At 40.3% G+C, this 72,089-nt stretch overlaps 5 protein-coding genes across 5 annotated transcripts in view; 4 read left to right on the forward strand and 1 right to left on the reverse strand.

The window, feature by feature from the left end:
- Window positions 1–6,394: 6,394 nt before the first annotated feature.
- fgf19 (fibroblast growth factor 19) lies at window positions 6,395–13,798 on the forward strand. Its single transcript, XM_056378830.1, has 3 exons — window positions 6,395–6,805; window positions 6,899–7,002; window positions 11,325–13,798. Exons 1-3 carry the CDS (start codon window positions 6,601–6,603, stop codon window positions 11,643–11,645), a joined length of 630 nt encoding a protein of 209 aa, XP_056234805.1. The 5' UTR covers window positions 6,395–6,600; the 3' UTR covers window positions 11,646–13,798.
- Window positions 13,799–14,831: 1,033 nt separating this feature from the next.
- On the forward strand, window positions 14,832–40,633 carry plekho2 (pleckstrin homology domain containing, family O member 2). The gene is made up of 7 exons (XM_056378818.1): window positions 14,832–15,317; window positions 30,212–30,361; window positions 30,690–30,812; window positions 34,395–34,499; window positions 34,601–34,699; window positions 37,482–37,799; window positions 37,886–40,633. Exons 1-7 carry the CDS (start codon window positions 15,309–15,311, stop codon window positions 39,152–39,154), a joined length of 2,073 nt encoding a protein of 690 aa, XP_056234793.1. The 5' UTR covers window positions 14,832–15,308; the 3' UTR covers window positions 39,155–40,633.
- A 2,997-nt stretch (window positions 40,634–43,630) lies between these two features.
- ankdd1a (ankyrin repeat and death domain containing 1A) lies at window positions 43,631–61,602 on the forward strand. Its single transcript, XM_056381542.1, has 15 exons — window positions 43,631–43,802; window positions 45,204–45,307; window positions 47,261–47,359; window positions 47,879–47,977; window positions 48,171–48,275; window positions 49,360–49,458; window positions 50,472–50,570; window positions 50,971–51,069; window positions 51,176–51,274; window positions 53,478–53,576; window positions 53,676–53,774; window positions 54,651–54,746; window positions 55,740–55,941; window positions 57,478–57,609; window positions 57,736–61,602. Exons 1-15 carry the CDS (start codon window positions 43,769–43,771, stop codon window positions 57,795–57,797), a joined length of 1,527 nt encoding a protein of 508 aa, XP_056237517.1. The 5' UTR covers window positions 43,631–43,768; the 3' UTR covers window positions 57,798–61,602.
- Window positions 61,603–65,802: 4,200 nt separating this feature from the next.
- On the forward strand, window positions 65,803–71,386 carry znf414 (zinc finger protein 414). The gene is made up of 5 exons (XM_056374243.1): window positions 65,803–66,015; window positions 66,251–66,361; window positions 66,828–66,933; window positions 67,026–67,564; window positions 70,397–71,386. Exons 1-5 carry the CDS (start codon window positions 65,967–65,969, stop codon window positions 70,555–70,557), a joined length of 966 nt encoding a protein of 321 aa, XP_056230218.1. The 5' UTR covers window positions 65,803–65,966; the 3' UTR covers window positions 70,558–71,386.
- Window positions 71,387–71,791: 405 nt separating this feature from the next.
- The window catches only part of mtch2 (mitochondrial carrier homolog 2), a 19,112-nt gene continuing 18,814 nt past the window's right edge, over window positions 71,792–72,089 (reverse strand). Inside the window, exon 13 of the mRNA XM_056374255.1 lies at window positions 71,792–72,089. This exon is cut by the window's right edge and continues 493 nt beyond it. The gene's annotated coding sequence lies outside the window, so the exon portion shown is untranslated.

Raw genomic sequence — 72,089 nt, forward strand, 5'->3', positions numbered from 1 at the left:
GCAGTTATGCTTCTCATATGTCAGCAGGTTGACTTGGTTTGCAGCAGTCTGCTCTGCAAGGCTCAGTTCGTCAGCTGGGCTGCAGAGCCTGCAACCAAGTAAACAAACATCCACAAACAGCTCTGCAACATTTCATTTTCAGTCAAAGTGATTCATGCCACCACTGACTGCAGTGGCTACATGAAGTCCACACTCAGCCACACAGAGAAGTGTATTCATGGTCACTATTTGAAATTCACATATTGGAATCATAAAACCGTTTAAGTAATAATAATAATAGTAATAATATAAGTAATAAAACAACCAGAATCTAAATCTGAAGACAGTCGGTTGCTGTGTTTATTTACCAGAATCCAACACATGATGTATGGAGTATGGAGTCATAGCAGTGCCATAAAAAAAGAATAAATCTGTAAAACAATAAGAAAATAAATATGGAAATATAAAAGGAACAAATAAAGGAATAAGTAAGCTGCTTTTGTTTTTCCCCTATTGCTTTTGCTACTCCTTGAAGGGCCAAGCTGTCCATCAATTGGCTTTGGGAGGGCTTTCCTGCCCGGGTTGAGTAGTGCTTTCCTGCACACATGAATTCAGCTTCAGAGAGCAACAGGAAATAAATATGGACTGCACATGCACTGTGTGCACAGTGTTCCCTCCCCAACTCAGATTCAAACTGCCACCACATTCAGGCCACATCACACACTGCCTGCCATGTGTGTGTGTGGTGGCTGTCTCGGTTTTCCTAACCAGTGTTAACAGGTTAGAGCAGCGATGCTGCCTGAGATTCTGTGTCACTCCTGTCTTTCATGTGTGACGAGTGCAGTTCTCAGCCAAAATAAACAGGCAAAACATCTGTCATATTGATAGCAACATTACATAAAACTGACACCTTTTACTATAGTTGCTGTATCTGAATAGATCACAGACATGAGAAAATTATAAAACTTTTTTTCATCTATTTTGTTAACCATTTTAGTACGTGGACGCCACACACAACACAGGCAGTATGTCCTGGGTGTCATACTGCAAGTCTGTGTGTACTTCCTGTTGTCCACGCTAAAAGTTCCCATCAAAGCTGAATTCATGTTTGCAGGAATCAACTACTTGGCCTGGTCAGGAAAGCCCGCCCAAACCCAGTTGATTGACAGCTTGGCCCTTCAAGGAGTAGCAAAAGCAATAGGATAAAAAGCAAAAGCAATGGGAGGAAAAAAAAAGCAAAATGAAAAAGCATTTTTTAAATTTTTGATGTTGCTCTTTATATTTCCACATTTTTTTAACGTACTTATTACTTATTTATTTATTCCTTTATTTATTCTTTGCAATATTTTCTCATTATTTCTTTTTTATGACTCCATACATTTCAACCTCCACCTTCTCCACCTCTTCTTTTCTCTCCCATGTCTTCTATGCTCATTTAAACTACGTCCACACTGAGTGTGTCTGTGAATGTGAACTGGGCTTTTTTTGGTTTTTTGTTTGCTCCTCTGTTCATCTGTTTTTCTGCAAAGCATTTTGGATCAACTGTTGTGTTTGAGCAGTAAATAAATAAAGTTGACTTGACTTTTAGTGTCCTCCGCACTGTCAAGACTAATTCATATTCTACACTGCCACCAAGTGACAGAAGCTGTGAGTACAGTTTAAGCAAACGTGAAGGCCTTCAGATGTTGGGTCTGAGCTCTACCTCATGAGCTGGACACCAAATATGTTGGATTTCAGTTGTTTATCAATTTATTGACTATCATAAATTAAGAAAATATGAATATTAAAAATATTAATATTAAATAATAACTTCAAAATGAATTAAAGTTCACGGGGTACCAGCCTAAACTAATAGGCAAAATAGCCAATATGGTTTTAGTCTCGATTTAATACCAATAATCTGGAACTCTGATTAACCATTAGCTTACTAACTATAAATTATTATATATGTTGATATATATATATATATTAACAGTAAGTTAAAGTTGAAGGATTGGAATTCTACCGAGTAGAGGTTGGCAATATTCACGCTTGTGCAACATTAAACACACCAGTAGTTACTTAAAGGCATTTATTTACAATGGAGCAGAGCAAAACACACTGTCTAATCTAGTAAATACAGGTGTGTGTGTGTGTGTGTGTGTGTGTGTGTGTGTGTGTCTGTGTGTGTGTGTCTGTGTGTGTGTGTCTGTGGGGACACAGACAAAGGCAAGATGGCCGATTCAAAGTGGTCACTGTGACCACATGACCTGAACAAAGAAGACTACACAAGATGGCGGTAAACAAAGAAACTACTCAAAATGGCCGCTGAGACCACCTAGAGTGTGTGAGAGGGAAGGTGTGTTTCTTTGTTAGCCAAGCTCATGTAATCTAAAGGTACCAGGTTAGAGGGGGGAGGTTAGCTTCATGCAGGTTCTAGAACTGAGACGTACTGTTATGTGTGTGAACATACGAGTACTCGATTAACTGTATGACTGACCACGACCTAAGCAAACATTACAACAACAAGACATCAATCAACATGCTGTGCTACTCTGTGCTGGGAGAGGTTAGGCCCAGTCAGTTAACATTACCCAGTCCTTGGAACAAGCAAAGAGGTCCTTTCCAGTGTTGGTGTAAAGTCCACTGAGTTGGGAGGTTTCCTGGTGGAGTAAAGTCCTGTCTGGCTGTGTTGCTTTGCTGTTATCTACTTTGTTCTCCTCACAGAGTTAGCTGTTCCATGCTAACTCTGCTACGATTCCTGTTGCTTGGAAAATCAGCTGGCCTTGTGTCGTAGCTGCTGATTCTGAAGAGGATTTGCTTCACTCACAGTTAATCCGAAGCAGGTCGCTGCTGTTGAGGAGAAGAGTGTTTGCAGGCTGCTGGTAGCAGGCCGGCGAGAGAGCTGGTTTCTCAGGTAGCAGAGCTGACCTGGGCTGGGGCCTTGTTGCCCTTTGAAGAACCGAGAGGAGAGAGCAGGAGCTGCTCTCCAGAGCAAGCCAAGAAGGGAAGAGAGAGAGAAGAGGTCTAAAGGACTGGTTTTGTTTGGTGACACCCTTGGGGGTCACATGTCACACGTTGACCATGGCTGGCCAGTGGGGTCCGTGGGGGGAAGGGTCGTCCCCAGGTGTGAACGGTGAGGAACTGTGGAGTGTGAGTTCCTTTGTCCAGTGGAGCAAAGAAACATTTGGTCTATAGAATTATTGAGTCCCAACACAGATATCAACCTACAAAAAAAAACACTTGTCAAATTGCCACAACACACAGGCAGTGACACCATCTTCCCTCAGAGAGGATCAATCTGCAATCCAAAAACTTTCCAGACGATAAGGCTGTGAAATCTGGGCCGGGGTTGCATGTTGGTGAATGATGATGAGCGATGTTTGCTCTCCATTACACTTTAACTTTTAGGCTGAGCAGCGGAAGCACAGGCCAGAACGTGATAAGAGCGGAAAGAAGTCTGTCATTTGAATGCACAGTGACCCAGTCTCACAGCTTGGCTGGAATCAGACCAATCTGTAGACTTTACCCTGTCCACAAATAAAAAACGTGCAATTTCACAGAGTACATTTGGTAGAACTTTATGTAACATAATTATGCAACATGATCATGAATGTAAGACACATGTAGTCTATAGGCAGCAGCCAAGGTTTACTGGACTGGAACGGATCCTTCTGCTCTCAACCTAAACTCACAACAACAAAAACAACAACTAGTCAAATCAAGTCCGTTTTATATTCTGTAGATCCAAATCACAACAACAAAAACAACAACTAGTTGAATCAAATCAGTTTTGTATACTGTAAATCCAAATCACAACAAGAGTTATATCAAGGCTCCTTTCAAACAGAGCAGGTATAGACCTTTTCTTTATAATATTATTCACAGATGAACAACAATTCCCACAACTACTGCTCCCTCTGCAAAGACTCACTCTGCTGCAGCTGTTAGCCTTCTACTGTCACTGCTGTTACTACTACTACTACTGCTGTCACTTCTGTTACTACTACTACTACTACTGTCACTGGTGTTACTACTACTACTACTACTGTCACTGTTGTTAGTGCTACTACTGCTGTCACTGCTGTTAGTGCTACTACTACTGTCACTGCTGTTAGTACTACTGCTACTACTGTCACTGTTGTTAGTGCTACTACTACTGTCACTTCTGTTACTACTACTACTACTACTGTCACTGTTGTTAGTGCTACTACTACTGTCACTGCTGTTAGTGCTACTACTACTGTCACTGCTGTTAGTACTACTGCTACTACTGTCACTGCTGTTAGTGCTACTACTACTGTCACTGCTGTTAGTGCTACTACTACTGTCACTGCTGTTACTACTACTACTACTACTGTCACTGTTGTTAGTGCTACTACTACTGTCACTGCTGTTAGTGCTACTACTACTGTCACTGCTGTTAGTACTACTACTACTACTGTCACTGCTGTTAGTGCTACTACTACTGTCACTGCTGTTAGTACTACTGCTACTGTCACTGCTGTTAGTGCTACTACTGCTGTCACTGCTGTTAGTACTACTGCTACTACTGTCACTGCTGTTAGTACTACTGTTACTGTCACTGCTGTTAGTGCTACTACTGCTGTCACTGCTGTTAGTGCTACTACTACTACTGTCACTGCTGTTAGTACTACTGCTACTACTGTCACTGCTGTTAGTGCTACTGTTACTGTCACTGCTGTTAGTGCTACTACTGCTGTCACTGCTGTTAGTGCTACTACTACTGTCACTGCTGTTAGTACTACTGCTACTACTGTCACTGTTGTTAGTGCTACTACTACTGTCACTGCTGTTAGTGCTACTACTACTGTCACTGCTGTTAGTACTACTGCTACTACTGTCACTGTTGTTAGTGCTACTACTGCTGTCACTGCTGTTAGTGCTACTACTACTGCTGTCACTGCTGTTAGTGCTACTACTGCTGTCACTGTTGTTAGTGCTACTACTGCTGTCACTGCTGTTAGTACTACTGCTACTGCTGTCACTGTTGTTAGTACTACTGTTACTACTGTCACTGCTGTTAGTACTACTGCTACTACTGTCACTGTTGTTAGTGCTACTACTACTGTCACTGCTGTTAGTACTACTGTTACTACTGTCACTGCTGTTAGTACTACTGCTACTACTGTCACTGCTGTTAGTGCTACTGTTACTGTCACTGCTGTTAGTGCTACTACTACTACTGTTACTACTGTTAGTGCTACTACTACTACTACTGTTACTACTGTTAGTGCTACTACTACTACTACTGTCACTGCTGTTACTACTACTACTACTGTTACTGTCACTGCTGTTAATACTACTACTACTACTGTTACTACTGTTAGGACTACTACTACTACTACTGTTACTGTCACTGCTGTTAGGACTACTGTTACTAATGTTAGTACTACTACTACTACTACTAATGTTACTACTGTTAGTACTACTACTACTAGTGTCACTAATGTTAGTATTACTACTACTGCTTTACTACTGTTACATTCAGATCCTTTCGTAAACTAAAGTGATCAAAACTAGAATGTAAAGATAAGATACAGCTTTAAAACATTAGATATATCATGTAGTAACATTGAACATGTAGGTACATGATATATCTACTTTTAAAAGTATGTTATTACCAAAATGTACTTCAAAGTGACTGTGGATGGTGGTGTGACTGGTAGACCAGTGGTTCCCAACCTTTTCTAACTCATGGCCCACTTGAAAATGTTGGTAGCCCACTTCCAACACAATGACAATATGGAGGCTAAATGGATGGATGTAATCTGTTATCAGACTGAGATAGTAAACATAGTCTTATCACATTGAAATGCCTGAGACAGAACTATGAAACTGAATTTTTACACATTTTTAATGTTGTTAAAGATCATTTCTTTTTAAAACATTTAAATATATAATTAGATTTTTTTTTTATATTACACTTTTTTTCACCAAAATCGCACTGTTTTGCTAATGACTTGGGAACCACTGTGTTATAAATGATAATAATAATAATAATAATAACAACAACTACAACAACAACAACAATAATAATAATCATCATCATAATCATTATCATAATCATAATAATACTTCAAATATAAATAAAAACTACAGCATTATGGGGAATGATGATGGTCCTGCTGTATGAACAGTAGGATAATAGTAGCAGTACAGTTGTTGTAATCTCCACTAAACATGGTGCATATTTGTGTCTGTTTTTGATTTGACCGCTGGAGAGCAGCCCACTGGAGGATGTGGTGTGTCTGTACTGGTGAGTTAGGGGGAGGGCAGGTGTTATTCTGTGGTTAGATATTTGTGCCCCTCAGAAAACTGCAGGAGTCTTGCTGTGTGGTGGAAGAATCTCAGCAGATGTGTGCAGCTGTGACTGAGGTTCGCACAGATACAGCAGGGGCTCTGGTCGGGGCTCTGGTTGGGGGCCAACGGAGAGCTATGATTCCGTTGGATGTCATGCAGGGGTGTGTTGTGGTGCGCTTCTGGGAACTGGATTTGGGAAGGAGGGTTATCTGCAGCTGATAAGGGCCATATTTAAAGGGATGGGTTAGGATGGGACTGCTTCACTTCACACAGCTGCAAGGAGCGGGAACACAGCGCGCGCGGACGATTGGATGAATCATGCTTCTGCTCACAGTATACGTTGTCAATGCATTTTTTGCTGCTGCAGTTGTTTGCATGCCTCTATCGGACCAGGGGCCCCACATCGACCACGGCTGGACCCAGGTGGTCCGGCTCAGGCACCTGTACGCCGCCAGGCCGGGACTTCACCTTCTGATCAGTGGGGATGGACAGATCCACGGCTCCACGGTCCAGACTCTGCACAGTAAGTAAAGCCCTTTAAACATGGACTTCACCAGCTGTACACTGTGATGCTAGTTGGAGGGACTCTTGATTCTGATGGGTGTTTGAACTGCAGGTTTGCTGGAGATCCGTCCTGTGGACCCGGGCTGTGTTGCCATCAGAGGAGTAGCCACCGCACGGTTTCTCTGCATAGAAGGAGACGGATCTCTGTACTCATCGGTAAGGATCCAGGTCCTGACACCTGCTGCCAGATCATGTCTGACCCTGGTCTGAATAATGACAGAAAATCACTTTCACCTCCACATGTAGGCTACTTGTCTTAAATGCCAAGTGAAGTAAAAACAGCAGAATGATAATAATCAGATTAGCTATTAACCACATTATTAATATTATCTCATAGTAAAATGTACAACCCCAAATCAGAATTTTGGTGACATTTATGGTCAGAAAGAAAAAAACACTCCGAAATATGCAACTGCTTTCAAATTAGAATAACTTCACCAAGACCACTAACTGTGACTGAACAGACATGTGACAACACACAACACAACACAACTCAACACAACACAACACAACACAACACAACACAACACAACACAACACAACACAACACAACACAACACAACACACAACACAACACAACACAACACAACACAACACAACACAACACAACACAACTCAACACAACACAACACAACACAACACAACACAACACAACACAACACAACACAACACAACTCAACACAACAACACAACTCAACACAACAACACAACACAACTCAACACAACACAACTCAACACAACTCAACACAACACAACTCAACACAACACAACACAACTCAACACAACACAACTCAACACAACACAACTCAACACAACACAACACAACTCAACACAACACAACTCAACACAACACAACACAACTCAACTCAACACAACACAACACAACACAACACAACTCAACACAAAACAAAACAACACAACTCAACACAACACAACTCAACACAACACAACTCAACACAACTCAACACAACACAACTCAACACAACTCAACACAACACAACTCAACACAACTCAACACAACACAACACAACACAACACAACACAACACAACACAACTCAACACAACTCAACACAACTCAACACAACACAACACAACACAACACAACTCAACACAACACAACACAACACAACACAACACAACACAACTCAACACAACAACACAACACAACACAACACAACACAACACAACTCAACACAAAACAACACAAAGCCACAAGATATAAGTAAAAAATGTTACCTTTTATGTGAATTAAAATTTAACAGATTAAATTGATCAAACCACAGAATATATGTGACCAACCTGATCATTCTGAAGAGATTGAATTGAATAAATACTGTATATAGACTAACTTAATTTTTAATTGCTAAATTAGTCTCAGGCCTTTCAGGCCAATCAATTTCTTCAGAAAAAGGGACTCACTGTCCCAGAGCTTTTTAGCCTCTCCATATCTTTGTTCCAAATAAACAGGTTAAACTGTCTGCCTGTGACCGTATGGTCTCTGCACTGTATTTATTTACTGCAGCAGCTCACTTTCTATTATAAACTTGGTGAGAAAGTTGTGAAAATGACGGGTAATGGGGAATTTCCTACTTCCCTATACTTGGCAGTTCGATTGCTTATATATCTCAGTCCTCAACTTTCACATCACCTCCTCTCAGTGCTTCAAGTTCAGCTGATTCCTCGGCTTGACTCTGTGCTTAAAGCTAAATTAATATTTCAGCCGCACTCAGAGCTAAATTCAGCTTCTTTAATCACTTTCAGTAACTGTTTCAACTGCCACTTCAACTATATTTCACATGTTGTAACTGGGGATTTTCAGCAAGTACATTTTCTTAAAAAAATTGATCCTTTTCCAGTTTATATGATTCATACTGGTTGTTTTAAGCTCCATAGAAGATTTTATAAAAAATACAATCTGACCACTAAACTAAACTAGAATGACTCTCAGTAGTCTGCATACCTCTGCCAAGGCCAAAGCACTCTACACCTCTTTGTTCAGAGTTTTATTTTATTTAACACATACAGCTGCATGGCTTATTACCTGCAGTGTGAAGTGATGACATCAGCATTATACAGTTCTATATGAACTGTCTTACTGCTGTTCGGAACTGCTATTGTTATTGTGTAATTTTAGTACTTGAATATTGATGTATTCATTCCTTCCTTCGTTAGTACAATGTAATGCACATTCAGCATTTTCTTTCACCAGATCTGGATTATTATCTGGATCTGTTCCTTCAACCAGATCGACACCAAAATCTCTCCACTGCTCCAGGCCCCATCACTCCACCGAGTTCGGTGCAAATCAGTTCAGGACTTTTTGTGTAATCCTGCAGATAAACACTAAGTGTAAAACAAAGTCATAATCTGTGATCTCTTGATAAACTGAACATTTTAAAACTGTTTCTCCCAGATGGACAGACTTCATCTAGAATCATCCAGAGAGATTTCTGTAGACCCTGTTGACCTGACGTCCGCTGCTGCTTTAAATATGTTGGTCGTCAGCTTCCATGTTCAGAAAACATTGTAGTCAGTCATTCATTCAAACAGTCGGCTGGTTCATCAACCTTTGTCCAGTGTGGTGCAGGGTAGGATGTGTTTGCAAAGTGAAAAACCTGAATGAAAAGATCCAGCAGCAGCAACAACAACCTTGGCCTCTGGCTGGTTCTCTTTGGCCAAAGTCAACAGCCATCGAAGAACTTGCAGCAACATTTACGTGTTTTTTTTGATAAAAGCAGATTTTTATCTAAAAACACCATTCATGCGATTTATGTTGGAAAACACAGGGAATAAAACAGTAATAAGTCATCTAGCAACAACTTAAAGCTAATAATTGAGTTTTTTTCTTAGACAATGGCCAAACTAACCTGCGAGGAGAACCTGGGGCAACAATTAGCTGCTGGGCCCTCATTAATCCTCCGTTGTTTACCCCTCATTGTGCAATATGTGCACAGGCCTCCTGTGCTGAAATATTACAGGCTGGACGTTTATAGGGTTGTTATTACATTTTTGGGCTGCAACTAGCACCTCACTGCTGCTCATTTTCTTTATATGCAAAACCCCAAAATAACCATATTACAATCCTCTGGAGCTTCAACCAAAATAGTTACAGATTAATTTTCTGTTCTGTTTTTACTGCTTCACAAATGACTGTAATGTAGGAATATGCAATATAATATATAATATAATACATCAGGTGAAAATAATGCAGGTCTATGGAACTACGATGTAAATAACATCCCAGAGATTTCTGATTTTTCAAACGTCAATCATGCCTCGCCATGCCAGTAGCTGCCGGTCGCCTCTGAGCTGCTCAGTCAATTAAATGGTTCATTAGTAAAGATGAAAAGACAGAAAACATCCTTTCATTCATCATTCACTCCTCTGACAGTCTCTTTATCTGTGATGCTTTTACACAGAAACATGACAGAGTCAGTCTGTTACTGCTGGAAATGAAAGCTAGCTTAGCTATGTTTTCATAGCCTAGCCTGTTAGCTTAACTTGACCTCTGCCTGCCCTGCAACTTCTCCTCTGAATGGATGTTTCCAATGTGGCTTCATTCATTGACACAAGTCAGTAAATGAAATCATTCAAAACACAAACTACTTGTGTTCGCTCACCTGCTGTTTAATGGTAGGCTAATACTTAGGACCTGCTACATCCATGGTATGATCTAATATCATTGATCATGTAATCATAGTTGACTGATCTATTTGAACTTGTCACCATGAGAACAGCCGCAACGTAATGGTGCGCATGCTTACATCATAGGTTTGCTCTGGTACTTGCATTGGTTAACACAGAAATGCCGGTCTCAGCCACGGGTCGTTCCATTCTTCTCTAATAGGGGTGTTAAATAGGAAGTGATATTTGACTTTTGCTGTTCCAAGCTGTATACAGTATTTCATGGAGTTCACAACTTTAAATATTAAATATGACTTCACCTTACAGTGATAGTTTGGGTTATTTGACAGGGTTGTTTGAGGTACCGATCCATAGTCAGCATCATAGGCGCCAAAACTGATTGTACGCCTGAGCGCCCATGGAGAATGCCCAGCACCCATGAGCAGGAGCTGTCATGGTCAAATTTACATTGATTTGATAACAAAAGGTTGGTGTTAGGTTGGATCAGCTGGAGAGACTAAGCTGTTGTGGTTGATTGGCTGTCAGGCCCCTGCCCCTAACTATAACCACCAATCACAGAGCGCCCCTCTGATTGATCCTATCTAATATTTACCATGCTGCACATGACCCACACACACTGTGCATGCACAGGATAGCGCTATCCTTCCGTTTCATTTTTCGTAAGTTCCACTTTTCATTTGTGTCTTACACACAACCAAACGCTTTAATGTTGTCTAAACACAGAATCAAGAATGTTATTTGTGTTAAGTGTTTGGTCAGTAATTCAGTATCACAAAAAGGTTATTTGTGGGAAATCATGTTTTACATGTGAGTGTCTCTCCATGTGTTCCAGCACACCTACAGCAGAGATGACTGCAGCTTCAGAGAGCAGATCTTACCAGACGGGTACAACATCTACATCTCTGACAGACACGGAGCCCTGCTCAGTCTGGGAAACCAGCGGCAACGGCTGCAGGGTCGAGACCGAGGTGTCCCAGCTTTGGCTCAGTTCCTCCCCAGGATCAGCACCCTGGATCAGACCTCATCCTCTGGACTAGACATCCCTGACCAGCCGAGGCAGAGTGCGGCACAAACAGAAGAACCTGTGGACACGATGGACTCCTTTGGAAAGCTGTCTCAGATCATCCACAGTCCCAGCTTTCACAAGAGATGAGGCAGCAGCTCTCAGACACCTGTAAACAGATGTGTCCTGGGGTGTTCTGCTTCATTTGCGACCCAGCACGCCTCCCTGCATGCTGCAGCGCCAGGGACTGACTGCCTGTCCAGCCTGCACCAGGAAAGGCTGCTGTGAATCCTGCCAGCACAGTCCAGTCAGATACGACTGAACAGAACACAAGTCCAGAGTCGCACAGAGCGGAGAACAACAGCTGTACTCAGTACAATACTCCACCCTGGCCTTTTCAGTAACAACTTTTATATCTTCTGCAACCAGTCCTCCATCTAAACACCCATAGGTGGTTGAGCCCACCCTCTGATACGACCCAGAGATAAACCACAGATAAACTGTTCAAAATGACTAACTAACCGTTTTATGATGCTGTGGTAAATGTTACAGCTTGGTTAGGTTTAGGGAAATATTGTGCTTTGGGTTAAAATCAATACTTTGTTAAAGTTAGTGGACCCCGTTGTCATGGTTACAATACTAAACACGTTAAGGTTAAAATTATAGAGTGATCGTGGTCGTGATTAAAAGAAACAATGATGACGGTCAGTTCGAAATGGGAAATGAACAGAGGTCAAATGTTTCATTAATCAATCAATCCATCCATCTTTGTCGCTCTCACATCACCTGACTTCCTCTTTTGTGCCACTAGAAGGCACGCACACATCAGCCTGATGTCACTTAACAATACGACGTAACTATGGTTCAAAATAAGCTGCTGCACAAACAACCTATGGGAGGACAATCTCATTTTACTCGTCATTCCTCCGTGAAAAAAGGGTCACAGGGAGGAATGTGTTTGACACCCTGGTTTGTTTGGGATAAAGAGAAAATGATCATAGAGCAGCACTTAGAGAAACTGGGGGAATATTAGTGACACCTGTCGTAGCAAGTGTAGACCCATATGTACATATATTGAATTTCTATATATGACATATATGTACATATAAAAGTGCATATGTAAAAAAATATGTGAAACCCTAGAAATGGGAATAATTTTATGTATTGACATATATGTCCAGCCCATGCAAATATTTATGTTTATAGGTATGCTTATATAGTAGACATATATTATGTAAATATATATCCACCCCAAAGCCTGTCAATATATGTTAATATTATAAAAAGTGGGTTCCAAAAGTCTGAGATCACTTTCCTAGAATAGAAAGATCAGTCAAAATTAATGACGTATTAATGAGAAAAACATTTAGAAGCATATAATATTATTATATATATGTTGTTTTAATAAACTTGCATATATAAATTAAATATATATTTAATTCATTACATTGATGACATATATGGTCGCAATACCATATGAAATTCATAATACAGATATTTTTAATATATGTAATTAAACAAATTTGACTATTGGTTTGTGTCAAACCTGTATCTCCATATATCCAGAGGATTTATATATATGATGATATATATAATGATCTGTATGGGGAGCCACATGAAGGAGCAACAAGATGTGATCAGACGTCAGATATTCCTCCTGTTGTTTACCACGGACACAAAGTCTTTCTGGTGAGAACAGACAACAAGCGTTACTTTAACACAATGAGAACCTCAGGGTTTAGTGCCTGAATGAGGTGAGGCTCAGGGAACAGACATTGCTTCCTCTAGCTGAGGATCAGAATCTTGATAACATTAACTGCATTGGGATGACAACAAAATGTCTGTCTTCTTGCAGGAGTATAGCTGTTGTATTTATTAACTTATTTAAATATCCAGCAGTTTGAATGTGAATGTATTCTTATGGAATGCACCTCTGTGTTTACTGTTAACTATGTGTTGGAAATTTGGAATGAAGTCATTGTGATAAAGCCTGAAAGTAGACTCACATTGTATGTGCTGTATGTTTAGAGTAAAAAGAGAAATAAATCCACCTGGAAAGAACATTGAGGCTTTTAGTCCCATTTAGACTGGGAGAGTGATGCACTTCAGCCTCTTGTGGCTGAAATGAGTATTACAGCAACAAACACTGAATAATCCTGACAAGAAATCACTTGTTTTCACAGATAAAAAAGCTACTATTTATTTAATAAGTGGTTAATATTGTGATAATAAGGCTCCTTTTTGTTTGTCCACCTTTAAACATTTTGACTATATTCAATAAATCAGCCCCTTCTTTCCTCTGAGCTTGAGACTGGGTTCACACAAACTGACTAATGACTGATGGCTGACTATATATATATATATATATATATATATATATATATATATATATATATACTACAACTAGACTGAACCTTATACCTGCTAATCATATAATAATAACAATATTTTTGTTACCTTACGTCCCTCCTCTTTTTTAAATCTACTTAACAGTGAACTGTTTTTTAAATTGAATTCTACCAATATTACCATTCTTTTGTGCTTATCCACAAATGTAATATACGTATGTACATATACTGAATTTCGGATATGAAATATATGTACATATGAAGTATAAACATATACTTGTACATATATGTAAAAATTATATATAAAACCTTTTGGAAATTGGAAGAATTTTCATGACATATACAGTAAGTGGAGCCCATACAAATATATGTACAACGTATATCTTCATATATCCAGAGGACGTATATATGTGATAATAATACAGTATACACTTTACATATGTGGCAACATCACTCTTGATATATGACATATATTACATTCCTGTATTGATTTTAATAAACTGTAACAGTTACCATTGTGGTTCCAGGTACATACAATATAATTAATTGTAACTAATGTCTTCACACAGTTAATATTTTCTGCATGAATTATAATCCATTAATAAGAAGAACTGACTGATTGGACCACTCATCTAGACTACAATATATTCATTACAACTTATTCAATATTTCAAGTCACAGATGTTTGTTTTCCACCGCCTGGCAACCTAAATGCTGCTCATATTGATGTCTTATAACTGATCTAGTACTCATTAGTAATGATTAATTAACCACTGATACAACCATGAGTTAAAAGTCTTTATAAGTGACGCCCTGTTAGAAAGTAGCAGCATCACTTTACTGTATTTTATTCACACACAATAAAAGTCTGACCCAGGATCTGCCACACCTACTGCACCAGGAAGTGTTGAGCTCGTAACAGGAGAGGCCTCAGCACCACTCTGCTCATCAGTCACTGTGCCCCAGATAAAGGCTGAGAAATAAGTGTGAAAACTTTAGTCCGGGTCCGGGTCCTCCATGTTGTGGTGCTGGGTTTTATTCCACAGTGGGTCCCTGGTGGGAGGACTCAGAGGATGCTGCAGCTGCTGCTCTTCCTCCTCCAGCTCAGACCTTAAACTTTTGGTCAAACTCTGCTGTGACGTCACGGCTGAAGTTTTAACGTCGGATGCCTGAGATGAGGCTCAGCGTTGCTCCTCCTCGACAGATTGAAGAGTGTGAAGGCGCTTCAACCGGAAACCAAACTTTTTTCTTCGAACTTTTTTTTTTCTCTGAAGCAGAAGAGGAAAACGAGACGAGACCAAACTCCACAGTTCCTCATTTTCTACACTGACGTGTGCTGGGGGAAATGTGTCAGCTGCCCACCGCCACCGGAGAAGAAGAAGAGAACCGTTTGCGGCGGGGATAAAGCGACGTCGAGTGATTTCAGGCTGGTCAACTCTCACATAACGGATCCTGGTCCTTTATCATGGAAGATGTGAGTAGTGGCTTCAGCCTCTCTGTGAGCACCGCTTCGCTTTTATACCACCCTCTTCTTCTCTGCAGTCTAAACTGTAGCGTGGAGATGTTTAGTGAGGGTGAACACTTCAGTAAACTTTCACTGTGCTATTTTAAACACTCTCCAGCTCATCAGAGCACAGTCAGGGCCCGGGGAGAGAGGGAGGGTGTCGGGCTTCATGAAGCAGTCATCAGAGGAAGAAGTTAGTCGGGGGTTTACAGAGATGCCAGTGTCTCTGCTGCAGTCAGCTACAACCAGCATTACTTGGCACAGTTGCACCTGCCCACCTGTCAATCTGTCGCATCAACTTGTTGGTCAGCTTCCATAAGAAACGACTGGCGACGTGGACTGAAGCGAGAGCTGCGAACTCCGTTTAGAAATCTGCCATTTTAATGTAGCGCAACCGTGTAGGTGTAAAGACAGGACTTTAACAACAGAAATTCAGACTTCGAATAAGTCAGACGGGTCCCCTATTAAATTCGGCTCCATAATAATGCCAGTAAAGCTGTTATGTGAGTGACATTTCAGTGGGAGGTATCGGGGTATACACTAACCGAAAGGACCAGAAGGGTTTGATATGACACAAATAAAAAGTGATTTTGCACAGTGAGATTGTTAACATGTCATGTACAGGGCGGTAGAACTGTGTTAACTACTCATCATTATTATGATGAGATTTGTGGCTACGTGTAGCCTACTGACAGCTAACCTATAGTAATGTAACCTGATGAGCTGCAATTTCAATGAAAGTTTGGCGTTTTGAGGAAGCAAGTGATGAGAAAAAGGAAGTCACATACAAACTGAGTTACCTACAGTAATCAGGGAAGTACTTGCAAAGATTTTCAAGCATGCAGCACCCCACCCTTCACTGTAACAGATGGACTCTCCATCCAGAATCTGATAATCAAATGCAGCTTTTCTTCCTTTTTCTAAAACAACCCTTGAGTCCAGACTGTGTAGGCTGTAAACCATGAAACTGCCCACATCTGAACTGAGAGAATACATCCTTATAAATAAGTTTGTTGGCAAGTTGTGATCACAGTGAGCCAATCATAGCAGAGACATAATAGGAATATAGTGTTTAAGGTGTTAATCACATTAAAGAAAGTTGCTACCGGGTCATAGCACAGGTGATGGGTGGCGGAGTCTGACTGATGCCTGTCAGAGGTTGCACTTTACCTTTTGCCTGTATCACTGTTGTGTTTTGTGAACTGAAATTTGAGTCTGTATTTGTGCAGCAGGTATTAGTGGGATTTAAGACCTCTGAGTCATTATATCAGCTGAATCCCTGATGTAAACATCAGTCTAACATCTGGCAACAGCTGTCTGAAGTGGGACATCTTTTAGTTTAGTTTGTTACAACAGTATCACAGTGACTTTGGCATTTCTCTTCACTCTGCAGAGGGAGGGATGACATGATGGAAACGGTTACAGTGTGTGCGCCATTATTTGTCATATGAATTATTTGCCTCTAAATGATGTCCAGTCACAGTGTGTGAGAGTGTGTGACACTGCCTGACAGCGTCATTATTCAACACTGACAACTGTAGTCTGTGAGGCTAGATGTAGTCTGTGGATGTTGTTATTAAAGTCGCACTGAAATTGAGATTTATTTTTGCTTAGAAACCACCATCGTTATCATTAGAGTTTTGTTAATCATGCATGTTGGGCAGAGACATAAACTTGTTTGTAATATCTCTCCAGCTTATGGGCAGGCAATGTAAAGGAACAGAGGTAAACTGCAGTACCCGTGTAGGTTTTTTGAATGAAGCCTGTATTAATGTTCACAGGTAATTATGGCTGAATGATATGCAAAAAAATCATATTGCAATTATTTTGGCAGATATTGCGATGAGTCACAATTTCAGTAGGAATCATTATTTTTGCATTTTCACTTTCACAGAAAATTTTGAAAAATGATGATGTAATTTTTGTTGGAGCTTGTACCAAACAAACATGTTCCTTTACATCTGGAGTGGGGATGCCACAATCATGTTTTTTTGCGGTCTATGGGTTGATACCAATCATCTTTGTCATGCATTGCAGATGGCAGTTATATCAGTCTCACACCGACATGTTTTGTTTTCGTGGCCTGGCGTTCGTCAGCACAGTGGACAAGGTGGGAGGCGGGACTACACTACACAGCACACAGTGCTTCTGTCAGCCGCAGACACCAGAGCATTAACCATAGGTGATCGCTTTTAAGATGATCGGTGACTAGAAGCATTCAAAGCAATCAATCGGAGCATCTGTAGTCTGGAAGCCCGGAGCAGAGAAAGACCATATTTGCAAATATTTTTTTATCCCATTATATCAAGATAACAAGGCTCGTTATCCAGAGACAAAAAACTATTATCTTTTATTATTTTTGTTATCCCTAGATAATGAGATATTATCCTATTATCTTGAGATAACAAAGCTTGTTTTATCATTATAATGACTTTGTTAATTAGAGATAAGATGCAGATGGAATCTTGTAGTGCTGTAAAGTGGAAATGTCAGGACAGCGCACTGATCAACGGATCAGAGAATATTTCAATCAGGGGCAGAACTCAAACTGTGTCTTTTCATATAAGATAATTTTCAGATCAGCCCTCAGCTAACGAGTTACTAAGGATTGTTGCTAAGGAGGAGTGTTATTGAGACTTAATGTATGAGGTTCAATCAATATCATTTTCTCCTGATAACATCTTGTTATCTCGGGATAACAAGCTCTGTTATTGTGAGATAACGGATAAAAAAATTGAATAAAAAATTGAATATGGCCTCTCTCGGTTTCCGTACTGTAGCATCACAATGCTTATGGTGCCAACGATGCGCAACAATGTTGTGACATATTTTACCTTTATCAAAAACAAAGGAAGCCCCTGTGATTTGGAAACTGCACTTGGCCATATTGTGATTTTGATTATATTTCGATTAATTGTGCAGGATTCAGGACCAAGCAGAGATAAAACATGTCCAAAAATAGACAAACGTTGACAGTAGCTGCAGTTTGTGATTTATATTTCCTGACATAAAAAGACTTCTATCGTTCTGAACCTGTTGTTTGGATGTTGTTTTCTAATATCTAAAGCCGATCTGTATCTGATGCAGGGACATGTTTCTGACTGGACAGTGTTTCAGATGAACTCCCTCTCACAGCTGCTGAGCGCTTGTCTGTTTCTTTACTTCTTTAATTTGTCGTTTCAAGCTTCACCTCCTTCATCTTTCACCTCCAACTGGTGGTGATCATATGTCTGTGAGTCATCCTTTCACTGCCATCCCACTGACCTAGAGTGCACAGTGTGACGTGTCTGCCTGACCCGTTCATCCAAGTCCAAACAGACTGCCACATTATGTGTCACGCACAAAACAATTAACCCTCTCTCATAATCGAGGCCTCTGCCTCACAATGAATGTGTCTTACTGGGGCACCGCTCATAATTTCTGGGAAAAATTCCTTTATGAAAAAGACAGAGTTCTCAATAGTGAATGCATGAGTGTCTTCATGAATGTGTGTCCTTGCAGGACAAAAGTCCTCAAAGACAGAGAGATGAGAAAAATGTTTTTTACCCATTTCAACTTGCTGCACATGGGGTTAATATAGGATGAAATATAAATACTGTTAGTGTTACTCCATAACTCTCACTCTTTATCAGTCTTAACATCAGGACATGTCTCTGTCCAGAACTGTCTCACACACATAGAGATGAAGAGCAGGAAGTAAACTGTTTTTGACACCTGGATCATTTCAACAGTGTGAATCAGCATCAAACATCAAACCTTTGCACCATTCAATCACTGAGCCTTTATTATGTTATGTGCCACTAATGAACAGTGGTTAAATAATAATAACACAGCTCAGGCTGCAACTAACAATTTCTTCCATTATCAATTAATTTGCCAATTATTTTCTCAATGAATCGAATGAATCCATCACAACGTCCCAGAGTGATGATGTTTTATTTGGCCCATAAAGTATATCATTCACTATCATCTATCTTAAAAAGAAGCAGCAGATTATCATAATTGAGAAGCATCCAACATCAACAAATTAAGTAATTGTTACAGTTTAAACACAATGAATTTGTAACTGGCTCTGTATCATCCGTCTCATGTCTGAGTGTTTATGAGGATGGTTGGTCCAGGAAATGAGACGGAGAGAAGGCCGGCCGGAAGTCGAACTGGGGATTCGACTTCTCGGATATTTGTGCCCATGTGATATGCGCCCTAACCACTCGGCTATCGGTTCACCATCAGCTCCTCCAAATTTACAATGAACTACAGTATGGACTCAGTAAATTACCTGGACCTCTGGGATGTTGTACTCTACTGTAGTAGCTGTAAATCTACTGATCGAAATGCACTCCTGCATGCAAACAGTTTGTCAGTCAGTCAGTTAACTACTCTGAAGATGATGAGTGATGTAACGAGCTATGAAAAGAACCAGCAGAAGACTGTGGAGACATTTACAGAAAGAGGCTAAAGACAGGACGGACTGAGTGATGCAGTTTCAAAACTTGAAGACAGGACTGGAGGAGACCAGCATGAGGATCAGACCTCTCCTCATGTACTGCATGTACTACATGAAGATGTTGTTTATTAGCATATGTTACAAAATGATCCACAGCTAGAATCTATTTTAACAAACCAACGATTACTTTAGGAGAGAAGGAAAGTAAAAAACAGGACTGTGACAGCTGTTACATAGACACATATATTTTATTTATACAGTTTTGCCCAGTCTGCCCTACTGTAATATAATATAATATATTAATATAATATAATATGATATAATATAATTATAAAGTATTATATTATATTATATTATTACAAAAACATTTGGAACATAAAGTACAACAATATGATATTATTAAAAAAATCTATCCCATTCTACATAAAACAAGCATTTTCCTTTATTTATCTGACGTGTCAGAACCTGAGAGTTAATGAAGCCAAAATATTTGTGTTAATGTAAACGAATGAGACCATTGAGGAGCCATATGGATGTGAGGCCGAGGCTTAAACATGTGATGTTTAATTTATTAACAGTGAGCGCACAAATGAATCAAAATGCTTTTATTAATATCCTGATCAAATCAGGTCTCAACTTCCAAAGTCTTTGACTAAACTGGTGCAACTTTGTCCTCTTCACTTATCTTATTAAGTCAAAATGATATTTGAATGTTCAGGAGTCTGAGAGATTCATGGCTCATTAAGTTTATATTATCTATTTCTATTTATGTCCAATAAAAATAGTGAAAATCATTTTCTATGTTGATGCGTTTCATTCTTCATCATTTATAACTACAGCAGTGCTAATTGCTGTTAATGGTAATCGAACATGAACATGAACAACACTGTCTGTAATGACTCCTACATCAATGCATATCATACAGTATGTGATACAACTGTGTGTTAACGACAACAGGCTCAGTTTGTTAGGATAAGAAGAATGTTGGTGTTAATGTGCAGTGATATGCGAGCAGTTATGTTCTCATGGTCATGACAGTGACATAAAAATAGATTTCCTCTGATCTGTGAAACTCCACCGCCGCCTCTGACCCTGTCATCACATCAGGTTTCTCTTTTGGCTCCGAACATGTGAACCCTCTTAAATACTGATGGTTTGTTTAAAAGATAGAAGTACAAAATTGATGCAGTCTCAGGTGTAAGTCAATTAAACTCAATCAAACTTTACTTGTACAGCACTTTTCACACAGGTTAGTGCAGTTCAAAGAGCTTCACAGACGACTGATGAGCTACAAAGAAAAGGACAAAAGACAGAAAGCTGACAATGAAATAGAAAAGCTATCGAATCAAAAAACATAAGAAAATTGATTAAAAAAAGATCAGATAGAATAGAATAAAATACAATTTACAACATAATTAAATTAAGAAAACAAAATTAAATAAAGTGACTAATGACTCAAAACCATATTTAATTAAAAGCCAGGCAGCAGGGGTTTGTTTTAAGTTCACGCTGCTCTCACATCCTCATGGAGACGGTTCCATCGGCCCAGAGCATAAAAGCAAAGGTTTTAGTCCGACTAAGAGACTTGTGTCCGAGGACCGGAGGAGCCACACTGGTTCATATAGCGGAAGCATGTGGGACATGTCTACTGAGCAAGTGCTTTAAAAAAAAAAAGTAAATGAATTTTAGAATCACTACAGAAGCTGATAGGAAACCAATGCAGGGACTTTAAAATAGGTGTGATGTGTTCTCTCCTTCTGGTCCTGGTCAGGACTCAGGCAGCAGATTCTGAATCAGCTGAAGCTGGTTTTTAACGTTTTTGTGTAGACCAGATAGGAGAGCATTACAGTAGTCAGGTCTGCCGGATATAAAAGCACGAATCGGTTTCTCAGAGTCACTCAGACAGAGAAACACTCGCACTTTAGAAATATTTTTCAGATGGTAAAAAAGCAGATTTGGATCCAAGCCCTACATGAGATTTAAAGTTTAGCTCTGAATCATAAGATCAGCCCAAGGTTTTAATTTAATGAAATTTTTATGTCTAACTCTGAGAATCTTCATCTGACAGTGAAGTAGAGAAGATAATGGATGGTAGATTTCATTTATGTCAGTGGCTTTATCCTATTGTTAGCAAACACATTCGAGCTCTCAGTTCCGCTGTTGTTCTGTGGTGTGATATTTAGGACGGAGGCCTTTCTGTGAGCAGGAAGGTTTCATGGTGTCTCTGTGCAATGATTGACTTGTGAATGAGGCTGGATCTGTTGTAGGGCGTTGACAGCTCTGTCATTTATTGAGGCACATTTGGCTGTGACAACAATGTCATCAACAGTGACACAATACAGGAAGTAGATCCTCATGTCTTTAGTCTGTCTTCTCTGAGCAGTGACGGGTTAGTGGGGTAAAGTGTGAGCTGCGCTGAAGCTTGTGGTGAGTTCAAGCTGGGCAGGTCAGCGTGAAAATCAATGAATGCCAGATGCTCCCTGACCTAAAACTTCATCAGAAACACATGTGCTGAGGTGTGTCTCCTCCACACTGTGCTCTCTTCACTCTTCCTCCACTTGTCATTTTATAACCGTTTGTCTCTGCAAATTATTTTAATCTGCGCAATGTTGGGTGACTGTTCATCCATTTCGGTGTTCACCACAGCACCGCAGATAAGACAGTTAATAGATTGCACAAACATCTGTGGGCAGCGTCGGGTAAAAGGTCTGCACTTCAGTGCAGAGCAGACTTCCTGTGTGAGTCTGAACTTACTATATAATATGACAGCGTAGAGCTGTAGTAGTCAGCTGAGGCCTGAGTAATGGAAACCTCCCGCCCCTCCTCTCCCTCTCGGCTGCAGGCGTGTGGTCAGCCCTGCACTGCTCTGAATCTTCTACCCCATCCACTTATTTCCATGTCCACCCATGTCAGAGGCATGCCAAGGCCACTGTGTGCCGGGGGGGGTTCTGGACTGCACAGTGAAGCTATGGAGAGTAGTTACACTATCATTGTATTATACAGCCGCTTTAGACTTCTTCTCGCTCTCTGCCTGCCGTGTCTTTCCTCCCTGCTTGGCCTTCCTCCCTCTGCAGCTGCTCTGCTGTTTACCGAGCTCACACACTTGCAGTTACAGTGAAAGTGGAAAAACAGTTCGATGACCTCCCACCTAATCCTAGGAAAGAAAAAAAAGATATCCTGTGGAAGTTCCTCCAACAGAAACAAAGGCTTTGGATTTTGCAGACACCTGCACTTGTCAGTATTTTAGTCACCGTGATGAAGGAGTATCAGGGTTTACACAGTGCTTACTCCACACATCTATATGCTGAGACAAGTCTTACACTTCATGGAGGCTGGCAGACGCTGTGTTGTCAGCTTGGATTCACTGCAGATACAATAGATCACAATGGCGACCCAGTTTCCACAGAGCTCCTCAGACCACCTCCTCTAACATGTTACCTACAGGCTGTCCCTGAACTCTCCAGCTGAGTTACATTTTCACATCAGCTCATGTGTATATGTGCACGCACTAATGTAAACTGTGATTTTCTGTATTTCTGGCAGAACATTAAGTGTTATTAACAGACTAAAGACTAGCAGAAGTGATTTGTGTTTCTTCTGTAGAACTGACGCGACAGTTGAATCCATTCTACTACAGTTTAGAGCAGGGCTTTTCAAATAGAATCCAAAGAGGTCCTGGAAAATCTCCTGACGCAAAGGGCCATACCAGTGCTTATATCATACTAGTAACATAGTAATCACTTCTTTTATAATAACATCTGTAATCAGTAATAACTACAGAACAGAGACCTCTCACTCCAAACTATGTTTACAGCAACTCCACAGGTTTAAGCAGAACTCGTTCGCTGTGCAGCCATAGAGCTGAACTGGTCACACGGGCACATCGTCCTAGACTTGGACTGTTTCGCTGAGAGTCTTGTAGGAACATCTCCATAGCTTTCGTTATCACATATACTTTGTAAAGAGCAACTTCTGCTTAAAATTTAGGAAGTGATTTCTCACAGTTCCCAAGACCCTGAGAGTAGAAAAAACTGTTGGTTCTTTTATAAATAATTCAAACCATTAAAACAGGAAAGGTCATGAGATATTATCATTTGATGTCTTACTAATGAGTCACTTAGAGTTTCAGTTGTTTCACTCAAACACTTACTTACTCAATATGTGGGCTGCAAAGAACAAATAACGTTACATCGTCACTGCTGCCACTGTAAAGCCACACACACTGTTTTCATTAGATGCATATACCTGAACAGAAAGTGTTTGCTCCTGTTAATTCAGATAGATAGATAGATAGATAGATAGATAGATAGATAGATAGATAGATAGATAGATAGATAGATAGATAGATAGATAGATAGATAGATAGTTATAATAGTTAAGTTATAATAAAGCACTTAATTTTACAAAATGAAATAAAAAGTGTAGTTTGGCTTTCCAGGTTTCTTGATTTTCCAACTCCAACAGTTATCCATCTGTTAAGCAGTTAACAGTTAACCAACTGTCTCAACTAAATTAATAATAAACAATCTCAACACATCTTAACAAGAGAAGCTTTAGCACATGCTCTTCTCTTTCTTTCTTTCTTATATCCCCACTTAACATCTCTCTCCTGTGTGTGTATCTCACTCACTAACTTGAGTCACAATGATTGGCTAAGTAGCGTCTGGGTCTGGGTCTGGGTCTGGGTCTGGGTCTGGATTGTGGTCTGTCTATTAGTGACCTCTGGTTAAGTGATTAGATAATTCAGATAACATGACATCACAAAGTTCCAGAAGTCCTGACGGCTGGTTTTAAGGCTTAGTTTCTGAATACGGGCTGTGTGCATTTCTCTGTGCACTGAGGCTTTGATACTTTCACAGTATTAATATAGCACAGAGGTCACTAATAGGCAGACCATGGTCTGGATCCAGACCCAGAAACCATTCTATCTGGTCCTGGACCTAAAATCTATGAATTATTGACAATTGTTACATTTTGTCGGAGTTTTTCTATTTTTACTGGTGCAGCTTCTCTAAACTTTGCAGCACTGCTCACATGACACTACTCAGCCAATCACTGTGACTCGAGTCAGTGAATGAGAGACACACACAGAAGAGATGAGATGAGAGACAGTACTCAGAGAATTGTGTGAGTAAAGTGGCACATAAGATGGAAAGAAAGAACAGGACGTGTTGAGTTTGTTTATTAGAAAAAGGGTTGAAAATGTTCAGATGTGAAAGAGTTAACAACAAAGAAGAAGTTTGTCTTTATATTTCACTTCTCTAAAATGAAGCACTTTTCTATAAGATGCTCATTTTTCAAAGACTGACTTCTACTGCCTCATTCGTTTATTGTAATTCACCCTCTCTAATCTTAACAAACTAGAATCACCTCCTCATGGTTGTTTCCTCCAACAACCAGTCAAGTATCAGGAAATATGGTCACAGTCTCTCCCTCCTGAGGTACAGTGTTGAATAATGTCCAGACGTGTGTTTGCAGAACATTATGATGTCACAGTGAAGTTGACCTCTGACCTCTTTGATATCAAACATCATCACTTCATTATTTTATCCTATTAGACATTTGTGTTCAATTATGCCATAATGAGAGTATGAATTCACAGTGACATGTACAACCAATGTGGCAAGTGGAAAAATCCCACTACTTTCATTTGTCAGTTGTTAGTTTTCCTTTCTCTTTCCCTGGAGTACAGATGGTCAGGACAGTTTTTTAATACATTGAAGAATACCTGTGGTGTATTTTCATACGTGCTAACAGAAACAGGAAGCAAAAAAGAATCACAAAACATCCAAAGACCAAGAGTCTAAATGTGTTAACGTGTGTGTGCATCAAAAATATAGATTTATATATGGATTTTTTTTTTACGTTAAATAAATTAAATGATAAATATTTTGTGAGCATTGAAAAATATTCTGTGATGTCATCAGTGACATTACACGTCAGTGATATGCACAGGGACATTACTGTGTCTCTTCACATAAAAAAGATAGCAGAGTTTTCCACAACACATTTCTGCAAATGTTTCACAATAAAAGCCTTGTTAAGAAAAGAAGGATACAGGAAGTGTTGAGTTTGTATTAACAGAATAATGCAGGGACTTTAACAGGTAATCTGGAGCACATCAAAATGAGGCTTTGTGCTAAAATGTAACATTGTAATATTATACTGATCAAACAGAGGGAACTCAGTAAAGGTTTAGAGCAACAGAGACACAAAGTGTTGCTGCTGCCAGAAAGTCTCTATGGTTGTGTCGACAGATTTTGGTTTGAAGCCATCATTGTGAGAACAACTTCAAAGGGCTGTTTGGGGGTTAAGACCTGGTTTTGGGGTTTAGGTTAGAACCAGGTTTAGGTCAGGGTTCAGGTTTGTAAACAGTTTGTTCCTTTAGGAGAGTCTCTGTCAAAGTTTACTCCGAGCACATGCAACCCCTGGTGGGCCGTGAGTACATTTGTGAAGATATCATGTTTTAAATTTAGTATGTCTCAAACTGTCTTTGAGTGACCACCAAGCCTGGTAGTCACTATTGAATATGTGTTGTTTTCAATATTAAATCAGCTCATATGTAAATTCAAACATTTATTTTGACATGGTCCGGTGGCGTAGGACCGGGTCAATTAAAAGAAAGCTGTGACATAATGGACACAGCAGATAAATGTTGAGTTTTACCAGTAATATAGTTGCCATAATTAACTCGTGGTGTGTTTGATGACATCCGGCCAGTGTTCATACGTCTCTGTTAATTTTGGATCTATTGGTTTTGGGGTGTTAGGTGGTCTGTGAGTTTTATTTTAGTGGTTGGTCTGTAAAGGACTCAGGTGACTGAACTGAACTGTAAGATCTTTAGTATCTCCTGTGAACTTTTTAAACACATTCTTTACATCTTCCTTCATACCCAGAACACAGTGACATGTTTTTCCACTGTGTAGAAAGTACCAGTAGAACACAGAAGCTCACGGCACTGTTTCATTATGAATGTTGAGTTTCAGTTCCTCTGTACAAACTAATGCGTCTGAAGCTGCAGTAAATTCTCCTCATGAAGGCTCTCATGTTCAGTTAAAGAGGTGTAGACCCAACACTGTGGAGGATGGAGTGTGTGCTGCTGTTGAGCTGTGTTACATTATACAGACGTGTTTCTGTTATTCAGCCCACCCTCACTGATGGAAATCAGGTGGACAAAAGAATAGGAACACCTGTACAAATCCACAGCTCCACACACTCCATCCTCTACAATCATCACACAGTTGAATCTACACTTCTTTAACACAACTTCAGTCAATCAATCAATCAATCAATCAATCAATCAATCAATCAATCAGACTTTATTTTTACAGTATTTATCATACAATGTATGAATGTAACAAAAAAGTGCTTTAAAAAGCAAAATAAAAGCAATAACAAAAAAACAACCCCACCCCCCGCACAAACACACACACACACACACACACACAAACAACACATAGATACACCCATTTACACACAGAACAATAGTTGACCAAGTAATAGATAAAAAAACAATAAATATTAAGACAATGATAACAGGAAGTGAAGAAACACTGAAGAATGAAAAGCAAAGATAATGATAGAGTGATAAAGATAAAGCAGACATAAGGCCAAATACTAAAGATAAAATAATAAAATGCTAAAAGAGAGGAGATGTTCGGAAGTGAGTACAACCAGAAATATAAGTAAAAATAGAATAAATAGCCAGAAATTTAAATTAAATGGAAAACAACCCAGAAAGTAATAATAGAATAAAAGGACAAACCAGTAAAACAACTTAAAATATAAAGTAAAATATAAAAAAGTAAATAAAATAAATATGACTAATGCAGAGTAAAGTTGCTGCAGTCAGAGGTGAGAGGAGATGGAAAAGGTCTGATAAGAAGTGAGAGCTGCCGTCGTTCAGCGGCCTCAGCCCGAGTCCTCTCACTCCAAACTATGTTTACAGCAACTCCACAGGTTTAAGCAGAACTCGGGGTTTTACTCGTTCGCTGTGCAGCCATAGAGCTGAACTGGTCACACGGGCACATCGTCCTAGACTTGGACTGTGTCGCTGAGAGTCTTGTAGGAACATCTCCATAGCTTTCGTTATCACATATACTTTGTAAAGAGCAACTTCTGCTTAAAATTTAGGAAGTGATTGCTCACAGTTCCCAAGACCCTGAGAGTAGATATTAATAGAAAGAAAAACTGTTTCACTCAATATGTGGGCTGCAAAGAACAAATAACGTTACATCGTCACTGCTGCCACTGTAAAGCCACACACACTGTTTTCATTAGATGCATATACCTGAACAGAAAGTGTTTGCTCCTGTTAATTCAGATAGATAGATAGATAGATAGATAGATAGATAGATAGATAGATAGATAGATAGATAGATAGATAGATAGATAGATAGATAGATAGATAGATTTATTAATCCCTGTAGGGAAATTAAAATGTCATATCTGTTGAGTTAGAATACAATAAAATACAGAAATCATGAACCAAAAAAGAACATCCACAGATCAAGAGTCTGCATGTATTAACGTGTGTGTGCATCAGAAATACATTTGTTATATGTGGATTTCTTTTTTACATTAAATAAATTAAAGAGATGCATTATAGAATCTGATTGCTGTAGGCAGAAAGGACTTTCTGTGAGCAGGTTTGTATGACTTGCTGAATGTGCTCTTAAGTTTGTCCTGAGTTCTATGGAGGGGATGGGCGACATTGTCTGAGGCAAGCCAAAGATCCTCTCTACAGAAGATACCACATTACAGGAAGCACCAATGATATGAAATGGGACACAGTTCTGGTCTCCTACGTGGGCGTTGTCCCCAGACCCCTCCCTCAAGCCAAGGCAACTTGTTAAGCAATGAAACATGTTTTATTTAAGTCTTAAAGTTTAATCCATGGTTTCACGTATAAGTAACTCAATCCAAAAATAACTCTGGTCCATCTAAACATCTGGTCATCGGTTGGCAAACGATGTCGGCAGCTGACAGATCTGGCAGGGGTATGGCACTGAGACAGAGGCAGGTCTCAAATAAAGTTAATTTTCTCTGTATCTGTTCGTCTGAAAAATTTCATTTTGATGTCAGAATGTTGTGAAGACGTGTGGTTTGTGAAAACTGGGTCCAATATTTATTTTGGTGACTATGGAGCGGAAGAATCTGTGATAATCTGTGATCTCATTCACTTCGCCCACTGGAATGAATCCACTGAGACCTGCTGCTGGTCTCCTAAAGGGGCGGGAGGTGAAGAAACCCATGTGACACAGATACAGGAAATAAACGGAAATGAAACGTCTCAGTTTCTCTACTGTCTCTGGGCGAGTTCAGGCTGCCACTAGTATGACGCCATCTTGGCCAAATCCACCCACACATGGATGTCATTCTCACTGATGTTCTGTCATGTTGTGTTGAAGTGTTTTACCTCTTCAGAGGAGCAACTTTATTGGCACATCCAGGCTACTCTGCCTTGATAACATCCGTCTCTTGTATGTGTGCTGATGACTTATACATGCACCACATGCTTCCTGTGTGTCGTGCAAATACAATAAACTACGGTGGCCCTGAGAGCTCAACGCAGCGTGTTTGAGTTGTCAAATTGATGACTAGGTTTTCGGAATTTGTTTGTGTTTAGTCTGTTTGCATGTGTTGAGCTCTCAGGGCCACCATAGTAAACAACTAAACCAGAGTCCAGCCCCAGACGAGGCCCTACACATCCTGTCCATTTAATAAAGTTTGATTGGTTTTAGCCAAAGCCCAAGATCTGTAAAAAGAGGAAAATTTGACTGATTAAACTGTAATGAATGAAGATACATTTATTTTACTTTTTTATTTTAGTATCTTGTATATTTGATTTTCCAGGAGGAGAAGGATACCAGTCTGGGATGTTCTGTCATGATTCTGCTGAGCTGCTCTTTAAAAAACTCATGTGTGATATTTGCAGCATGTTTAGGATCATTGTCACGTTGGAGAATTGCTCCTGCCAGGCTTCTTGAGACTGGCTGTCATCTTTTCGTTCAGCATTTGGGTACAAACTGTATAAATGTCATCCCCCTACAGCTTTTGTACTCATGTGCATGCACACACAGTCAGCAATGTGCAGTCACTGTCGGAGCACCAAACCTGCTGAACTCTGATCCAAACAAACTTATTTTGGTTTCATCTGAACTGCCAACACTCATCAAGCTTCTTTCCATCTTCTCTGGCAAAGTTTAATCAGCACTTTTGTAACATAAAACGCAGATTTTACAATATACTGGTAAAGTAAACTATCAACTCAATACCCTCAGTCTAGTACAGCTATACTGCGCGATATCATTTAGTAACAGTGGTAAAAATGAAAGTACCTCACACAGTAATCTGCACTCTGCTCGTACACGGCTGTGTATTTTGAGTGTGGTTTCCTTCCTCTGTGTCATTGCAGGGTGTGAAAGAGGACCCAGCCCAGTGTAAAGAGCCAAAGTTCCTGGGTAAGGCCGGCTGGGTGAAGAAAGCTCCTGGCAGACTGTTGGCGAGCTATAAGGACCGCTACATCCATGTGGAGAGGACAGAGATTGTGGTGTATGAAAATGAGGTAATTTGCACCATATTACATGATCTTTTATATTGTGTTTTCATAAAATCACAAGTTCTCCAATGTTCAGAATAAACATCTATATCAGACTGTGGCTACAAAGGAAACATACTGCTGGATAGTTGTTGACTCTGCTTCCTTTTGGGATTCATTGATATAAAATGAAAGAACAACAGAAAGAGAGGACCTGAACACACACACAAAGGCAGGATAATGCAGAGCTTTTACTGTATGAAGTAAGGTTAACAGGCTGATGGTCGACAAGCAGCTTTATCCTTTAACTGGAGTGACAGATGTTCAGTCAATGGTGCCACACTTTGTGTTGCAGGACTTGCAGAACTGCTTAGAGAGGGTTGACCTGGAAAACTATGACAAATGTCATGAATTAAAGAGCCCCTTCAAGAAGAAGCACAGGCTCATCCTGATTCGATCAGCCAAGTCTGGAAATAAGGTGAGCACACAACTTTTAATATAACTGCATAACAGCTCCAACACAACAGCAGATCAAATTACAGATATGAAGACAACCGATACTTCGGTACCAAGTTACCATGGTTACAGCTCTCTATGTTTGTTGTGTAGTCACCATGGTATAGCAGACTCCACATAGTGGAGCATTTAGATATTTCCCTCAGGAGCAGGTGGAGACCAAACACAGAGTTAAAAGAGAGGGAACACTGGACTGAGATTCATCTAGTGACACAGACATGACAAATAAATTATAGTGTTGCTCTGTATCTGGCGGATTTTTAAACAGGCAACTGTTTGCTAACATGCTAGCCATAGCGACTTTATGAGGTCATAACATGTCATCATTGTGTTTGCATCTTGTAGCCAAAATCATCAGCAAATGCAGCTCTGGAAGGTGAGCCCGGGGTTACCAGGGTTACCAGGCATCATTGAATCACAATGTCCTTGCTTTGAGGACCTTTGTTGTGTAACACCCTTCCAGCAATAAAGTGTTAAAATGCACAAAAATACTAAAAGAATGCAGCTTTGAAAAAATTGATATATAAGTGGTGAATTTTGCTGTAGTCGTGTAAATAGAGAAGACGTGAGCTTAAACTGGCCTTCACAGAGTGTGTGTGTGTGTGTGTGTGTGTGTGTGTGTGTGTGTGTGTGTGTGTGTGTGGCACTTTCCCCCTTTCCCCCCTGTGAGTCAGAGCCCTTATGTAACTGAGCCTCAAACCTTCAGCGTCTTCTGGACTCAGATTGGACTCACTGCTGCTCAGGTTCTCTGTGGTTCTGGATCTAGAACCTGTAGTGTTTTTGATTATAGTAAAACTGTACTAGCACAATTCATGGGGTCATACAGGTGAAATATGTGCTTCACATAAAAACATAAAGATGTATATCCTAATAAAACACAGGAACGAGTAAAGAATGAAAATAAAATGATAATAAAAAAGACGGATCTGTAGTATTTACACTGTGACATCTGAGTCTGTTCTGGACTACATGCCACTGAACTGAGGCTGAACCAAATGTTTTGTGAATAAAAGGAAGTAAAGAGGGAAAATGTTGCTACAAACCATTATTTTGTGAATTGAAACCTATATTTTAATACAATCCTGTGGAAGCCTATAGGGGACTATATTCAAATGATAATGTAATTCCACAATAACATTTTCATTTTCCACATATGTATGTTTTATTTGAGTGAAAATTAAAATGAAATAAACCAATTATTTTCATTCTCACATACTTGTATGGACATTCTGGGAACATATTAAAATGAAAATGGAAAAGCTGTTTGACATTTCATTTCCAAGGTCACATCCTGCTGAACAGTGGAAATTATTCAAATGTTAATTTAAATTTGAAAATGAAAATGCAATATAAACAATTTAAACTAATTTTCATTATAGGCAAGCACTCAGTGACTGTGAAAGTCAGGATCCGGTAACTTGTCTAATGTCCTAACCCCCTACAGAGAACGGTTGACCTCAGAACTGAAGACCCGCCTTGATGAGAGGTTTGACAGATTGCATTTTCATTTTCATGTTGAAGGAGCGTGGTGACATGTAAATGAAAATGCAGTAGGCTGGGGGCGCTGTTTTGCTTATTGCAATTGAATATTGTCCACTGTAGAGCAGCTTAAGACTTTGAAATTGAAATGTCAAAAGCTATTTTCATTTTCATTGTGAAAGGAAACTGCTCACCTCTGTCACAAGCATCTGCTGGCAAGATGATGTTGTTGTCAAGCTGATTTCCTGCACCAGTTAATCCACTAACATTGTCCCAGACAGATAAACTCTGCTACTCAAATGCCGTTCTCATTTTCATTGTGACCTGAATATTGCTTGCTTATAATGAAAATTAAGTTAAATTGTTCATATTGCATTTTGATGATCAAATTTACATTAACATTTGAATATTGTCCACTATTCACTTAAATAACATATACATATGTGGTAAATGAAAATGCTATTGTGGAATTACATTATCGTTTGAATTTGGTCCCCTATAGGCTTCCATACAACCCTGGTTTGTTCAACTCTGAGCTCCTGAATGTGTTGGTAGTTGGTGCTCTGTTGTGTTGTTGAGTGTGAATGAAGTGAGTGGATGTGACCAGGATGTGAAGAGCTGCTTGGCTGTCTCTGGGTTTCTCCGGGGTAACCCTGTTCAGCTCTGTGTGGCTGAATGAGGCTGGAGAGACAAAGGCAGTAGCAGCAGTAGCAGCAGTGTGTCCCACAGCCGGCCAACTATCTTTGCCTGACCACGGTTAAGATGGTCAGCCATGTTGGAAGAGGCAGAGTGTCAGAGGAAATCAGGGATGTTACTGACAGTGGAACAGGTTCTTATGTGGAAATAAAAACAGGACTTTTCTAAAACTGCAGCTTAAACAAAAATCAGCAATAATGTATTTACAGTTCAGTTTTATTTATACTGTAATTCAAAATAGAGTAAGTCATTTATTTTGAAAGAAATTTAAGACAAATAAACCATGAGATGAGATGAGGCTGAATAGCATCATGTGACTAAAGGCTAGGAAAGTTGTGCCAGTTAAAATAGAAACACTATCAAAATGTAATAATTCTCATTATACAACAGTTAGTTTCAACCAAGTAATCTGATTGGTCGAGAGTCATTCCATGAGGGCTGCTATAGAGTATAACAGCACTGGGACTTTTAACTACATGTATCACTCCTCTTCACAGGTGTTTATAACTGTTAATCAGCGTTACATTCATGGTCGTTATCTGTCTTAGAATCTAACAAACTTTGCAAAGATGAAACTATTTCCAGAAATAACATTTGTATTAAATGATGTCTGGTGTGCAAGCTAGTGTGCACTGTGCAGGTCAGGACAGTGTTTATGTGTTGCATAGCAACAGTCCAGTACCAGTTCAGTTGCAGAACTGTTTGTTTATTCATCATTTTGGCTACGCCAACACAAACAAATCATAATCTGTTGTGGCTTATTTAACTAATATGGAGCTCGTACAACTCTTGTATAAAAGCAATATCACACGAGAAGGAGTGATGTACTGAATGCGTGTGGGTGCGTGTCTGAAAGTGACATGACATTTATTATCGCTGTATTCACATCATTTTATTATGAGGCACCAACCTCACAGAAGTTCAACGCTGACGTCTTGCCTGTTCGCTGGCAGGCTGTGAACGAGCACTTAAGTACAACACCACAAGTGTTGGGGAAGGCCCTTACACTTGTACTGCTCACACTCAGACAGTTGTTTTACTCATCAGCTGCTGCTTCAGACACTTCTGTAGTGTTGTTGAATACAGGCCCTGACATTACTTTGTACTGGATCCAAAAAAAAATGAGTGCTATCACGGTCTGTGTATCGATAGATAGATAGATAGATAGATAGATAGATAGATAGATAGATAGATAGATAGATAGATAGATAGATAGATAGATAGATAGATAGATAGATAGATAGATAGATAGATAGATAGATAGATAGATAGATAGATAGATAATACTGCTGAATAAATTATTCCTCTAAAAAAAGGTAAATGCTCCCTAACACAGACTGTATGTATTTTTGGTCTGCTGTGGCTGAAGGTCCATGATGTGAAGTTCCAGGCTCAGACTGCAGAGGAGAAGGAGACGTGGATCAAAGCCCTCACTGACGGCATCAATCGAGCCAAGAACAAAGTCTTCGATGAGGTAAACTCATGTGTGAGCCACAGAGTGGGAGGTGTCAGTGACTCCTTCCTGTTTCTACACCCTCAGCTTCATGTGAATGATGACGCTTCATGTTTTCACAGGTGAAGGTTGATGAAAGCAGCAACTTAGAGCATGTCACTCGATCAAGGCCCAAAGGGAACCGCAACCGGCGCCCACCAACCAGGATACACATGAAAGAGGTTTGTGTGTGTGTGTGTGTGTGTGTGTGTGTGTGTGTGTGTGTGTGTGTGTGTGTGTGTGTGTGTGTGTGTGTGTGTGTGTGTGTGTGTCAGTCAGTCATCACTCACACTACATCCACACCCTTTTACTCCTGGTGTTATCCAGAGGTTTCAGTCCCTAAAACAGAGATTTTCAGAAACTCTGCAGGACCTGTTTTACGCCAGTTTTATTTTGAAAACTCTGGGGTTGTGTCGCATCTAGACAGATAGAAACTGAGACCTTTGAAAACGATGAGGCAGACACCCACTGTAACTTCCTGATTGGGTCTCATGTCATGTATCCTTCCCTGATTTGTCATGCTCCTATCATGTGACCGTTTTTGAGATGACAACAATGATTTCCAATCTTTGTTTTCCGCCACCATGACGCCTCATACTCATGTGTGACATTCAGTAACAGTTCCACCTCATCGTCAGCCCAAGCAAAGAAATCTCTGCTCTTACTTTTTGCCATTGTTGTTCCTCACTTGTAGTATTTTCTGCCACTAACCATCTGCAGAGTAAACAATCTGCTTCCTGTTTACACTGGCACATGCCCAGTGCAAGTGAATGGTCATGTGATATGTGTTTTCATGTGTGTTAGTATGGATGGCGATTATTTGTGATATGGTGCTAAAACGCTCATTGTTTTCATTTTAAAATGCTGTTTTTTAAAATCTATCATAAAATATATCAGTGCGGACGCAGCCTCAGTAGATCTAGATTTGAATCTCTACTCTGTGTAGTTTTCCTGTTCTTCCAACATTAGAATGGGTCTCTGCTTGGTTCAAACATACACAGTAACTTTGAATGTGACTGTCTGAACCTCTGACTACTCACTGACTGATGTGTTGATCATTTCATGTCTGATATTTTTTCAAAGCTAAAAATAACTTAAATTCTAATTATAAAAATTGTTACTGTTAAGTCTATGAAATATATTTAATTCATTATATTTATTATTACTTTATATATATTTCATTTTTAGTAAAATGTCTTTCGGTTTTGTATGGAAGTGTAATGCATTCACTTAAGAAAAAAAATCAGCTGTTTTTAAGAAATTATCTCAGAATTCTGAGATATGATCTCGTTAATTCAGAAAAAAAATGTGCATTGTGAATGCATTACGCTTCTGTAGTTTTGATCTGATTTCATTTAAATTTTTCATAATGTACTCATAATTTATATTTTCCCATTACTTTTTAACAGAAATATTATTGTTATTGACAAATTAATTCGAATTGATTCTGCTTTGCCTTTTTTTTTTAATCACTGTTAAGCTACAACACATTTATTAAAGGTATAATGTGTAAGATCGTGCTACTTGCTGCACCTCCATAGGGGGCAGCATTTCACCTCTTCGCCCCTGAAGGGATGATGACATCATCACAAAGGCAGAATCAGAAAATAAGGTTTATTGACAGATAGGTTTTTACTGATATATTTGACTTGGTGTTTGGTGCCGTATCCATTTAACGTACGTATAGGAAATAACAATAAAAAGGTCAAATACTGCAACAGTCAAAAAGATAAATATACATACATACACAAAAATAAAACAATGAAAAAAACTATGTACAAAAGTGTTGACAAAACTCCTGCTGAGCAGCATATGCAAAACATCACAGTATAGACAATATATGTTCTGAGCAGGAATAATACTCCAAGGTGTTATTGTAATGTGGTTGATGGTTGATGAGGCCGGACACAGAAGAAAAGGCAGGTGCTGGTCCATGACTGGGGAGGACTGGACTGGAGTTCTGGTCCTTATACAGACAAACAGTGGTATAGACAAGTGGTGCAAAGTGGAGCAGGTTGACAACTATAGGGGAAGAAGCAGATCCTCAACCCGCTGGTTTCAAGAACAGACTAAATTCTACTTGATCACTAAAATGTCGGTCGACATCATCAATCATACATTTATGCCACTTGAAGTGTTTGTCATTTGCACTAATGATACTTTTCGCTACAGACCAACATTAGATGTTACTCACCTGTCTAACAGAAAAGTTGCAGGTCAGCATCAAACTCCATCTCTTTATCCAGAGCAGATTCACACGTTTTTTGCTTCTTTTCTTTGCCGTTGAACATGGTTTCTTGTCGGAGCGGTGGAGATGAAGACCGCTTTGTAGGAGCGTCAGACATCTCTGTGTTTCTGTGATGCTTGTTGGCAGCTTTTTTATTTATTGGTTTTTTTGTCAGTAGCTGTAGCGTAACTTCAAGCTCTGGAGGAAGCTTTTCTTCTTTGTGGGTCTGAGGGCAGACTAGACACTACACTGACTGACACAGCATCCAGTGTCATAAAGTGGTATTACAAAACAGCCGCAGCTAGTTGGTTAGCATGCTCATTTCAGTAGATATCTCTGAAATACAACGGATGGAGGTCTTGGTCATGATGTCATCATTGTGGCTCCTTCACATACTATTGATAGTGTTAGTTCATTTTTTGAACATTTTAAACAAAAATTCTGGCCAGATTTTACACATTACACCTTTAAAGCTTTTAATGTGAAATATATGCAGGAAGTGTTGCATACCATTGACATTAGCTTAACAGTCAATGAAAAAACAGGTGAGTACAATTTTTCATTGAATGAAAGCAGTATCTCTATTAAAAAAAACCAAACCACTCTCCCAAACACCCCTGTAGTTCTTCACCATTGCCTTTATTAACATTTTATTAGCTTTTAATTGAGAATTCAAGGTTTACCAGCTTTTAAATTTAAAAATAGCTCATCTTTATGTGGTTTTATTTGCCCTCTAGGTAGCAGTGTTGTCATCCGATGGTATCCTGCGGTTGGATCTTGACCTGGAGGATGCTGTCATGCCCAATGGGATGCCATTAGACAACGTTGATGGTACTGAGACCCCAAAAGAAGCTGTCAAAGTCCCAACACCTCTGCCCAGTGCCAGCAAACCTTCAGAAAAACAGTCGGCACCGATTCCTGATGAGGTGGCTCAGACTGAGTCAGAGGTCAGTCCCCAGAAAAAGGTCGTCAAACCTCCCATGCCCCCCACCAAAGAGCCTAAACCCAGTCCAGCACCTGAGGATGAACCTGATAAGGATGGACAGGACAAAAAGGTCTGTATACTGCTGTATAACCCTCATCATACAGGGTATTTCTGTTTGGATAACTTGGCCTATAAAATATCATGAATGTTTTTAAGGTCCTGAAGCCGCCGATGCCTCCATCTAAAGAAGCCAAGTCCTGTGTTTCACCTGTTGAAGAAGTTCCAGCTGAGGCCAACACTGAGAAGAGTCCTGACGCCAGGAAAAAGACGGGCCCACCACCAACCCCTCCCAACAAACCCAGCTCCAGCTGCTCCACCAGCAACCTGGCAGAGGCTTCACAGTCCAGGCCAAACTCCCACCCTCCCACCCCCCCATCCAAAGAGAACAAACCCTCACATCCTGCTGTGGATCCAGACCAAGAGGGTCAAGGCGCAGCTGATGAGAAGAAGGAAAAGGAAGAGGACAGTAGGAAGGAGACAACAGGAACAGCTGTGGAAATAGATGAGGCTGACCATTCGATTTCTAAGGAAGATGTGCCCACTGTCAGAGGTGATGAGAGTCCCAGCACAGAAGCCCAGGGTCCTAAAGAAGAGTCAGAGGACACTATGAGCAGTCCTTGTCCTCCTGAGACACAACACACAGAAGACAACCCAGCTATAAGTCAGCCCATTGAGAGACAGGAGTGTACCACTTCAGATACCTCAGACAGCTCTCTTCAAGAGGAAGATGCCCCCCCCAAGAGTGAAATCTCCTCAGTGGCTGTCTCTGTGAATGACCCCCTATCTGACAGTATCAGCCTGAGCCCACTGCTCTGTCTGCCTGGGGAGAAGAGGAAGAAGGCGGAGGAGAAATCTGTGGACAGCGGTCAGCACTCAGACGACGACAGCGAAGGTTCGGGGAGCGAGGACACGCTGGCAGCTTCAACTGCTGTGCTGAGAGGGAGCCATGCTGGTCTGGACGTGTTGGACACCAGCGAGGACAACATCCAGATCTCAGTTAGTCTAAGGCCGACACAGGCCACTAGCAAGCCTCAAGTCGGATCCAAGGCCTTTCCGAGTCCACAATCAAAGCCCATTACTCCTCTGAAACCCTCCACCAAGGCCAAGTCAGCCTCCATCGGAGACCTGCTGTCTGAGTCCTCCATCTGTGCTCAGGTGAGGCAGCATCCCAGAGCTGTGGCTGGGTGTGGCAGGTCTCCTACTGATGATGTCATAAAACTAGAGACTGAAGTGGCTCTGGAGAGGGAAAAGACGGGCGAGCTCCTGAGCAGAGTGTCCCAGTCCCAGGGTGGAGGTGACATTGAGGGCACACCTGAGGATCTGCTGGCCAAGGCCCTGGAGAAGCTGGAGAAGGCTGACCTCGTCCTCAGGGAGGTCAAGAAATTGAAACTTGCAAAGAACTCCAGGGACAGGAAGAGCTGGTGAATGTCAGAGTGATTTGGAATTGACACTTTGCTAAACCCCTCACCTGTTCAGTTAGCTCAGCAACATTAAATAGCCACAGCAGGCCTGCCCCTCTTTGCATTTCTCCACACACACTTAGGCCCTTTAGACCTACATTAACATGTGGCTACATGTGGTCCAGACCACCTCTGAATGTGGTCTGAGTGATCAGATCTCAAATGTGTCCTCAATGTGTCTTGAGTGCATTCACACCTGAACTTAGAACTGACCACCTGTGATCAGATCACCTGAGACAGATGTTAATACCAGGTCTGTACAGGGCCGAGAGGAAAAGCACGAGGAACAGTGTTTGCTCTAATACAACACATCCACTATGCACTGTTTCCTCTGGTGTGGAGGCCAGTCTTGAATGCAGCTCTGTCCTGCTCTTTGTCAGATCTAGGAAGTTTACACTCCAACAAGCCAGGTTTAATCTGAAAAGCTTTTCCCCTCATGACGGTATAAACTCTCCACTCATGGAGTTAGCATTAGCCTTCTTAGCTAGCTGATAAAATCTGACAGCAATTCTTCTTCCTCTGTTTGAAATCAAAACCTACTGGTTCAAAGTTACTGAGAATTAAAACAGGTGATTTGACACTATCATCACTGTAAAGTTCACAGGCGCTGTGTGAGACTGGAGGACTGGACAGGTGGGGGGGGGTCAGGGTCAGTGAGCGGCCAATTGCTGGACAGGAAGTCACTCTTTTTTTGATTGTTATGCAGCACATGCAGCTGTTTGCTCATAATTAACTAAGTGCAATTATTTCTAGTTTAACTTTCTCTGAAACTAATGCTTAATGTTCTACTGTGTATTGTTTATTTTTTTCTACATAAAACATCAGATATTTTCAAGGGTAATTACTTGAAAGCTAATTTGAGTATTAATAACATAATGACAAGCAGTACTGTTACATTGAGAACATTTAAGAAGTACTAAAAAGTGTTAATACCAAATTACACAACTTTCAATGGTTTACTTTGGCTTTTCCTCCTATTTGCATGGTATTGCTGGCAGTTTATATGAGGGAATTTATACTGTACATACTTTTATAACACATGCTGTTAGTGGATGAGGAGGAAAGATGTAAATAGCTCAGGAGTTTTCAGACTAATCATGTGATTACAGCAAATGTTTTTTATCAGAGAAGAACTGCTACTCCACACAGGATTACAGTTTCTTTTAATGAATGATATGTTTTTATACTGATATTGTACATAGCACAGAACAAAGAGCTTGTAGCAGACATTTCTTACAAACCTCTTACAATTCACTTTTACATTTGATGAGGGATCTGTGCTCATCAGTGAGTTAATTTGTTAAAAGATGTGATGGTAGTTTTTAAAACTATTTTAAATATGCCATGCCATTTAGAGTATGTAAAAATATTTTCTAACATTAGATATCATTTTGTGCTATTGGATAAAATTTGTTATCACCCAAATAAACAAAGGGAAACTATGTGTTCATGTTTAATGTCTTTAATATAATTTATTGTGCCTGTAGAAAGCATCTCAAAATTTATTCAAGAAGATGACACATCTGTTCCTGTTCACTCTCTATTATTGTTTGTTATTTGTGTCAGGGTTTTGATTAATTGTCTTTTAGAAAGATCTTTTTTAAAACCCAGCTGAACCAACTAGAATCAATAGTTTGGCCACATATACAGTACATATATATATATATATATATATATAGTATATACAAAGAAGAAACTGAAAATTGAAAACAGTTTAGCTAATCAATACATTTTTCGAGTAAACACACTATCACATGTTAGGGTTAAATTAATGAAGTTAAATTAAGATCATCACGAGAATGTGAAAAATGAACAGTTTGACATTATGTCAAGGACATTTATGTGTTGTGGCGACATCTACTGAAGTTAGCATGCTAACCACATACTGTAAATAAAGATGGATATTGTCTTTGTGATGCCACCCACAGGTTTCTCAAGAGCAGTTTTGAAGCTCAGAGTGAGCTGCTCTGCCATTGCCATCTTGGCAGGGTCTGACTCAGCCCCTTATTCCCAGCTAATACAAAAATCAAAAGGTCAAAAAAGAGGGAGGGGTGTGGAGCTGAGACTTTGGTGGATGTCAGTTTGTGACACGCATACGCTCCCCCACCTCTCACTCAAAGAGGACACGCCCTCAATTATACATAACATTAGTCCTTAATAAAATGTAAAGAGTTATATAAACAGTTGTCATGAAGGAAGAAATTAGCTCTTTGTACCACCAGGCTGTAAACATGTTTATTTCTGCTGTAAAGTTGGACATTTTAAGATGGGAGTCTGTGGGGACTGACTCACTGTTGGAGCCAGACTCTAGTGGTCATTAGAGGAACTGCAGGTTTTAGTACCTCTGTGTTGGCTTCATGTTTCAGCTTCAGAGGGTGATGCTTGATGCTTACCAGTTAGGTCTGGCACATCCTGACTTGTAATCCCACTTTGTACCCCCAGAGGTGATGGTGAGTCACTGTAGCCTCCAGTTTGCCCTCAGTCAAACATGAGAGGATGAAGAAGTAGTAACCGTGAGGACACTCCTCTATGCTCAGGTACTGATGCTGCTGCTCCAGCTGCTCCCTGCTCTCCCTCACCTTCCTCCACCTCTCGTGGACCATCTTCTTCTTCTACCACCCCTACATCTACATCTTCCCTGTCTATCTGACTGGGTGTGAAATTGTTGTTGTCAGTCTAACAGTAAATGAAGAAAGCAACCTAGCAGTTACATAATCAGATTGCAATATAAACCTGTGTGGAAAACATTAACCAATCCATTCAGGTTTGACATGTCAACAAATGCCCTGTGCTGAGGTTCGATTTATTCAAGCTAACACTAGCTGAAAAACATTATTAATTTTTTTAACCCACCAGGATGTGTCCTGTGTGCCCGATGGCCAGTCTAACTATGGCACAGAGGAAGGGGAGGGGGCATTTCCTTGTTTCCTAAGATAGGGATCAACACAACAACTTTCTGGTAAATGCTGCCCCCTATTTTTTTGGAGTAGTATTTGAGTTGGCCAATTCTTACACATTGCCCTTTCAAAGGCATCTTGGGTTTTACTGGAAATTGTGGGAGGCATTATTCATGTTTTTTATAACTCTGATTTTTATACCTTTTTTATGCGACCTTGGATCCCTTTTTATTCCTCCACACCAGCGACAGTCAGAGCTGGAGGCACATTGTTTTCAACTTGTCCGTCTTCCATCCCATTCTCATGGACACGATACCCTTGAGAGAACTTCTTCAAATTTGGCACAAAGATTCACTAGCACTCATGGATGAACTGATTGTGGCCTTGTGAATGCGATATCTCAGTAACACCTTGAAGGAACTTTTACTGGTCAAAGGTCAAAGTCAGTGTGACCTCTAGAAACACTTTTTAGCTATAACTCAAGACTTCACACAGCAGTTATAACAAAATTTCACACAAATGATTCATATTTTATATGACTGGATAAACAGGGGTGTAAGCTGAAACAAGTCTGAGTGGAGGAGGTAGACAACCACGACGAGGTGATTTTATGCTGAACACTAAATCAAACATAACAGATTATTTGATAATTAAAATAGCTGCACTCACCTTCTCACAGGTTCTCAAACAGAAGCATGTTTCAAGTTTTAAAGTTGTATGTTGTCCACCCCCCCCCCACCCCCCCACACACACACACACACACACACTCACACAAATTTAGGAGACCAACAGCAGGTCTAAGTTAGTTAACTCAAATGGAAGAAGTGAACCTGATCACAGATTATGATTCACATGAGCCACTGAAATAAATGTTGGATCAATTTCTCACAAGCCGCAGATCTTCAGAACATCCTGACATTAAAATTACATTTTTAAGACGGATCAAGAGAAAATTAACTTTATTCAGATCTATCAACTGAGACAGAGACAGGTCTGAATAAAGTTAGAATCAAGATCTCATGAGATCTCACAGCGCAGATCTCTTCTCTCTGTTGGTTGTGGCTCTGGTTTCCTTGCTGCGGTAGAGCTACTGTCACTTTCCAACCACAGAAGTTAAGAGGGACTGCTATACGTGCAACCATGAATTAAAAGATTAAACTGAAATAAAACTTGTATTTCTTTGCTTTATAATACTATTATTGTCATTATTATTGAACTGTTTTTGGAGGGAAAACACAGAGTATCAGACTGATATGATCTTGTGCTGGGTTGATCAGATATAAGCCAGCAGATAAAAACGAGCAGCAAAATCAGGCGCAAATTCATATTGTATGATAATGCCGACTTAAGAGACCAAGTGTAGACCATATCTTACCATTGGCGCTGCTTGTAATACGTTATCTTCTGTAATAGAGTATTTGGTGGTACTCAGTTGGTTACAATCTGCAACCTCACCACTAGATGCCACTAAAGCCTACACACCACTGGTATTTTAAACTTGTAACTATTCGTTTTATTTTGGACGGCTGTGACCGGAAGTCGTTGTTTCATGTTTTACTGCTGCGACTTGACGGTTGTAACTGTTCAGTGTAGCGTCCAGCCTCCTGTCAGCAGCTGGGGAACAGCCTAACAGCACGATGAGAGAGGACAGACCGGAGAAAAGCCGTTAACACACCGCAAAGATGGAGGACGACCTGGCGTCAGAGGATGATATCTGTAAGTACCGTTACCGTATAGTATGTGTGTGCGTGTGTGTGTGTGTGTGTGTGTGTGTCGCGCGCGCGCTATCATCTGGCAGCAGCAGGATGTCCGTGTTGACCACAGGGGCAGACGTTACACACTCACAGCTTGGAGGCTGTTTCACTTGTTTTACTCCATATCTCAGTGTGTTCTGTTGTGAATGTGACGATGGACGGTAACGTAAAGAGTACTGTTCATTCTCTGTCACCTATTAAAATAAACAGCCCTCTTTTGCCGCATGTGTTCCTCATAAAAATCGGGAAAAGGCTGTTGTGAGGAAGAGTTTCCACATTTGAAGTGAAATATCTCCCTGTATGAGAGAAGCTCGCTGTGGCACCAATTTACAAGAATTACGTGAATGACCAGGAAACGTCATTAAAGGATGGTAACGTCACCTCCATGTGATTGTGGGAAGTCACTGACTGGGCTTGTAGTGTTAAACTCCTGTTATCATGCTGCGTGCACTGACTTGCACCACTGTTCAGTACTGTAAAGAAAATCAAACTTCTGGCCCAACATAGGCTTGGGTCCTCGGCCCAAGTCTGGCCCATATCTGGCAGAGTCGGCTGTTATCCTCCCCTATTGGCTGACAGCAGGAAGATTTCTTGTGTGTGTGCCAGAATTAGTCCAGATATGTACTGTATATGGGCCATATTTGGGCCATGGAACCGGGCCAGAAAAATGTGGCCCAATTGAGGGCAACATTTATTTTTTTATCCAGTGCTTAACACTGCTATTGCCAGTAATGCATGGGTTTTGTTAAGTTGGAGGTTCAGAAAAAGTGAACTATCATCATGGGAATCAGGTTGGGATGATCAACCCTCTGACAGAGGTTTATTCTCAGGGAGAATGCTGCTATTTATTCTCAGGGAAAATAAACCTTTGTCATGAAGGAACATGAAGGGAAAACACACATGGGCTGCTGCTGCTTCTGAAATGAAGCGAATAGAGATTAGACAACAAAGTAGTCTCATGTCCTTCAAGAAAAAGGATAAATAAAGTTTTCAGAGACGAACATGAGCAAAGTATAAGAACCAACGTGTAACATAAACTTCTCTTAACTGAACTGCCGTCCTTGCAAACGGTGAAAAAGAATGAATGAATGGGAGTGGAGTTTTAAATAACCTTGTAGTGACCAGGTGAACTCAATCTGGTCAATGAGGTGTGGTAAGGGTGAAAACAAGAGTGATGAGGAGTGATGAGGAAAGGAAAGGAAGTGAGGTAGGTAAAGAAGGGAAGAGGAAAATGAAAGAAAATAGGGATCTTTACTACAGGTTTAATGCCTAAGTCTTGGCCATTGAATACACAATGGTTTTCACTGGTGTTCAGAACAGACACTTTTACACTTGACATCTCCTCATCTGTCCTTTCTGACAGTGCTGTGGTCAGAGAAGGAGTTCCACGATGCTGCAAAGAGGAACGACACAGGGAAAATGCAGGAACTGATCAAGAAGGGTGTGGACGTCAAGGCCAAAAATAAAGTAAGGGCAAACGTGGACACCTTTCTGTGACTTATATCTATATCTGCCTATAATATCTACATTCAAGAGCACAACACCCCATTCACTGGCTGTCCAACTATGAAATGTCAAATGGTCTGCTGTGATAAAAGGTCTTGTACATGAGCCGCTGAGTCAGACTGAATGTATTGTATTGTCCAGTATACAGTCTAGCAGAGCAGAGGATTTTACTTTTAAATAACCAATCAACTGCAGCTGAAGGTTCTTGTTTTGACAAGTGACTGTGAATCACTGTTACATTTTCTACAGTCAAAGTTTAAAATCTGTTGATAGATTTTTAAAGCTCATTAGCACAGTAAACCCTGCCCATGTGTGCAGTGTCCACCAACATGTCTGCCACAGTGTTCTGTAAATAAGGCTTAAATAAGAGAACATCTTCATCAATTCCACAACATGTGCTGCAAATACTGACAACACAAACTGATAGATAGAATAGATAGAATAGATCTATCTATCTATGTATCATTCACTCACTCACTCACTCACTCACTCACTCACTCACTCACTCACTCACTCACTCACTCACTCACTATCGGAATTAAGGCAAAAATAACTTCCCAGCCAGGTTCATCACTTTTTAGTGTCCCCTGGAAACACTTCCGTTGTGTTGTGAGTATTTGCAGCTCATGTGTTGTCAAACTGATGAAGATGAACTGATGTTGTGTTTTATCTGTTTGCATGTGTTTTCTTAAGATGCAGTACATTGAGCTCTCGGGGCCACTGTGAAATACAGTGTTCATACTAAACAATGAGGCATGATTCCATGTCAGTGTGTTATGTCAAATATTAATAGGTTTGAATAGAATAAATCAGATCAGATAAAACTAATCATTAATTACATATTAAAAATACATTTTTCACAACTCACAAAATTTCAAGTCCTTATTTTATAATTGAGCAGACGGCATCCTGTATGCAGACTTCTTTTATTGGGAGTGTTACACACTTTTGATGCCATCACCACACTGTAGCAGTAGACCAAAAGGAAGTGAGGCGTGTTAATGTACACAACTCAGGATAGAGAGAGCTACACTACTGAACTCTGACGTCAGACTGTGTGGTTACTATGGAGATATCAGCTGATGCCTCCAGTGAACCATCAGACCGTTCTCACAGCAGATACTCTAACATGAGAAAGAAGATTAATAATGACACATTAGAACAAACCAGTTCTGGGTGTATGTGCTGTCACTGATGTACTTCACTGAGCCATCACTAATGTATGTGATGGAGTTACTGTGACTGGCCTTCATATGTTATACAAACAGAGGCCTCAGGTGAGACTGAACAGGTGCTGTTACCTGCTCACAGCCTCAGGCTCATTTCTAAATAGTATCAACTAAACAACATGTTCACTGAACAAACTGACCCAACAGAATGAGACATGAGGGAACATATATAGTGGCTTGCCCAAACCAATTTACACACAAAGGGCACAGTTAACTAAACCCAAACCTCCACCCACCCACCTACCCACACATGAGGCATCAACAGTTGGCTTGGCCCAATCAGCTGGCTCCCAGATTTAAGAGTCCTCAGCATCAGCCACACCTTTTGCTCCACCAGGAAGGGTCCTCCCAACAACCATGGTAACACAACGCAGAACACAAGAAGCAAATGATTAATAAACAGAAAATTGCCTATGTAACCCTACAGTGTTAAAATGTGTGCGCTACATATAAGACAATGCAAGGTTAAAGCAAGTAAACTGATTCTAAAATAATCAAAGAGTGTGTTATTAAATGTTAAGGTGTAATTGACTGTAAATGAAAGAACCTGTGTTGATAACTAATGAGGTGAATTAGGATTGGAATGATATTACCCTGTTTGGCTGATGCCATCACAGGATCACTGAGCCCTGTCCGTCTCTGTCTGTCTGCCTGTCTGTCTCTGTCTGTCTCTCTCTCTGTACAGATAGACAGGAAGGCTCTGCACTGGGCGGCAGGAGCAGGGAATGAACAGGCTCTTCGTCTCCTCCTGGACCACGACACTGAAGTTGATGAGGCGGACATTGTGTGTACACAAGTTTGTCGTTTATGACCATTTACTATTGAACTCATTCATTCCATCTTTTATATTAGATTTAGCCAGAGTGGCTATGATGAGAGCGGCACTCAGCCTGATGCTGAGTAAGTAAGCTTTCTGAAATAAAAGAAATATTTAGTGGGGCAGGGACAGACCGAGCCCAGCAGGGAAACCACTCTCCAGTGGTTTCAGAAAGTATTCACTAAATCTCAACACAACAAAAATCTCTCATTTTCAAAAGTCTTCCGAGCCTTGATTGAGCTCTTTGAAACACACCGTTCAGCAGCTCTGAACCTAGATCTGGTCAACTCATTCTTCACTTTCAGTTTTCGATTTTTAATGCATTTGTGGAAACTTCTAAAAACAAGTTTTCACTTTATCATTGAAAGTTAATGAGTGTAGACTGATGGGAAAAAATGTCAGTTTTATCAATTTAAATTTAAACGTACAACACAATAAAGTGTGTACAGTTCTACCACCCTCACTGTTGTCAATGTTTGTCCACAGTTTGGCATGAACGCTCTGCTGCTGGCCTCCTGGTTTGGTCACCTGAAGATCCTGCAGATCCTGGTGTCCTGTGGAGCAAAGCTCAGCTGTGTGAACAAGGTCAGAGAGTGATTGATCTCAGCATCACTACAGAGTCAGAGGTTGGTGTCTTACGGATGTGTGTGTGTGTGTGTGTGTGTGTGTGTGTGTGTGTGTGTGTGTGTGTGTGTGTGTGTGTGTGTGTGTGCGTGCGTGTGTGTGTTTGTGTGTGTGTGTGTGTGTGCGTGTGCGTGTGCGTGTGTGTGTGTGTTAGGATGGTCTGACTATGCTGCACTGTGCTGCTCAGCGAGGCCACATCAGAGTGTTGGAGTTCATCATGGAGGACCTGGAGGACATCTGTCTGGACAGAGAGGACAAGGTGACTGTTGACTCATCTACACACATAGGTGTAGGTTTGCATATGGACAGTAGGGACATGTTCCAACCAAAATTTGAGTGAACTTGTTGGCACTATGTTTGAAGTGAAGTCATTAGATAATTCTGATGTGCCCTCTCAGAGGCTACGTCTCCAAGAAACTGATCTAGGCTTGCTAGCATTTGATTGGCTGAAATGGCGGGGCCGATCTGGAGGCTGGACTTGAGAACTGACTTGTCCGTTCAGTATTCACTGTGTCTGCGTCTTCTACGCAACACCATGCGTCTCCCTCTTTCTCTCTTTCTGTTTGTGTGTTAGCAGAACCATGAGGTTCAGGGGGGAGAGTAGAGAATAGTTAATCGATCGCAGATGGTGTTTTTCTGATGGATTAAATAACATACAAATAAAATGTCAAAATGAGTCGCCCAGTATACCTGGGTGGCTGTTAATATACCTGGGCAGCTTAGTATAGTTTTTATTATTCCACGCCTGTGATAGTCAGAGCCAGAAGCATATTGTTTTCAGGATGTCAGTGTGTATTTCAGTAACGCCTTGACAAAACTCAAATTTGGCACAAACATTGGTGGTTCTTATTTTCTATGACTCTGGATAAACAGGGATGTAACCTGAAACCAGTCTGAGTGGAGGAGGCAGAGAACCACGAGGAGGTGATTCTAGTTTAAATGTAAATACAGATCTTATATGTTAATAAACCATTCAGTTGACATCAAAAGTCCTCTTTGTTATGGAGGGATTGTTGTGTCTCTACAAATGTTGAGACTAAACCTACGACCTTGTTAAAAAATGATTTAGTACAAACTGTGAATGTGTTTTTATGTGTATGTATACACAGTACAGTATATGTGTATGTATACACAGTACAGTATATGTGTATGTATACAGTACAGTGTAAGTGTATATATACTGTATATTATGTGTATGTATACAGTACAGTGTAAGTGTATATATACTGTACATTATGTGTATGTATACAGTACAGGTAGTACAGTATATGTGTATGTATACACAGTACAGTATACTGTATACACAGCGGCTCCTGTTTGTAACATGCTGACATCTCTACCAGGCAGGGAAGACAGCTCTTCACCTGGCGGCTGAACATGGACAACTGGAGGTGGTGGAGTTTCTGATTGGAATGGGTTGCACACATGGATTAAAGGACAAGGTAGACACACACACACACACACACACAGTAAATGTTTTATTTGTTATTCGCTGTCATGACGACACCTTGACCAAATGAAAATAAGCTGACATCCATCCATCACTTCAGAGATTTTAAGTCACAAACAAACATTACGAACCAGGATCTCTTCAGACTTTAAATCCTGTGTACAGATATTGCACTGAGGGGAAATACCTGCTAACAGCTGACTCCAAAAGTAAATATCTTCACACTGCTTCTCAGATAAACTGAAGCAGATGACAGCATTTGATAAATCAGCACATGGTCAAACTGAACTTCACTGCAGCTGCCACTGTGATCAGGTCAGGGCTTTGTTCAGGTTTATTTTACAGCTGAGGAGAGGAAGGCCACGGTCAGTGGTCCTCATGACTTCTGTACCATAGAGATGCATACTACACTGTACATTGACAAATAAAACTTTGAACTGCTATTTAGTGGCAACATCGCTCATACCTGAAACATAAAATACAATAACATAATTATATTATAAAAAAAAAGATATTAAATGTTGGATATCCCCCAAGCTTAACACAGGCTCATCTGGTAGGTCTGTTGTGATACATCCAAGAAAACAGGTTGGATACCACTGGTTTATTGATTTATTGATTTATTTCAAAGTGAATGGAACATCAAGCCAACACACTGAGGAGGTTGGTCTGTGAACAAACTGTTCTCTTCTCCTCTTCAGTTTAGTACCAAAATACCAGTAACCTGTTAACACGCCCTCAACATGTTCACAACCTGCACATCTCACACCCCGATCTGATATTGTTTTTCCTCCTTCTGTAACTCCAACTTATTTCTGTCCTGCTTTTGACCTTCATTGTTTTTGATTCGTTTGTCAAAGCAGTCTGTAAACTCTGTTTGTAAAGGTACTATATAGATAAAGTTATTATATTATTGTTTTCATAGATACATGTAAAGGAAGCTGTGGGTCACTGGTCGTTATATGTTGTTATGTCTTGTAATGTGTTGTCATGTACGGCCTGCAGGAGGAGAACACGGCCATGCATCTAACAGCGAAGTGCGGCCACACAGAGGTCCTGCAGAAGATCGTGGAGACCGGACTAGATGTGGATGAGAGGAACATAGTGAGTTCACTAGGCTGGTCTCAGATCAGTTTGCAGTTCTACACATCAAAACCTTTTTTACCCCCCCCAGTAATCACCTGTTTCTGTTTCCAAGACAACAAACATAACACAAGGATACAACATAAAATAAAACTCTAAAACCACTCAACTATCAAACAGAAATAGGAGAACATTTTCTGTTTTCTGTTGGAAGGACATAAAAGAATATTTTGTGACTCCATATTGAAATTCATACAGCAGGGCTCAGACAGACACACTGAACACTGATGGCATTAATTATGACACACGTTATCTCAAATCTCTGTAAGGATAATATGAATTGATGACATTTATAAAAATATCAAATGTCAACTTCACTGTGACATCATAATGTTCTGCCTAAACACTCTGTGTGTTATAGGATGGTCTCACAGCTTTGCACCTGGCAGCTGATGGAGGTCACTATGACTGTGTCAAGTTGCTGCTGGAGTCCGGCTGTAATGTCAACGCACAGACGAATGTACGGTTTGTTCATTTAAAGTCAAATATCATCTGTAATAAACAGGAGAGGTTAGGATAGGTTAGGTGAGGTTTATTAATGTTGTGACATCTTGTTTTGACCGCAGAGGAACATGAACGCTCTGCACTACGCTGCCCAGCACGGCTTTGACAAAGAGGCCAGTTTACTCCTGGAGGCAGGAATCAGCATCGATGCTGTCGACAATGTGAGTGATGTCACCTGTCATGTGACCTGTTTCTTGGCTTGTATGATGACTGGAAAAGAATTCCTGCTACGGAAGTTTATCCAAAATAGTAAGAATGCATAAATGTGTTTAATTTAACATTTTAGAGAATGTCTTCACACTGATGGTTCAGGTTCTTTCAGACAGGAGGTAGGGGTTGTTGCCTGTGTCTAGTGTTGGCACCTACTCGCTCTGTGAAAGCTGCTTGAATCCTGTCTGGAAGAAAACATTTCCACACTGACCTTTTCAAACGAAAAAGTACAAGACTGTTGCACGTCTCACCCCCCTGACCAATCAGAGGTACAGTTGTACATTTGTGCTGGGGTCTGTTGTACTTGTGACACCACCCACCTGTAGTGCTGCGCAGCAGTACATTGTTGAGTTTTGGACTGCACAGTTAGGGGACAGAGCACACACACATTTCAACCTGAGGGGCACAGGATGGATGAGCTGAGAGCTATCCATCCTCTCCACTGCTGCCTAAAACGGTGAGGGGGTTGGGTTCTAGGTCAAAATTGAGGATTAAGGAAAAGGTTTGGAAAATGTCTCTCCAGTATTTTTCCAGGCCTAGACATGTCCAGAAATGTGAATTAGGGAGGTCTCACCTCACATCGGGGTTAATATGAGATCATTTGGCGGTTTTAATTTAGTGAAGAGGGGCATGTCCTACACCAGCCAGTTTGTCATAGATAGCAGGTATTAAACTTTTGTGTGGTGGGTGTAAACTAGTATTACTAGTACTACTATCTTAGTGGAGGAAGTGTCTGGTTTGCAGGTACCTGGAGGAATGGGTACGAGGTAGGTCACACTTTTCGGAAAGTTGTTCAAATGATAAAAGATCTTCAGCGTTCACTATTCCTACTCTGCGATTCATGTAATGCAGGGTCCAGCAAAGAAGGTTGGAAAAGATGGCTGTATAGGAGAGGGCTAAAGAGAGAAAACTCCTGGCAACCAAAGTCTCTTACACTGTGCCAGACAAACAGATTATTACTCAGTTAATTTGGGGGGAGAAGGCTTGAGACTCCTAACAGTGAAAAGCTTTTTGACAGAATTCAGCTCCATTGCCTTGGTCTGTAGATGTGTATATTAACCACTCAATAATAAAAGCAGAGACTGTGACTGTGCCAAGCCTCCATTATTTTTAGATGTTTGAAGAGGGGGCTTGTTCCTGCATACGTAGGACAATATATACAATAATATAACTGAGTCTTAAGAGGAATACATAGTGTATATATAGATATAAGATATAAATATTTAGTTTTTTGTATATATTCACTGCATTAGGCACTGTTTCACATGATTTAACAGAGTAAGGAAATTGTCTTTAAAAAGACACGTGTTTTTTTGTGACTGAAAGGTAAGTCAAATATTTTGAACAATCTTAAAGGGGAAGTTAGCGTACTCTGGTGTAAGTGTCTCCGTTCACAGGGAAAAGGTCACTCTTTAAATTAAGTAAATTTAATTGGTTGAGAAATGACAGAAGTATCTGATCTTGATATGAAAAGAAAAGGTTGTTTGCATAGAGGAAAACTTCATGTCCAACTACCTTCCTCCAAATCCCTGAAATATCAGGCAGCTATAGAACTCAGAAGCACTAATGACTCTATTGACAGATCGAGTAGTGGGCTTAAAAGACGCCCTGAACAAGTTCCCTGTTAGAGGTTTCAGGGTTGTGACTGTGCAAAGTTCATGAGGATTGAAGAAGTAGGGCACAAGTATAATCATTTTATCCACGTTATCAATCTTGGTCCAGAGTCAAATATTTTTTAAATTGCAAACAAGTACATCCACTCCACACAGTCACATACTTTCTTCTCGATTAGAGAGGACACATTCAGGAGTCACATCTGAGGGTGAGTAGAAGACATCAAATAGACAACGATTGACAAAGCCAGTTTGATCTTCGGATATGATTGATGGCAGAAAGTTCTCCATTCTACTGACCAAAACTTTGACATCAACGTTGAGGGTGTCACCATCTTCAGCACAATTTACAACCACATTATAGTGTGTTATAACCTGTTTATTAAATGTTTATATGCTGAGTCTGAATGCTAGAGAGGGGGGTGGGGTGAAAGTAAAGTGATACTTGATGATGCTGTTCTTACAGCCACTAAACAAGCTCTTGTTTTCCGGCTCATTCACACATCTGATGAAATGTTCGTCTTCTTTATGTTTAAAACAGCAACACACCACAGCACTCCATGTGGCGGTGTTCAGCAGCCACACTGAGGTTGTGCGGCTGCTCATAGATGCTGACTGTGACCTGGACGTCACTGACTGTGTGAGTACCAGCTTCTTGATCGCAGAACAGAGAGCCCGTTCCTCTGCAGGAGCTCAGTGTGAGCGGCAGTCCAACAGATCAGTGTCCTGTGCTTCACAGAGACAGCAGACGGCTCTACACATCGCAGCAGAGCATGGCTGGCAGGACCTGGCTGAGATGATGTTGATTTCAGGAGTTAACCTCAACATGGCTGACAAGGTACCACACAGCACAGACTCTCACCTGGACGGTCAGGACCGGAGGCTTCATGTCCGTCTGTCTCACTCTTCTGAACGTCATATCCTCACATCAACACTTTGAGGGAACTTCTCTAAATTTGGCACAAACGTGCAAGGTCAAAGGTCACTGTAACTGTGACCACACAGAAAAAGTACAATTAATACCTTTTATTAACTTCCTACATAGTCTTCACTACATATACAGTATGATTCTGGACAAGGAACAATAGAAATATACTTTAAATATCCAAAAATATAATGTAGATAAATACACTAGTTGAGTAAATGTACTTAGTTACATTCCACCACTGTTTATGTGTCTTTGGGTTTATTTACTGTTGTTAATTATTTTTGACATTTTAAACCCAAAAGAATTGAATAATTAAAAATAAAAAAAAACAAATAATCCACTTGCTGCACTATAATGAACATTGCAGGTATTAAATAGATATGTTTCCCTATATTTGTAAACCACTAAATGCCCTGATAATTATTAATAATATGAATGATTACAGTGATGATGTCACCAGCCTCGCAGATGGATGTGTAGTAGAGATTAAACCACCAAGTTCATGACCTTTTCTTGATAAATGTTAAACGTCAGTACACATATTGTAAACATGTCATCAGCCTGAGATTGAATAAATGTATATTATGGTCTGTAGAACTGCTGTATTTTATGGCTGAGCTTTGTTTTCTGTGTCAATTCTCTTTATATATTCTAATTTTGAATTTTACATCATATTTCCCTGATAATATCTTAACCTGAAGTGTGACTCCTGTATCTCTGTACATCATCTAGCGGATTGACAAGCTGCTTCTTTACTGTGTTGTTTTGACAATGTAATAAACACAGCAGGGGAAAACATGTCTGGAGGTGGCAGCCAGAGGAAACCACGTCATCCTGGTCGACATGATCATCAAAGCCGACCGCTTCTATAAATGGGAGAAGGTGAGTTTGTCATCAGTGGGTGTGACCTGCACTGGCTCAGATAGAATGACTTCAATGCAGTGATGAAGAAGAGAGTAAGAGCTTCATCACTGTCAGGAATCCTGTCGATTAAAGATTCTGTGTTCAGGTCAAATGAAGCTACAATAGTTATTATGTAGTTATTTAGTGATAAACTCTCCTCTGATTGTTAGAAGCTCTGTTTTGAAACCAGAGTCAAAACCATCCACTACCACTACACAAATATCTACTGATCTTAATTATTGATCACTTTATTGTAAACTCTTCTGTCCCTGTCAGGATCCTGTAGGAATGATGACTCAGTTTTTCCAGTGATCTGATTGGTCAGTAGTTTGGCTGTTGACAGGTTGGATCTGATTGGGAGCAGGTTAGGAGTTCAGCATCAGTTACCGTGGGGATTTACCCTGGTAAGAAGTGAACCACCTTCGTAGGACTGAAAACCCAGAGTTAAACCTGAAGTTACCTCGATAACCTCAGATCCTGCTTCGTAGTACAGACCTCTGGTGTTTTTTATTGATCTTATGTTGACACTGTTCTGAAGCACTGTTTTCTAGGACAGGTCAGTTATCTGCATGATGACTGTTAATCCTGAGTCAGGTTCAACAGAAACTTTTACAAAAACAACAAAGTTACTTTTGAAATTTGTATTTTTCACCATAGAGTCAGGACTCAATAGAAAACAAATGATGCACTGCAGCAGGATTCTTCCATTACCTTCACTGCTGTATGACAGGGTTCATACAGCCACAGCCATCTGGATTAGTTATTATGGGGTTGTTAACATGATTTACAGAGCCTTGATTTTATTTACATCTAATAGCAACATCCTGGACGTCCGCAGGAAAATTCAGATGAAGCATTGCTGTTTTTATTAGTTGTTAAATGTAATTTGAGAAGACTTTTCAAGACTCAGACTTGTGGACCCCACTGTTTGTATATAACTATATGGAGAACTGGTACTACTGTTGCCTTCAGGATCACATGAGCAGTGAGCAGGACTCCTGGGTGGGGAGGCCGCTGAGCTTCAGGCAGGACCACCAGCCGGAGACACAGCACCTCCGCTCAGTCCTGTGGAGCCTGGCCACCAAGCACCTCTGCCGCGGGGAGTGGAAGATTCTGGCACAACACTGGGACTTCAGTGACGCTCATATACGAGCTATAGAACAACAGTGGACAGGTGAGCCATGCTGAAACACACATTACACACAGATGCACTAAACACTGCTTCACAACACCTCAGCACAGGGACACACATATTTCCCAACCTCAGCACTGGTTCATTCTCTCTACCAGCTGTCTTAGTCAATACCACTCATGTCTGTACAGGGTTATGGAGCCAGGAGCTGATTAGCTTAGCGTCCTGTAGCTTTAAAACAAGTGACAGCCAGGCTAGCTGTTTCCTGCTGCATCCAGTCTTTATAAGAAGCCAATTGAGTCCTGGCTCTGGCTCCACAGTTAATGCACAGATATGAGAGTGGTATTGATCTTGTCTAACTCTCAGCAGTGTTTGATGTAGACCATGTCCACACCACTGCAGATATGAAGATGCTGTTTACAGTCACAAAGCATTGAACAGCAAGTTTGTCCCAGCCAGGGTCATCACTTTTTGTGTGTCTCCTGGAAACACTTGTGTTGTGTTGTGAGTATTTGCAGCTCATGGCTTGTTATATTGATGAAGATGTTTTCTGAGGTTGTTTGTGTTTTCTTAAGTTGCAGTGTGTTCAGCTCTGACTCTGTTTAGTCATTCAGTTCACTACAATCACAGTTTATCCCATGACTGACAGCAGAGCTCTCAGACAGTAGTTCACTAATAAAAGCTGCTGGTGAAGTCAGTTAAAGTGGTGAGTAGATCAGTTTAAAGATGTTTTGGTGCATGTCCTGAACACCTCTGATGTGTTCTGTCCATGTCTAATGGAAGAAATAGAGCAGTCCTGACTGTTGTCAACCACACTCACTGACTTGTATCAGATACTCATGTTTTCAGCTCAGGTGCAGCAAGTCAAGTTATCTGGTGACACGTCTGTTTGGATATATGGATGGAACAATCACAGTCTTAAGCCCTACTGTGCAAAAAAAAGTGGTCTTATATTTGTAATTTAAAACAGTTTTAAACACTCTCATTGAATATTAGTCTGTCAGCTAAACAGCTGCTTTCATTCCCTCTCCTGACAGAAAACAACAGATTGCAGCCACTTCATTATTCCTTCGCAACAGTCAGAGCCATATTGTTTTCCGGTTGTCCATCCAGCTCTTCCATTCTCGTGGACACGATATCTCAGTAACGTCGTGATGGAATGAAATTAAAATTCGGCACAAATATTCGCTAGGACTCAAGGATGAATTGATTAGATTTTGGTGGTCAAAGGGTCAAGGTCACGGGACCTCACAATACATGGTTTTGGCCTAGAGAATGCGATACCTCCGTAACACCTGAACAAAGATTCAAATTTGGCACAAATATTCACTTGGACTCAAGGAAGTCAGTTTGACCTCACAAAACACTTTTTAGCAATTACTCCAGACTTCTCACAGTAATTATGACAAAATTTCACACAAATGGTTCATATTTCATATAGGGATGTAATCTGAAACTAGTCTGAGTGGTGGAGGCACACAACGACGAAGAGGTAATTCTAGTTTTCAGTGTTGACTCCTCTCAGATCAGATCCAGATGGATATTAGTGTGTATTATAATTCTGAGTTGAACTTGTAGGTATGAAAAGCTTCAAAGAGCATGGTCACCGCATGCTGCTCATCTGGCTTCATGGAGTCGTGGTGGCGGGGGAGAACCCCATCAAAGGCCTGTACGAGGGGCTGGTGGAGATCTCCCGCACAGACCTGGCAGGTGAGACCATCACACTGCACCGTGCTCTATGTTCATGTCCATCAATGCTGTGGTGGGGGTGGGGGTGGGGTGTCAGTGATGTATCGGTGCATTACTTGCTGTCTCCTTGTTGTGTTGATCATCCAGAGTGTGTCCGGCAGAAGGCGAACGCAGAGAGCAGCTCTCCTAAGATGTGCTCTGCGATGTGATCTGTGTCACTCTGAGTGACTGTGAAGGTTTCACTTCACCCCTGAACTCTGTTTAACTATAAATGACCTGAGCTGAGCCAATCACAACACTTTGTATAATTTATGGCATGTTTATATTCACATTTTTAATCTGTTCTGACTCTGGTTGAGAGGATTTATTCTATGTTAGGGTGAGGGGACAATAAGATGGTTTTAATGTAAAATAACAGTTCTTTTTGTTGTTTTTTTAATGCATGTGGTGAACAGCTGCTGACACTATTCATACTGTATATACTGCTTTATCTCTGTACACAAAGGGCTGTAAACACACAACACATTTCAGATTATTATAAGGATTTATCATCCAGCCTCATATAATGTAAAGGATCCACCATAAAACCCATCATTTAATAAGGAATGTCACCTGGTATTAGGTTTGGGCCGATATTCAATAATATTGCAATATTTCCCACCAATGCAATATTTTTCATCATATCAATTTTTTGCTGTAACATAATATATGATTTAATATATTATTAAAAAAAAACAATTGAAACATAAAATATAACCCCTGTGATAATATCGTATATCAGGATTTTTGGGTTAGACTGCATTGAGATATTAAATTTTGGATATCAACCCTACCTGGTATCATGTGGGACTTGGATCCTGATCCACAAAATATTTACTATATACTGTATTTCTTTATCAAAAACTATATCTAGCAGCTACATAGAAATCCAAACTCCCCCCACCACATGCTTTCTCCTGAAAACATAAAGCTAAAGCTCTCCTTCCTTAAAGTTCCCCTCCAGACATGTTTCAAACTCTGTAAAAGTATTCTATGCTAATACTAATCAGCTGTGATTCATATTTAGTTGATCATGGTTTTCCCGAACAAACAGTCTCATCTCTTACATCCTGAGTGAGAAATGTGGATCAGGCCTTGAGCCCCGCCCACCACCTGCTGGCTCCAGGTGGACAGGTGAAAGAGCAGAGAGCATCAAGATGGTTAGAGGAGGAAACATCAGAGAGACTCAGCCACATGTTTGAGCCTCAGTCAGACCCAGACTCAGATGAGGAGTCTGAGACCAGAACCAGAGACTAGCAGACGGATCAGAACACTTAGCGTAGTTAGCATCTTTTATCTGTTTATGTTGTTTGTTAGCTTGTAACTGGCAGTGGCTGACACAGTGTCAGTGGTTCTGCTAATGCTAACTGTCTCTCTGTACTGACAAGGTTTCAGGCTTATTTAGACCCGCCCCCAATCCCCACCAGTTGACAGGATTGGTTCCTTAGGTGTTGATGATCATTTCTCATCATATGTCTATTATATAAAAACATCATATGGGAGTTTGGCTCCAAAAGAAACTCAGAAAGAAGTTGTTATGCTTAATATGGAAGCAAACAGCTGCCTGCTTACACATCAGCAGACACTGATGAGCATGTGACACTGAAGTGCATTCAGACTGAATGAGAAGCAGGTTTTGTCCTCGTATTATTTGCAGGAGCTGGAGCCTGATCAGAGAGCCTGGAGGCAGACTCGAGACTAAGCCAGTGTTTTAGTTTCATGGTCCAGTCCAAAGTTCACATGTAACAAAAATGTGAAGAAAGAACAACTAAACTGAATTTATTCTTACACAGCAAAATTCACATCAGCTTAAAGATTATGGATCATGGACATCTAATGAACAAACAGAGCAGAAGTATCATGGTTAGGGCTCCTCGATTTTAACCATAGGCCGATGTCCAATCATTACCCTGTGAAAGCCGATATGATCGTTATGATACCCCATGAGCGAGAGAGAGAGGAGTGACCACAACTCTCTCTCTCTCTCTCTCTCTCTCTCTCTCATGGATACCCTGCATGTTGACTGCAGCATCTGTTACAAGGCATTTTACCTTGTTCCTCTCCACCATGAGGTTAGTTTCACCTGAGCCGTGTGGCTTCTGAGTGGCTGCTGGGAAGATTTTCACTCAGGTGAGGTGTTAAAGGTGCTGACCAAAAACAAGAGGGTTGTAGATGTCAAAAGAGATAGACTGAGCACATGAGCAGCTTATATTGCCTTTAAGGTCCAAATGATCTACATTCAGCCAGTTACCTGCTCAGGTTGGCCAGCCTCCTGACAAGGGGAGGAGCATCACAACTTCCAACAAAAGTAGTTGTAAGTACGTGTGTGATTTTATGCGACTTAACATGATGCCTGCTGGACTTAAAGCAGTGCATTCTGGTTAGAAAGTTTGTCCGACTTTTGCTGCAGAACATCATCATGTCACATGACATTAAAACCTCACAGGAGCAAGGCACCTTCACTTTTCTGAGGCAGGTTCTGCAGTTTCTCACCTGTGTGATGACTGAGCTTTGTCCTGATTGGCTGAAGGCTTCACTGACACACATGACATGTTTTATGTATTTATTCTAAGAACTTCAGTTCCTCTTTTACTGTTCCTTCAGTTTATTTGAGCTCCTCCTTCTGAAAGCTCAGTTTTTACATATGGACACCAACACTATAGTTTTCATTTCCAGTTTGTTATTATGAAAGCATTCTTACAGGTCAAGATTTATTCTTTAGATTTCTCTTCACCTCCTGGCAAAATGGTGGCCCTTGTTTTTTATTGTCAAGTCTGTGGTTCTCAATGAATAAATATTTTTACTTTTTATTTATTTACCATCAAATACTTTGGGCTCCATAATAAACACTGAAAGATCTGTGGATGCTGCTGATGCCTTTAAAAAGCAGCTCAAGGTCCAGAGGTGCAGACTTCACTTCTCCTGTTTTATTCATCTGTTGATGTGAAGTACTTTGCCCTCGAATGGTGCTATTAAAAAAAACTTGATTCACTCACTTCACCAGGAGAGTGACGACACCAGCCACACACTGCAGCAGCTCTCACACACATCAATACTCTGTAGATATCATCATATCACCACATGGAAATGTACTGGTAAAGCTGCCACCATTTTTGGGCAGAACTCGAACAATGGCTGTTGTATTAGCACAGGAAACATGAGCGGGTCACCCTGGTTACAACAAATGATCTAAAGTGCAGTTTTGCTCAGTGTTGACATGATCACTCACTATCAGCTGTTAACATCCATTAGCATTAGTAATATACAGTGTTTAACCTACTGTCCCCACTGCAAGCAATAGACCATTTACAGGATGCAGTTTAATGATGCAAAAAACACATGACATTTCGAGCAAAAAAAAAACTTTTCTATTTTGATCTAAACTTTGCTTTATTGTTTTATGATTTACTGGATAATTTCACTTCTTCTAAACCTCTTTGGTTGATGTCATCATAACCCATAAACATATGCTGATGATGGGTCACAAGTTGCTTTATTTTGAAGGGTGACAAGCCAAAAGGTTGGGAAGTGCTGTTCTAGATGACTGGGCATCCTGCAATGGTGTGGTAGGAAACAGGAAATGGTTAAAACTATGACCAAAAAAATCCAGCTTATATAAAACTGAACTTAAGGAGTTGTGTGTATATCTGTATTTATGTTTATGAATCCACTGATTCACTAAACTGAGAGTTTGAAATGGTTTTGAAACACTGCACCATGTGTTTAATGTTTTCATGTATTCCTCTCGGTTTCACTCTGACCAAAACAAATTGAATCACAGTTCTGTTTTTGTTATATATGTACAGTATTTCCATTTCTACTTGAATTTCTTTGTGGAGCCACTCTGTGCATGTTCAGAGTTTTAAATCACGTGTGTGTGGTATAGATATAATCTGTGTTAAATGTATAAACTTCTAATGTAATTGTGAACTTGACTCATTCATGAGATCAGTAAAAACTATACTTTGAAAACAAGTGTCTATGTTGCAGTGTTCTCCTACAAATCTGGACCGTCATCTACCTGAGTGAAGAGCCTGTGGTCGGGTATCACAAGTGGGCCAACAAATCATTTGCAAAACAGTACAATTTTGGTGAAAACATGTCATTATAAAAAATATGTATAAATATGAATAATGTTTTGAAATGTTTTTTAAAAAAATTTTTTAAATTTATAAACTCAATGATAGGAACTTTTATGTTTTCGATTTGTTTGCTATTGCAGTCTGATTGTGCACTGAAAGATTACATCGATGGCAAAAACTGGAGCATCTAATCCTATGCTGCTTTCAGTTCAGTCCTGAATGTTCCATCGTTCTCATTAAAAACACATGATTCAGCCTCTGTATAGATAGATCACATGTGGGCAGCCAACATTTTTGAGATTTTCAAGTGGGTCATGAGTGGAAAAGATTAGGAACCACTGATCTACATCTACGTCTTTTACAGTAAAACTGTTCTGATGATGCTACACACAACTCAAACACACTCATTCAATGAGTGGGAGCTCCAGTTGCTCCAAAGCTGAATATGATTTACAATTATATACTCTATACATAGGACACAGGACCATGGTCTGATTAACCTCTTAAACTCAGCATGGCCTTCAACCCAGCCACTACTCATCCTCTCTATGGCCTCCAGGTTCACACCCAGAGAGCAGATTATTTGGTCAGGAACCACCCAGTGTGCCTGTGCTGGAATAACCTGGCCTCATATTTTCTGTGCATCAGTTCACTTGTGGTAATTTGATTCACTTTGATCAGACTCTCCAAGAAACCTAACCACACTCACCTGCTCAGGTGTTTGGCTGTATAAATTCAGGGATGTGGCCTCATGACATCTAAAGAAACATATCACTTGTGTCTTTGATACAGATGAACTTATTTTCCCACTGCTCAACCATTTCTGTTGCAGTGCGTTTTCTTCTGTATTAGATTCCAGCCATAGTTCTCCCTTGTTGTAAGTGTGTGAGGTATTGTTCTGTAGTTTGAGGGTCTGAAAACTACTACTGGAAATGTTCCTGGTTCCCAAACTAAATTAAACAACCTTAACACTCCAAGCAGTGCACTGTCATAACAAATACCATCTATCCCTGATGAATTTGGTCACATAAATGGCCCTCTTTAATTCAAACAGACTGACAGCTAAATCTAGACTTTCTCTTGACATGGTGTTTCTTACATTCACACCTGGATTCTGTGTGAGTGTCATCTCTACACTGTCACTGAGGAATTATCTGAACTGTGAAGTTTGCGAGAACTTCTGTCTCTTCCTTTATTGCTGACAGCCTTCTTGTTTCTCCTGGTTCCACTCATTCCTCTTATCATTCCGTCCATGGTTACACTCTCTTCACTCCCTCCCTTCAGTATTTGCTAAATGTATAATGTATAACTGCAGACAACCTTTTATTATTGAAATCATCTAGTAAATCAGTAAATTTATGTAAATGTATCATTAAATAATCACATCTGACCAGGGTTCAAACTACGGGGGATGAAACATTTATATAATCGTCTTACCTGTGATTGTAAATAGTACAGCATATTCCCTATATTCATGCCTGGAATATGATTTCAGACACCTTTAAACTGGACTGTACCATTGTAACATGTCACATCTCCCTGCCTCACTCCATCCTCAACTCTCTGCTCCTGTGTCTCACAGACACTGTACGTAAAAATAATTAGCAGTAGCTAACGGTCTAGCTTGTTTCATACACTTTACTTTCTTGCCTTTAGAGTTTCTGAATTAGATTGTGTCCAGTATCTACAGATGAACGCTAATGTTAGCTAGTTTGTAACGTTAGCCTTAAGTTACAGTTTAGCTAACTAATGTTAGCTAGCTGATAGCGTGTCCTTTCATTTCCAGTGTTAGCTTGTTATTTTATTACCAATATACAATTTCATATATGATCTAATGTTACAAACACTGGGGCTCAGTCATGAGCAGTGAGACAATGGAGGAATTACTGTTGTAGAGATATGTTTAGATCAATATAGAGTATTAATTCATGTTAATAGTCGTGTGTGTGTGTGTGTATGTGTGTGGTGGTTTAGTCTTTTACCTTTATGATATTAGCTTCTATAATAGACACTCTCTTGTTTTCCCTCAGTAATTCAGGAGTTTTACCTGTTGGCTCATTGGACAATATTAAACTCCATGTGTGCCCAGCACCTCATTGTACAGTAGTAAGCTACGTGTCTGCTCTGCACTGGGTTTCCTTCATCCTGGAGAAATAGTTCACTACGATTGTCACTTTATAATTGGCACTCTGCATCTGACCTTGCTTAGTTCTTGAAATGTGTCACAGTTGGCTTTGTTGAATTTGCATCCCCGTACCTTCATTTCCTCTTTTACTCTCACCTTAATTCTTATTGGATACTGATCACTGCCCGCTGGTGATTAACTGTACACCTCCCAGGTTATGATACCTGCAATTCCATTGATACTAGTGCTGTTATACCCAGTACCTCTCCCATCACTCACACATATTAATCCCTTATCTCCCTAATCCTCTGTGACTAAACCATAAGCATCTATTTTCTTGATCCCCCACAGTGTGCTACCCCCGTATCCTGTACTTGCCCACCCACAGTATTCAGTGTGTTGAGGCACAATCTGTTACATGGGTAATAGTAATGAATTATTGCTAGTTCATCCTTTCCAGATCTTGACCACTTTTGGTTCGTGTTCTTTCTTTGAATTAAGATTAAATCTCATCCCATCATTTACACACGAGGCCACACCACCATTTTTCCCAGTCTTCTGATCAATCCTAACTCCTGTATAACCCTGTATGACAAAATCCCACTCTGTTCTCAGCCATGTTTCTTCTACACATATTATATTAGGCTTATCTTGTAGTTTGAAACAACCACTTCACATTTACTCAACTGCGTCACACCCTAGACCTTTGACTCCTAGATATTTTTCTGCTGATTTATATTATTTTTGATCTCTATAACATCAACATTGTACAGAACATCAGTGTCTTCCTTTTCTTTGCTACATCTCTCACTTGGTCTCGTCTTGTGATCTCTGCACTAATTAACTTATGTTAGATTTCCCTGGCTGCACAAATGCTTTCTCAGCTGCTTCAGTGTTTGCACTCTCTCGGGAAATTTTGAGTTACTGCTCTTCTGCAGCACTTCTCACACTCTCAGTAAGCCGAGCCATGCTCCCCTCCACAGTTTCAGCACTTAAGCTTAGCTCCTGTTTCACACTGTCCATCTTCATTTTCAATGGCACATCTTCAACATCCTTGTTTGCCTTTGCATTCTGCTACAAAGGCAATTCTGGAGAAAGACCGCTGATATATACCATGATTGTTCCATGAGGTAGTAAACTGGCTGCAGTTGCTGCTGCTATAAGCAATAACATGCAGAGAGGAGGAGACCTTTCCCATAACCAGCTATTGCAGACAGTGATACTCACAACTCTCCTGCTACTACAGCTAACATCACACCAACTACATATTTTAGCAAACTAGAAAGTAAGCTGAACGTCCATGGGCAGTAATTTCAAATTGGTGACATCACAATTAATTATCAGCTGTTTTCAGTTTCTTCCATTAAACTAGATTTGACTCTGGAATATACGATGCCACATCAGGGCCACATTGTGGGGGAAAAAAAATCAGAAATTTCGAGAATAAAGTCAGAATATTACAAGAAAGAAAGTCCTAATTTTACAATAATATGACAGCAAAGTCATAATTTTCCAAAACAAAAAGTCAAATATGTCAAAATATGATGACAATAAAGTTGTAGTTTTAGGTTGCATGTTGTTTAGAGGGGAAATATCAGATGCTTTAAAATGAGGAACGTGGAGCATCTTGTGAAGTTGTACTTTAGCAGAGGTTTCACTAATAAGGAGATACTTCATCTTTTGGCTCATCATCATCATCATCATCAGGACACTGAAAAGATGGTGAAGAAAATTAGTCTATTCTATTGTTAGACAGACAAACAGCAGCTGCCAGAAGCAGCTCAGGCTGACACTGACTGTCATTTCTGGTTGTTGTAATAGTCCTAAAAAATATGTTTTTTCTGGAAACTTTACATTTTTAATTTTCACAATATTATGACTTTGTTCTCATATTCTCTTTATTTTTTTCTTCATTGTGGCCCGAATACTCCGTCATAGGAAAATTACCTGAAATGACTTCCTAACAACGGTAGATAGCAGCATGACGCTTCGTACCGTACAGCCTGCCGGAAAAGTACACAAAGAAGAAGTGCGTCGGTGCGAAGTCGTTGTCGCTGTTGCATTCTGGTTTTTGTGGTCCGTCTCTGATCTCCCTCGTCGTCAGTGCACAACTGAACCATTGATCTTCAGTGATGGCTTCGGGAAGCACAGTGCTGCAGACACCTGAGAGTGGAAACGAAGGTTTGTTCTTTAGCTCAAGTATCAGGTAGACGGCAGCTTCGAGCCGTTCTCATGCCACTGTGTCTGACGACAGTTGCAATATGGCTAAACTGCGTCAGCCAGCTAGTTAGCTAGCTAGCATGCTAACTAACCAGCTCGAGCTGTGACCTAAAGTAGCTTACATTTTTGACTCTGATGCTGTAACATAAATACATACATATACAACAGTTGGTAAAGTGCTGTTTGTACGTTTCAGGAAACAAGAGGACATCGTGTCCGTTACACGGCTGTAAGCGGGTCTACTCTGACACCAGCGCCCTGGAGAGCCACATAAAGGACCATGAGATCCCGGCTCAGTCTCTCCCCGGTGAGCTTCTATGGAAATACATGTGTAAACAAGACACAATAATAAAAATATAACTGAAAATACACGATATAATGAAAAAAAATTATTAGTTACATTTTTGTGTCAAGTTGAACCGTAGCTAATATGATTTTGAAGCAGGAGTATGGAAGCTTCACAATGACTAAATGTAAACAAACCAAACACGTCAGGTGAAATACAACAGACATTATTACATTTTGTTTCTTCTTCGTGTGTGCATTTATTGTGTCACAATCAAATCAAAAAGACAAGTTAAAAAGGACAATTATTCAGCTTTTAATCTTTAATTACAGTAAATAATTTTTTATTGTGATATGACTTTTCCACAGTCACATTGAACTGTAATACACCCCATCACTTTGATTTTGATCTGGCTTTTAGTTTTGTTGTTGAGTGTTGGGCTGGAGATGAGAGGGAGGGGTTATCACAGTGTCTGTCCTCCCCTCAGGGAAGACGTTGCTGTGCTCCACGACCGGCTGCAGTGGCTCCTTCCCCAACATGCAGAAACTGATGGAACACATGAGGCATCATCACAAACCCAACATATACTTCTTGTGAGTTGGTCTTTTCTTTAGTCACAGCTGAGATCCTGTGTATACATTGGTAAGATATCTTCAGAGTCATGCAGCATCGCCTCTTTCTGCAGGTGTGAGAGTTGTCGCACAAAGTTGCGGTCCTACCGTGGCCTCCTGACTCACCTGCACACCTGCTCCAAAGTGCCACGGGGCAAAACAAAGACGACTGAACCGATGCCCCCACAGCCTGCTGCTGTGACCAACCAGAACACGACCTCCATGCCCATGGACCAGACCCCCCCGCAGCTGGACTCAGTGTCGAAACCCCAGCAACTGCCCTCTCAAATCCCAAACAAAGATGGTTCCTTCCCTGCTGCTGTTCCTCAGCCAGACTCAGCTGTCCCCCCTCTCCTCGCCCCCCCCTTCCTTTCTCACCAAGAGACCTCCCCTACCCTTCTCACTGAAGGAGTTCCTCAGCCTCTGCTCAGAAACGGAACCTCTAATCTGCCTCCGTCTCTAAACCTGGATGTCCCATCAGCAGCTCCTGACCCCTCTGATGCCCAGGGTCAGACCCAGACACAGACCAGGTCTCCTGAGCCTGTCCAGCCTGCTCCGGTATCAGCTCCTCAGTCTCCTCCTGGGTCCTCAGCAGTCTGGAAGAAGAATCAAGGTGAGCCTCTCCTCACTCTAAAGCACACAGCTGTAACCTGCCAGATGTGGCTACCTGCTCTCAGAGTGCTAATATAACACAATCACTAAAAATGCATAACTATCATCGACTTCAACACAGACAAAAAAAACCCCAAAAAACAATTCAGAACAAAGTCCATTTCCAAAGTTATTAAACTAATTAACAAAAGTGAGAAACACAGAGAGAGGTCTGTGTTGCTCCACTCGCTGCAGCCTGACTTACCTGATATCACTCCCTGCCCCGCCCCTTATGAGAACATCAAAGCAATTCAGCTGCCCAGCAACTAAAAGGCAATGACCATAGTCACCTATTCCTTTATATTTCAATTGTAAACATTAAATTCTATATACTTTAAATGATCCACACTCACTTTTAGTGACAAAAATAGATGATTAACTTATGGCTTAGCATTACTGTAAATATGCACTGTAAATACGTAAACCTGTAAATACTGTAAATAATCCTTCAATTTCTTTAACCACTTACTGTACATTACTGTTATTTTAAGTATGCACTTAAGCTAATAGTTCAACATTAATAAACTGCATTTAGGCTCCTACAACAATGGTGAGTACCTACCAGAGAGATCACCAGCATACAATCGAGGTTAATACATAGACAAAAAAATGAATAAAAATTAAGTGCATGCTTTGACAGTGGGTTTTATCCATGGATGTATTAGAAGAACTGGATACGGCGCCATTGCTCTGCCTTGCAGCCAATTCTTCCCAGTGGCCACTCGCGGTATTGCAGCGAAAAATCCCCAGCGACCCAAAAAGCATTTTTCCCATTGACCAATAGTAAAAGAAACACCTGTAAAACTGTTGACAGAACACCTCCGGCTGTAAACACAGTCAATTATTAATCTTTGTATTGTATATTTTTAAGCCATGGACTTTTAATCTTTGTAAAAAAAAATTCCAAAGCCAACAAAAAGCCCAGAAAAGTAGTTTTTTTGGATGACATCACCGCTGTGCACACGCACTCTCCGCGCGGTCGAGCTGTCTCTCGTGAACGAGGATGCTTGCTAGGTTGATGCAAACGCCGTACGGATGTACAGAAGTTAGAAGGAAAAGTGAATCATTAACGACATAAAGGTGAATCTTTGTTTCCACACATCAAGATATTTTGATTTTGTGGCAGTTACTGGTCACTTGTCAGCCTTTGTTCTCGAATGTAATTGTTTTTTAATCTAAATATACGCTGATATATTAGCCACGCAATGACTGATTCACTGATATGACACTGTAAGTGATTTTTCATAACGACCCCGTAACACTTTTCTTCAGTGAATTTTAATTTGGTAAGTCATTTACCTGGTAGGTGATCGTTCCTGTGATCTGTGTGCCAGCAGTGTCTCATCCTGACTGAAGTTCACCAGCCTGTCTTCCACTCACCACAACCACATTCATTTAGTTTATGGCTTCAACTGTCTCAGTGGTAAAATTATAACTGACTTCACATCCACTGGGTTGGCGGTGGTGGCCTGCGATGGTGCAATCTTATTCAAATCAAATATTCTGGCACTAATTTTATATATACAATATGAAATAACAGTGACTTAATTAATTAATAAATTTAAATACGCGTAAAACTGAAAGGCTTTGGTGGATCAAAGTGGTAAAACCATGAAAAACACATCATCATGGATCATGGACAAAATGTCATTGTAAAAAATGACCAAAATCAACACATTTAATATGCTCCACTATAAATAAGTAGTAGGAGTATAAGAATACGTAGATGACGTGCTATATGAATATGCTTCAATATAAAAAGGTAACAAAGCCCTTCTGATCATTTTATCTGACAAGTTGTAATATCTGTCACATGCAGCATCAATTTCTTATTAAAAATGCTCAAAGAACAGGTCAGACATTTTTTTGTCCGATTATGATTTCTTGTGTTGAGTCCAAAGTGATTTTAAGCTCTAAAGCTTTTAACTGAATGACTTGTTTTCCCTTTAACATCATTATTAACTGTCAACACGAATTATCCGTGATATCAACGATCGTAGGTTTAAAAGCATCTTACTCTTCAGAACATTATCTTCATTGTTTGTTGCTGTTGTCATTTGTATAATCCACGGTTTCAAGCTCTGAGCAAGTCCTGTAGAAGTCTTATTACTCCTCCATGAAGTCCGCTAGCATAGCATTTATAAACGCGCAGCGCCAGATCCAGAACGCTGTTTGCTCGTTCTCAAAGCCCAGAGGCACCATGGGAGTGATACTACTGCACATATTCAGTGGGCTTCATAACGTGGAGGAAACCCGGGAGCCGGAAACGTTTTCAGTGTATGCACCAGGCGAGCAACTTCTATAGAAATGAATGTGCACCATTTTTGATCCAGTGTCCAGTTCTTATAATACATCCATGGTTTTATCAGACACATCTAGTAAGTGTAAGTTAAAACAGTGAATGGGCTCCATGTTTTCCACAGCAGGTCTTGGCGTACTGCCAGTTAGAGCTGGGAAAAAAATGATGAATTTTTTTTTATTTAGTTACAATTTTTATTTGATTGATCCAATGTTGATTCTTAAAATCCTAAGATTGATCTTTGCATTTGCTCTTTTTTTTTGTACAGTTGTACAACTGTGCTAAATGTTGTGTGTGTGCAGTCTACTTTATTCAGTCTGTCCCTGTCGGGGAGAGAACGTCTGTCTGCAGATGTCAGGCTGATTAATTGGTGTTGAGAAACAACCTGCTGTCTGTATGAATGAATGAAGCATTTTCTGGGTTTTATGATTGTGAGTCAATTCATGGAGAAAAGATATTTTGTACTGACAATTAATTTGTCCCTTCATTCTTTAGGTATGACCTGCAACAGACGCATCCTTTGGGAGCACACTAAAGGGCGCTACACATGTGTGCAGTGTGGACACACAGTAACCAACCGCAAGGAAATGACTCAACACATCAACAGTCAACACAGCGGTAACAAACCTGCAGAAGACACAGGAAGAAACACATAGAGTGGAGGCAGGTTTAACCAGACACTGACTGATGGTTTACTATAACACATCACTCTGAGTGAAGAGCCTGAAGCACTGAGTTACACACTGTTAGTGTTCTTAACATGTAATATGACTTTGTCTTTTTCCAATTAACACTTAGTTTCTGCATATTGCTGCTAGACACTTTTCATGGTACCACTTTACAATCAGACTACCCTTATAAAGGATTAAAATGGTAGTAAGTCATTAGTAAGATTAATGAGTAGTAAGCATTAAGTTGATCTTGCCAAATAGTGAGTCTGCATCAATGTATGAAAACGTTATAACCTGTCTATAATTGTTTATTTATGATTTATAATTTGTTAACATCTGAATTAATACACTGATTATAAACCATTTAGTCTTTTATAAGGGTAGTCTTGATTGTGCTCACACATTATTCTTCTTCTGCTGTTCTTTTAATGCCCTGTTGTACAGTAATTGTCATTCAGTCTAGTTTGGGGCCTACTGTAAATTGATTTGTCGGTTGGTTTTTGTTCCACAGTGATTGCACACAAAGTACTTAATGCTGTTTCTCAGTCGACTGGACTAGAGAGATAAACACTGAGTCGTGACGTGTGGTCACATTTAGTGTCTGGACTACCATCCCAGATCATGAAACGTCATGATGTTATTACTGTTTACGTCACTAATAACCCCAGCTACACCAGCTGTCCGTCTGCTTCTGTTATACAGGCTGGACTCGGGTTGTAATTACTGAATGTAGATCCCACATGTGTTTGAACAGTTACAGAGGGAAAATGTAGTTTACAGCTTTTGTACCATATGAATTAAAGGATAAGGCTGATGTTTTTCTTATTGTCAACAATGTGTTAGGAACGTGCCACCCAGTGAAACAGTGACTCGTGTTTAACAATGGAATGGAACAGAGGAATAAGATAACAGGATTTGATACACACACAACAGCATCAAACCCTGGATCCTCTTGTATTCCTCCATGCCGGCAGCAGCCGCAGCCATATTGTTTTCAGGTTGTCCGTCCGTCCCATTCTTGTGATTGCGATATCTAAGACTTTGATGGAACTTCTTCAAATTTGACACAAACATTCACAAGGATGAACTGATTAGATTGTGGGGTCATAGTATGCCTCAGTGACAGGGAGAGGCATACAACCGCAAGGTAATAATTGTAGTTTTACATGTACCATTTCACATACTTCAAGTTCTACATCAAACACCTTCACAAGAAAAACAAGGTCAAAAAAAGCTGTTTTTATTTGGGTCAGTCAGAATGAGTTGATACAAGCACTTGACTGTTCAGAGTTGAGAGGTGGTGGTCACTTCAGGGTCTTCTCCATGCTGCCGGACACCCACCACCACCACACAGTCTCTCAGCTCCTATTCATTAGCATTACAGGCCCGCCCAGCTGTGAGCGTTAACAATAATTAACAAGACAAGATCACATGACAAGAGGTCCCACTTGATCATTAACATGTGAATTAGTAGACGTTACCACATGCAGACTTAAGTGCTGTTTTCAACAAACAAA

This window comes from Seriola aureovittata, chromosome 1 (assembly GCF_021018895.1).
Source record: "Seriola aureovittata isolate HTS-2021-v1 ecotype China chromosome 1, ASM2101889v1, whole genome shotgun sequence".
NCBI classification, from domain to species: Eukaryota; Metazoa; Chordata; class Actinopteri; order Carangiformes; family Carangidae; genus Seriola; species Seriola aureovittata.

Coding starts and splice junctions, on each gene's coding strand:
- znf414 (XM_056374243.1), top strand. CDS start 65,967: ATGGCTTCGGGAAGCACAGTGCTGCAGACACCTGAGAGTGGAAACGAA. Junction 66,934..67,025: donor AAACCCAACATATACTTCTT/GTGAGTTGGTCT, acceptor CTCTTTCTGCAG/GTGTGAGAGTTGTCGCACAA. Junction 67,565..70,396: donor AGTCTGGAAGAAGAATCAAG/GTGAGCCTCTCC, acceptor TTCATTCTTTAG/GTATGACCTGCAACAGACGC.
- plekho2 (XM_056378818.1), top strand. Junction 30,362..30,689: donor TTGTGGTGTATGAAAATGAG/GTAATTTGCACC, acceptor TTTGTGTTGCAG/GACTTGCAGAACTGCTTAGA. Junction 34,700..37,481: donor CCAGGATACACATGAAAGAG/GTTTGTGTGTGT, acceptor TTTGCCCTCTAG/GTAGCAGTGTTGTCATCCGA.
- fgf19 (XM_056378830.1), top strand. CDS start 6,601: ATGCTTCTGCTCACAGTATACGTTGTCAATGCATTTTTTGCTGCTGCA. Junction 6,806..6,898: donor CACGGTCCAGACTCTGCACA/GTAAGTAAAGCC, acceptor TTTGAACTGCAG/GTTTGCTGGAGATCCGTCCT. Junction 7,003..11,324: donor ACGGATCTCTGTACTCATCG/GTAAGGATCCAG, acceptor CATGTGTTCCAG/CACACCTACAGCAGAGATGA.
- ankdd1a (XM_056381542.1), top strand. CDS start 43,769: ATGGAGGACGACCTGGCGTCAGAGGATGATATCT. Junction 45,308..47,260: donor ACGTCAAGGCCAAAAATAAA/GTAAGGGCAAAC, acceptor CTCTCTGTACAG/ATAGACAGGAAGGCTCTGCA. Junction 48,276..49,359: donor GTCTGGACAGAGAGGACAAG/GTGACTGTTGAC, acceptor CATCTCTACCAG/GCAGGGAAGACAGCTCTTCA.